At 29.7% G+C, this 72,089-nt stretch overlaps 1 protein-coding gene across 1 annotated transcript; it reads left to right on the top strand.

The window, feature by feature from the left end:
• The first annotated feature begins 39,414 nt into the window (after positions 1–39,414).
• Positions 39,415–47,911, top strand: LOC145844284 (uncharacterized). Its single transcript, XM_082951670.1, has 5 exons — positions 39,415–39,447; positions 44,241–44,440; positions 45,963–46,072; positions 46,837–46,914; positions 47,713–47,911. Exons 1-4 carry the CDS (start codon positions 39,415–39,417, stop codon positions 46,851–46,853), a joined length of 360 nt encoding a protein of 119 aa, XP_082807796.1. The 3' UTR covers positions 46,854–46,914; positions 47,713–47,911.
• The last annotated feature ends 24,178 nt before the right edge of the window (positions 47,912–72,089 follow it).

The following is a 72,089-nucleotide window of genomic DNA, read 5'->3' as shown; positions in this document are numbered from 1 at the left end:
CTTAAAAAAATATAAAAATGTTTCTTAAGATTTCAGCTTTCTAACAGTATATATTTATTAACCGAGAAACTCGCATTCAGGAGATATGAGTAAAAACGTAAATGCATTTCAAGAAAGTTGTAAGTACTTTGAAATGTTAATTACATTTTATAAACTTCATTAAAATATTTTAAAATTATCAATTTGTACAAAATTTTTACTCCCCCCGTTTACCCGTGTTTAATCGCACATAGCTAAGAAATATCTCAAAATGTTTCTAAGGGTTTCAGCTTTCTAACAGTATATTTTCATTAACCGAGAATATCGCATTCAGGAGATATGAGTAAAAACGTAAATGCATCTCAAGAAAATTGTAAGTACTTTGATATGTTAATTAGATTTTTTAAACTTCATTAAAATCGTTTATAAGTTTGAATTGGTACGAAATTTTTTACTCTCGCCGATTACCCGTGTTTGGTCGCTCATAGCTAAGAAATGTCTCAAAATGTTTCTAAAGGTTTCAGCTTTCTAACAGTATATTTTTAATTACCGAGAAATTCGCATTCAGGAGATATAAGTAGAAACGTAAATGCATCTTAAAAAAATTGTAAGTACTTTGGACTGTTAATTTGATTTTATAAACTTCATTAAAATAGTTTATAAGCTTCAAGTGGTACAAAATTTTTACTCCCGCCGTTTAACCATGTTTGGTCGCCCATAGCTGAGAAATATCTCAAAATGTTTTTTAAGATTTCAGCTTTCTAACAGCAAATTTTTATTTACCGAGAAATTCGCATTCAGGAGATATGAGTAAAATGTTAATGGATATAGAGAAAATTGTAAGTACTTTGAAATGTTAAATAGTTTTTATAAACTTCATTAAAATAGTTTATAAGCTTCAATTGGTACGAAATTTTTACTCCCGCCGTTTACCCGTGTTTGGTTGCTCATAAATAAAAAATATCTCAAAATGTTTCTAAAGGTTTCAGCTTTCTAACAAAATATTTTCATTGACCGAGAAACTCGCATTCAGGAGATATGAGTAAAAACGTAAATGCATCACAATAAAATTGTAAGTCTTTGAACTGTTAATTTGATTTTATAAACTTCATTAAAATAGTTTATAATAATCAATGGTACAAAATTTTTACTGCCGCCGTTTACCCATGTTTAGTCGCTCATAGCTATGAAATATTTCAAAATGTTTCTAAAGGTTTCAGCTTTCTAACAGTGTATTTTAATTGACCGAGAAATTCGCATTCAGGAGATATGAGTAAAAACGTAAATGCATATCAAGAAAATTGTAAGTCTCTGAACTGTTAATTTGATTTTATAACCTTCATTAAAATAGTTTATAATAATCAAATGGTACAAAATTTTTACTCCCGCCATTTACCCGTTTATGGTCGCTCATAGCTAAGAAATATCTCAAAATGTTTCTATAGGTTTTAGCTCTCCAGCAGTATATATTCAATGACAGAGAAAATCGCATTCAGGAGATATTAGAAAAACGTAAATGCATCTTAAGAAAATTGTAAGTACTTTGAAATGTTAATTTGATTTTAGAAACTGTATTAAAATAGTTTATAGTTTTAATTTATCAAAATTTTTACTCCCGCCGTTTAACCGTGTTTGGTCGCTGATAGCTAAGAAAAGTGTCAAAATAATTGTAAAAGTTTTAGCTTTCTAACAGTATATTTTCATTAACCGAGATATTCGCATTAAGGATATATAGTAGAAACGTAAATGCATCTCAAGAAAATTGTAAGTACTTTAAACTGTTAATTTGATATCATAAACTTCATTAAAATAGTTTATAAGTTTAAAACGGTTAAAAAATTTTACTCCCGCCGTTTACCTGTGTTTGGTCGCACATAGCTAAGAAATATTACAAAATGTTTCTAAAGGTTTCAGCTTTCTAACAATATACTTTCATTGACAAAGAAATTCGCATTCAGGAGATATGAGTAATCGTTGATCCTTCTCAAGAAAATTGTAAGTACTTTGAACTGTTAATTAGATTTAATAAACTTCATTAAAATAGTTTATAAGTTTATATTAATTCGAAATTTTTACTCCCGCCGTTTACCCGTGTTTGGTCGCTCATAGCTAAGAATTATTTCAAAATGTTTCTAAATGTTTAAGCTTTCTAACAAAATATTTTCATTGACCGAGAAATTAGCATTCAGGAGATATGAGTAAAAACGTTGATCTTTCTCAAAAAAATTGTAAGTTATTTGAACTGTTAATTTGATTTTATAAACTTCGATAAATAGTTTGAAAGTTTTAATTGGTACAAAACTTTTACCTTCGTAGTTTACCCGTGTTTGGTCGCTCATAGCTAAGAAATATTTCAAAATGTTTCCAAAGGTTTCAGCTTTCTAACAGTATATTTTCATTGACTGAGAAAATTGCACTCAGGAGATATGAGTAAAAACGTAAATGCATCTCGAGAAATTATAAGTTTTTTAAACTGTTAATTTGATTTTATAAACCTTATTAAAATAGCTTATAATTATCAATTGATACGATATTTTTACTCCCGCCGTTTACCCGTGTTTGTTCGCACATAGCTAAGAAATATCTCGAAATGTTTCTAATCGTTTTAGCTTTCTAACAGTATATTTTCATTGACCGAGAAACTCGCATTCAGGAGATATGAGTAAAAACGTTGATCTTTCTCAAAAAAATTGTGAGTACTTTGAACTGTTAATTTGATTTTATAAACTTCATTAAAATAATATATAAGCTTCAATTGATACGATATTTTTACTCCCGCCGTTTACCCGTTTATGGTCGCTCATAGCTAAGAAATATCTCAAAATGTTTCTAAAGGTTTTAGCTTTCTAACAGTATAATTTCGTTTACTAAGAAACTTGCATTCAGGAAATATGAGTAAAAATGTAAATCCACCTCAAGAAAATTGTAAGTACTTTGAAATGTTGATTTTATTTCATAAACTCCAGTAAAATAGTTTATAGTTTTAATTCATACAAAATTTTTACTTACGCCGTTTACCCGTGTTTGGTCGCTGATAGCTAAGAAATATCTAAAAATTATCTAAAGGTTTCAGCTTTCTAACAGTATATTTTCATTAACCGAGAAATTGCATTAAGGAGATATAGTAATAACGTAGATGCATTTTTAGAGATTGTAAGTAATTTGAAATTTTAATTTTTTTTTATAAATTTCATGAAAATAGTTTATAAGCTTTAATTTTCAAATTTTTTACTCCTGCCGTTTACCCGTGTTTGGTCGCTCATAGCTAAGAAATATCTTGAAATGTTTCTAAAGGTTTCAGCTTTCTAACAGTATAATTTCATTGACCGAGAAATGCACATTCAGGAGGTATGAGTAAAAACGTAAATGCATCTCAATAAAAATGTAAGTACTTTGAAATGTTAATTAGATTTTATAAACTTTATTAAAATAGTTTATAAGTTTGAACTGGTACGAAATTTTTACTCCCGCTGTTTACCTGTGTTTGGTCACACATAGCTAAGAAATATTTCAAAATGTGTTAAAAGTTTTAGCTCTCTTACAGTATAATTTAATTGACCGATAAATTCGCATTCAGAAGATATAAGTAGAAACGTAAATGCTTCTCAAGAAAATTATAAGTTTTTTAAACTGTTAATTTGATATTATGAACTTTATTCTAATAGTTTAAAATATTTAATAGGTAGGAAATTTTTTCTCCCGCAGGTAACCTGTGTTTAGTCGGTCATAGCTTGAAATATCTCAAATTTTTCTAAATGTATGAGCTTACTAACAGTACTATTTCATTTACTGAGAAATTCGCATTCAGGAGATATGAGTAAAAACGTAAATGCATCTCAAGAAATTTGTAAGTACTTTGAACTATTAATTTGATTTTAGAAACTTCATTAAAATAGTTTATAAGCTTCAATTGGTACGAAATTTTTACTTGCGCCGTTTACCCGTGTTTGGTCGCTCATAGCTAAGAAATATCTCAAAATCTTTCTAAAGGTTTCGGCCTTCTATCAGTATATTTTCATTTACCTATAATTCGCATTCAGGAAATATTAGAAAAACGTAAATGCATCTCAAGTAAATTGTAAGTAATTTAAACTGTTAATTTGTTATCATAAACTTTATTCTAACAATTTAAAATATTTTATAAGTACAAAATTTTGTCTCCCGCAGTTTACCTGTGTTTAGTCGGTCATAGCTTGAAATATCTCAAATTTTTTCTAATTGTTTTAGCTTTCTAACAGTATAATTTCATTTACCAGGAAACTTGCATTCAGGAAATATTAGAAAACGTAAATGCATCTCAACAATATTGTAAAAACTTTAAACTGTTAATATTGAATTATGAACTTAATTCAATAGTTTAAGATATTTGATTGGTACGATTTTTTTACTCCCGCAGTTTACAGTTGTTTAGTCGGTCATAGCTTGAAATATCTCAAAACTTTTTTAAACGTTTTAGCTTTATAACAGTATATTTTTATTTACTGAGAATTTCGCATTCAGGAGATATAAGTAAAATGTAAATGCTTCTCAAGAAAATTGTAAGTAGTTCGAAATGTTAATTTGATTTTATAAATTTCATAATAATAGTTCATATTCTTCAATTGATACGAAATTTTTACTCCTGCCGTTTACCCGTGTTTGGTCGCTCATAGCTAAGAAATATCTCAAAATGTTTATAAAGGTTTCGGCTTTCTAACAGTATAATTTCATTGACCGATAAATTCGCATTCAGGAGATATTAGAAAAACGTAAATGCATCTCAAGAATATTGTAAGTACTTTGAACTATTAATTTGATTTTATAAACTTTATTAAAATAGTTTATAAGCTTCAATAGGTACAAAATTTTTACTCCTGCCGTTTACCCGTGTTTGGTCGCTCCAAGCTAAGAAATGTCTTAAAATGTTTCTAAAGGTTTCAGCTTTCTAACAGTATAATTTCATTTACCGAGAAATTCGCATTCAGAAGATATTAGTAAAAACGTAAATGCATCTCAATAAAATTGTAAGTACTTTGAAATGTTAATTTGTTTTTATAAACTTCATTAAGATAGTTAAGTATTAATTATTACAAAATTTTTACTCCCGCCGTTTACCAGTGTTTGGTCGCTCAAAGCTAAGAAATGTCTTAAAATGTTTCTAAATATTTTAGCTTTCTAACAGTATAATTTCATTTACCGAGAAATTCGCATTCAGGAGATATGAGTAAAAACGTAAATGCATCTCAAGAATATTGTAAGTACTTTGAAATGTTAATTTGTTTTTATAAACTTCATTAAAATAGTTAAGTATTAATTATTACAAAATTTTTACTCCCGCCATTTACCCGTGGCTGGTCGCTCATAGCTAAGAAATATCTCAAAATGTTTCTAAAGGTTAAGCTTTCTAACAGTATATTTTCATTTACCGAGAAATTCGCATTCAGGAGATATGAGTAGAAACGTAAATGCATCTCAAGAAAATTGTAAGTACTTTAAACTGTTAATTTGATATTATAAACTTTATTCTAATAGTTTAAAATATTTAATCGGTACGAATTTTTTTCTCCCGCAGTTCACCTGTGTTTAGTCGGTCATAGCTTGAAATATCTTAAAATTTTTCTAATCGTTTTAGCTTTCTAACAGTATATTTTCATTTACTGAGAAATTCGTATTCAGGACATATGAGTAAAAACGTAAATACTAATCGTAAGTACTTTGAACTGTTAATTTGATTTTATAAACTTCATAATAATAGTTTATAAGCTTCAATTGGTACGAAATTTTTACTTGCGCCGTTTACCCGTGTATGGTCGCTCATAGCTAAGAAATATCTCAAAATCTTTCTAAAGGTTTCGGCCTTCTATCAGTATATTTTCATTTACCGAGAAATTCGCATTCAGGAAATATTAGAAAAACGTAAATGCATCTCAAGTAAATTGTAAGTACTTTAAACTGTTAATTTGATTTTATAAACTTCATAATAATAGTTTATAAGCTTCAATTGGTACGAAATTTTTACTTGCGCCGTTTACCCGTGTTTGGTCGCTCATAGCTAAGAAATATCTCAAAATCTTTCTAAAGGTTTCGGCCTTCTATCAGTATATTTTCATTTACCGAGAAATTCGCATTCAGGAAATATTAGAAAAACGTAAATGCATCTCAAGTAAATTGTAAGTAATTTAAACTGTTAATTTGCTATCATAAACTTTATTCTAATAGTTTAAAATATTTTATAAGTACAAAATTTTGTCTCCCGCAGTTTACCTGTGTTTAGTCGGTCATAGCTTAAAATATCTCAAATTTTTTCTAATCGTTTTAGCTTTCTAACAGTATATTTTCATTTACTGAAAAATTTGCATTCAGGAGATATGAGTAAAAGCGTAAATGCATCTCAAGAAAATTGTAAGTACTTTGAAATGTAAATTTGATTTTATAAACTTCATAAAAATAGTTTATAATTTTTAATTGGTACGAAATTTTTATTCCCGCCGTTTACTCGTGTTTGGTCGCTCATAGCTAAGAAATATCTCAAAATCTTTCTAAAGGTTTCGGCTTTCTAACAGTATATTTTCATTTAAATAAATGTATCTTTCTTTGTTGAGTTTATTAACAAACTAACTAAAAGAATGATAAAATCTGTACAAGAAAACATAATGAAAGCTAGGTAAATACTTTTACATCTCCCGCCAGATTTTATCACCAAGGAGATGAAACGACACGTCTTGCTAGCAAAACAAATTATTTACAAAATGCAAGCTTAAATACATTTTTCTGTGCTAACATTACCGAAACAACACTCAAAACGAACGGAAATCACTAAAATGTTACAATAAACATAGTTACAATTTGTACAAAAACATTAGTTTTAACAACAGTTTAAACAGGTTTGTATGTACTACTTTCGGCATCATAAATCTTTCTCCGGGTTCTTACACGACCGGAACGACGAAGTTCATTTTCTGGAAACACTCCATCGTCATTAAAATTTCTTTTAAACACCCTTAGAAATATCATTAGGGTTTAAACGAGACAATACACCATTTTTCTGATTTGTAGAGGATTGTCTTTCATCAGTGCAATTTGAGTCCTCAGGTGAAAGGAAGGTAGCTGGTTTTGCTTTGCAAATTTTGTCAAAGTTATGTCCAGCTTTGAAACGTATTCTTTTATGGGAGCGCACACAATCAAAACTTTCCTTGGAATCTTTTCTCTCATAGTTACCAGAAAAAACCAACTTCTGCGTTGGTATGTTTACTTTTCTAAGATAAGGGATACTATTTTGAGATTTGCAAACAGGAGGATTAAACTTTCTTAAAAACTTTCGATTTCGTACAGTTAAGCGACCTGATCCATCAATCTTGACAACATACTGATGATAGTCTTTTAGCTCTACTATTACACCACTTTTCCCCCACTTGTTAGGGAAGTTACCTGTTTGATTCTGTATCATGACATGATCACCGAAATTCTATGGTGGCAAAAATCTTGTGTGCTCACTTAAATTCCTGAGAGACTTAACATAACGAGACCTAAGAGCTGCTTCCTTTTTACTCCATACGTTACGCCAAATGTTTAAGATCTGCGGGTTATTGTAAGCCATAATACTCTTCCTGAGGTAAGGCAAGGAGTCCTTTAAGTTTCGTCCTAGAAGGATCTGTGCAGGTGATAGTTTGCATCCTGGATCAGGCGTGTTTCTCTGCGTAAGTAAAGCTTGTACCATTTTGTCATTATTTAGTTCACCATTTGAACCAACATTCTCCATTAACAATCGCTTAGAAGCCTTTACTGCTAATTCCGCCCTACCGTTTGACACTGGATGATATGCAGATGACATTCGATGGTGTATACCCCATCGTTTCAGAAAATCTTTGGTAACTTTTGCAGAAAACTCTGGACCTCCATCAGAAGATATTTCAACTGGAACACTAAAAGTCACAAAAATACGACGCAAAGCTTTACACAGCCCTTTTGAACCAGAATCATTTGTACCCAATTTGATTCTTTGTTGTTCTTTCCATCCTGAAAGTCTGTCGGCAGCTACAAAATAATACCAACCTTTAAACTGAAAATAATCACAAACAATTGAATCAAAAGGAACCTTTGGAATCAATGGTTCAATTGGAGATAGGTGAGGATTGTTTGGTGCAATTAAGTTGCAACTATTGCAATTTTCCCGACAACCTTGAATGTCATTTGTTATTCCCGGCCAATAAACAATCGATTTTGCTCGCTCGTTCATTGCAGTGACTCCTTGATGAGCAGAATGCAACACTCTTAAAACCTCTTTTCTTAATGATGGAGGAATAACAATTCTATACACATCATCCTGAAGTATACTACTAGGTGATAGAAGCTTATTATGATCAAGTTCTCGTTTACGATCACCACATATAATGACCCCATCCATCATAAACAAAGAATAGCGAACTATCCAAAACTCATGCAATTCTAATGGTAGGTGGTCTTTGGTCTCTGGAAAACCAGCTTGAACATAATGAATAAGCTTCATCATTTGTTTATCTTTAAAAGTTTTTTCTTTAACTCGGTCAAAAGTCACAGCTTGAAAATTGTCACCTACTTGATTACTTGCAATGATACACTCACTGTCTAGCAAACGTATTCCAGCTAAAATTTCAGAAGCACTTATCTCAACTTCATCTTTTGTTTTATGTACGGTTTCCACTGGATGATGTGACATTGCATCTGGAGCAAGGTGTAGTTTACCAGGTTTATGTAGAATCTTGAACCGCCATAAAAGACTTCTCTGCTTTAACCGGAAAAGGCGGGGGTTTGCAATTTCATCAAGTGTTCTGTCTCCAAATTATTTAACCAGTGGTTTGTGATCAGTCAGAACCAACAAATTGTCACATCCTTGTGTGAAATACCGTGATTGCTCAAGTGCCCATACAATTGCAAGGCTTTCTCCCTCTACCGCAGCATAACGTGATTCAGAAGGTCTAAGAAAGCGAGAGCCTGCCAAAACAATACGCCATCCGGTTTGACAACATCCTGGCACAGCAGACTTACAAGAGCAATGTTTCTGCGACAAAAAGTAACCAATACCAGTTGTAGACCAGTCTGGCTGTATACAAGTGGGCTTTCCCAAATCAAAAATTTGTATTCCCTTTGTTATGGCTGCAACTATAGCTTCTCTTGATTTGTAGAATGTATCATCTAGCTCATCATTCCAGTAAAATTTAGTTTTTGGACTTAATAATGGCTTAAACACAATCATCAAAGAAGTCAATTGGTTGTAGTGTGAAACTTGGTGCACTAAACCAAACCATGATCGCACATCTGTTATTGACTTTGGTATAGGAAAATCTTTTTCTATTTTTCTAAATTTATGAACTTTTCTTGTGGCTCAATTTCAGATTTCGTAATAGTAAAGCCAGCAAAATCTATTTCTTTTTGTGCAAATTGAAACTTTTCAGGATTGAGTACAACTCCATTTTTTCCCATTAAATCTAAATAGTCAATCATACGCCAACAATGATCAGCCAACTCCTCATCCCATAAAACAGTGTCATCAACGAATTTTGTCTTTCTAGGTATGTCTATTATGATTTCATCATACCTGCGCGTATATGCATCTCCACTTGCCAAATAACCTTGTGGTGCTACTTTGTAGTAGTACCTTCCCCATGGAGTAAGAAATGTTGAGAAATGATGATCTTCTGGACGAAGTGGTACTGAATGAAAACCATTCCATACATCAGTCACACTTTTCTAAGTGTTTGCAGGAATTTCACATACTTGAATGAATGGAGGCTTTACATGATGTGTTTCTCGTACACAATACTTATTTAAAGGTGAAGGTCAACAACTCTTCTACAGCTACCATCAGCTTTAGCAACCACAACCATACGATGTACCCAAGTAGACGGAACACCAACTGGAGTCTTACCAAGCACACCTAATCGAGTATCCCTATCCAAAGTATCTTTTACTTCATTTTCCCAATGTTTTGGAATTGGGGAAGCAGTTGATATTGCTTTTGGAATGGCATCTGGGTCAATATGAATTTTCAAAGGTGGACCTGTCATTTCTGGAAGCTATAGGTGAGTACATTTATTAAATGTAGATGATGCGTACCAATCTAAAAGCCATTCTCTCATCTTTTGATTGTTTGCAGGAATGCAAGCAAATGGCAACTCCTTTGGCAGGAGTTCTAGGTATACAATCACAAGTTTGCAGTTCTTCATGGACAGTGCAGGATTCAATGGTCGCACCAGTACGAGGAAAATCATGATTTATTATGCCAAGTGTTATGCAGGCATTTCTTGAAAGAAAAAACTTGTCAGTACATGGGCTGATATATACCATTTCTTTTGCAACATGAACTTTACCTTGTACATCTTTAGCCATTAATTCCATAATTATAGCACTAGTTAATTTGATCTGTTCTCTGTTGGCCGCTAACATTTTCCTTTAAACTGGTATAAGATTTGACTTCTTAAAACCATGTTTGAGGTAACTATTAAGGTCCCATAAGCATGACTGTGCACCCGTATCTGTAACAACGTTAATTTTGCAATAATTAAAACTGTATAAGTATTTACCTAGCTTTCATTATGTTTTCTTGTACAGATTTTATCATTCTTTTAATTAGTTTGTGAATAAACTCAACAAAGAAAGATATATTTATTTATGATAAAATCTAGCTGAATTGATACTACAATGCCTGTGATTAAATGCCCTCTTGAGTGTTGCACATATGAAACACCAGACGTTGATGCTTCTGTAGCTGCTTCTTTACTTATCATTAACAACAACGTTCACATTAATGCAAATTCTTCAAAACCAAAGCCTCCAAAAATAGACCGTCCTCGAATAGGGAGAGACTGCAATGAAGAGGGTTGGAACATATTTTTGCAAAAGTGGACTATTTTTAAAGACAGTATGGAAATGAAAGAAGTAGAAAAGCATCGTCAACTGTACCAGTGCTGTGAGGAAGATCTAGGCGATGCTATTTTGAAGGGACATAATGATGTAGTAAATTTAAGTGAGCAAGAGCTTTTAAGGATGATCAAGCAGCTTGCAGTTATTCCTGTTTCAGTTGTTGTACGACGATCTTCTTAGTACAAGACAGGATTTGATTGAAAACACAGATCATTTGCTGCCCGTTTAAAGGGAAAAGCTAGTACATTTCACAGACATTATCCTTAAAGATGTCATGGTAACCGGTTTAGCTGATGAGGATATACGCAAAGAGGTGTTAGGATGGGGTAGTTTAGACGAGAAAGATGTCAATGAGACAATTGGTTTTATTGAAGCAAAAGACCAAATTTTAATGAAGCACGTGATGCAATGACACAACCTGCTGTTACGGCCTCAGTTTCCTCGTACAAATCCTTTAGGAAAATTACAAAACGACTAAGTGGTAAAATAACTTGTAATATATGTAGTAAAACATCTAAACATTTATTTGGAGCAGGAAAAATAACAGGTATATTGAGTGTTCTACCTGTAAGCAATGCTGGATTAAATCCAGGTAAAAAGATTATCATGGTGTCAACAAATGTGCAGATGAGACGAATGCACTTCAAGTTGGTAGATTATATACACAAAATTTTGATGAGGCAGTTGATGTTAATGATTGTGTAGTAAAACTTGATCATTACGTCTTTAATTGTTTGAATGGATGGAAAGCATCAGTGTCACTAAAACATCCAACAATTCAATTAAAAGCTTCTATTGATGAACAAGCATACACTCAGGTGAATCTCTATAACATAATATATAGAGATGACCTCGAAATTCGCATTCAGGAGATATTAGAAAAACGTAAATGCATCTCAAGAAAGTTGTAAGCAATTTGAAATGTTAATTAGATTTTATAAACTTCATTAAAATATCTTAAAATAATCAATTGGTACAAAATTTTTACTCCCGCCGTTTACCCGTGTTTAGTCGCTCATAGCTAAGAAATATCTCAAAATTTTTCTAAAGGTTTTAGCTTTCTAACAGTATATTTTCATTGACTGATAAATTCGCATTCACGAAATCTGAGTAAAAACGTAAATGCATCTCAAGAAAATTGTAAGTACTTTGAAATGTTAATTTGTTTTTATAAATTTTTTCTAATAGTTTAAAACAATCAATTGTTACAAAATTTTTACCACCGCCGTTTACCCGTGTTTGATCTCTCATAGCTAAGAAATCTCTTAAAATGTTTTTAAAGGTTTCAGCTTTCTAACAGTATATTTTCATTGACTGAGAAATTCGGATTCAAGACATATGAGTAAAAACGTAAATGCATCTCAAGAAATTTATAAGTACTTTGAAATGTTAATTTGATTTTGTAAACTTCATAATAATAGTTTATAATCTTCAATTGGTACGAAATTTTTACTCCCGCCGTTTATCCGTGTTTGGTCGCTCATAGCTAAGAAGTATCTCAAAATAATACTAAACGTTTCAGCTTTCTAACAGTATATTTTTATTAAGCGAGAAATTCGCATTCAGGAGATATTAGAAAAATGTAAATGCATCTTAAGAAAATTGTAAGTAATTTGAAATTTTAATTTGTTTTTATATACTTCATGGAAATAGTTTATAAGCTTCACTTGATCGAAATATTTACTACCGCCGTTTACCCATTATTGGTCGCTCACAGCTAAGAAATATTTAAAAATGTTTCTAAAGGTTTCAGCTTTCTAACAGTATAATTTCATTGATCGAGAAATACGCATTCAGGAGATATGAGTAAAAATGTAAATGCGTCTCAAGAAAATTGTAAGTACTTTGAATTTTTAATTTGATTTTATAAACCTCATTAAAATAGTTTATAAGCTACAATTGGTACGAAATTTTTACCTTCGCCGTTTACCCGTGTTTGATTTCTCATAGCTAAAAAATATTTCAAAATGTTTCTAAACGTTTCAGCTTTCTAACAGTATATTTCCATTGACCGAGAAATTCACATTTAGGAGATATGAGTAAAAATGTAAATGCATCTCAAGAAAATTCTTAGTGCTTTGAACTGTTAATTTGTTTTAATAAACTTCATTAAAATAATTTATAATTATCAATTGGTACGAAATTTTTACTCCCGCCGTTTACCCATGGTCGGTCGCTCATAGCTAAGAAATATTTCAAAATGTTTCTAAAGGTTTCAGCTTTCTAACAGTATAACTTTATTGACCGAGAAACTCGCCTTCAGGAGATATGAGTAAAAACGTAAATGCATCTCAATAAAATTGTTAGTACTTTGAACTGTTAGTTTCTTTTTATAAACTTAATTAAAATAGTTTATAAGTTTCAATTGGTACGAAATTTTTACTCCCGCTGTTTACCCATGGTTGGTCGCTCATAGCTAAGAAATATCTCCAAATGTTTCTAAAGGTTTCAGCTTTCTAACAGTATAACTTTATTGACCGAGAAACTCGCCTTCAGGAGGTATGAGTAAAAACGTAAATGTATCTCAAGGATATTGTTAGTACTTTGAATTCTTAACTTGATTTTATAAAATTCATAATAATAGTTTATAATTTTCAATTGGTACAAAATTTTAATCCCGCCGATTACCCGTGTTTGGTTGCACATACCTTAGAAATAACCTTAATTGTTTCTTATTCAGCTTTCAATTGATATTTTTGGATCAACTGAGAATAGTTAAGCTCACGTGATATAAGCAAACAAAAGTAATTTCAAGATAATTGAATTTTAGATATTAATAGTGTTGTTCCGGACTCACAATTTCGGGTCCGGCCGGACCCGGATCCGGACTTTTTTTACATATCAAAATCCGGCCGGATCCGGATATTAGACAAAAATGACAATATCCCGCCGGATCCGGACTCTTATAGTGAGTCCGTTACATCACTAGTTTTCACATAAAAAGTAGAGCTTACATTTGTAGTTACAAAATTTCATTTCTATAAAAGTTAAAAAAAAACTAAGAACAACTTTAAATTTACTAAAAGAAAATTGATAGAAAGATAAAGTACGTCACAGAAACAATATCTGGTAGCTAAGATTAAAATTTATTAAATAAGATCAACTTGTAAAAATCAAGGAGGACCCCCCTATAGCCTTACCAATCTAAAACCAATTAATATCAAGTTCTTAAATAAAATTAACTAGAAAATCACAAAAGAAAACTAGCCTGAGTTTTTTAAAAAATCTTTAAACTAGCTTAACAATTTGGGAGTAAAGTTTTAAATTTTATAACATAGGTAAAGAGTTGCATTTCTAAAATGTTTATTTCATAGTTTAAATGTAAATAAATGTAAATTAGTCACGAGTTCAAAATGAGCAAATCACGGTAGATGTTTAATTTTAACTGACGAAAATGACTCTTTTTAATTTACAAAGCGTTTGTTTTTGAAAAAATACTTTTCTGTATGCTCTTTTTTACTAACTAGATCCGAATCAGCCGAATCTCTGTTAGGATCCGACCGGAACCGGATCCGGACTTTTTTTTCAGATTAGAATCAGGCCGGACTCGGATCCGGACTTTTTTTAACAAATTAGAATCCGGCCGGAACCAGATCCGGACTTTTTTTTCATATCAAGATCCGGCCGGATCCGGATATCAGACAAAGATGGCAATATCCGGCCGGATACGGACCCGGATAGTGAGTCCGGTACATTACTAGATATTAATTACATATTGTCAAAACTTTATTAAAACAGTTTCTAAGTTTTAATCGGTATGAAATTTCTGCTCCGCCTTTTGCCCGTGTTTTGTCGCACGAAGATAAAAAAATTTAATGAACTTTCAGCTTATGAGTCGTATCTTTTGATCGACCGACAAACGAGTCTACAGGATATGTGTAAAAATGTAAAGACTTATTTAAAAAACGGTAGGTACTTTGAACTTTCTATATCGGTTTTCAAAACTTCATTTAAACAGTTTAAAAGTTTAATTTTTTTGAGAAATTTCACTTCTGTTTAATTTCACAACTTGCGATTATCCGTGTTTACTTGCAAAGAGCTATGAAATATGATAGAATGTTCATAAGAGTTTTATCTTTTTAGTGGTATTTTTAGTTATACCGATAATAGTCGCTTACAAGTGATATGAGTACAAACGAAAGTAATCTCAAAAAAAAAGAAAGTAGTTTGAACTTTTAAATTGATTTTCAATACTTCATTAAAACAATTTTTAAGTTTCAATTAAAAAAAAAAATTTCACCTGTCGTTCGCCTTGTGTGGTTGCACAGAGCTAAGAAATTCAATAAAATGTTCCTAAAAATTTTATCTTACTAATGGTATCTTTGGATCGACCGAGAATAGTCTTCAGGGGGAGATATCATTACAAACGTAAAGAAATGTCAAAAAAATTGAATGCATTTTGAACTGTTAATTTAGTTGTCAAAACCTCACTAAAACAGTTTGTAAGTTTCGATCGGAATGAAATTTCTACTCCCACCGTCTACCCGTGTTTTGGTCGCACAAAGCTAAGTAATCTCTTTAAATTCTCCTTAGAGTTTCAGCTATTAATGATATCTTTTGATCAACTGAGAAAAGTCGCATTTTCGTGATATCAGTAGAAACATAAATTTATCTCAAGAAAGTTGTACGTACTTTGAACTGTTAAGTTTGTATTTGTAAATATCAATAAATTAGATTGTAAGTTTTAACTGGTAAAAATATTTACTCTTGCCGTTTACCCGTGTTTCGTTGCACAAAGCTAGCAAATATTTAAAATGAGTTTAAGCTTTTTAATGGTATTTTAAGGTCGACCGAGAAAAATTGCATTAAGGAGATCTAAGTATAAACGTAAAGTCATCTTAAGAAAGTTGTGAATACCTTGAACTTTTAAGTTTGGATTTCAAAATTTCAATAAAACAGTTTAATTTAAAATAATTACCAGCCGATTACTCGTGTTCGGTTGCACTGAGCTAAGAAATAGCTTAATTTTTTTTTAGAGATTCAGCTTTCTAATGATATCTTTGAATCGACAAGGAAAAGTCGCATTTACGTGATATCAGTACAATCATAAAGTAATCTCCAGAAAGTTTTAAGTACTTTAAACTGTTAATTTAATTTTAAAAACTTTACTAAGCCAGTTCGTAAGTTTTAACTTAAGAGAAATTTTCACTCCGGTGTTTACTTGTGTTTTGTTGCACAGAGCTATAAAATATGTTAAAAATTTCATAAGATTTTCAGCTTTTTAATGGTATCTTTAAATCAACCAAGAAAAATCGCATTTAGGAGAAATGAGTACAAACGTAAAGTCATCTTAAGAAAGTTGTGAGTACTTTGAACTCTTAAGTTTGTTTTTCCAAACTTCATTAAAACCAATTGTTATTTGATAAGAAAATTTTACTCGAGCCGTTTACACGTGTTTGTTTGCACAGAGCTAAGAAATAATTTAGTTCTTAAGAGTTTTAGCTTTCTAATGATATCTTTTGATCAACTGAAAAAAATCGCGTTTACGTAATATCAGTACAAACATAAAGTCATCTCAAGAAAATCGTAATACTTTGAACTGTAAAGTTTGATTTTCAAAACTTCATTAAACAATTAATAACTTTCAATTGGTAAAAAAAAAATTTCCAGCCGTGTACCCGTGTTTGGTCGCACAGAGCTAAGAAACTTCTTAAAATGTTCCTGAGAGTTTTAGCTATCTCACGGTATCTTTGTATTGACCGAGAAAAGTCGAACTAAGATGAAATGAGTACAAAAAAAGTTAATTCAAGAAAGTTGTAAGTACTTTGAACTGTTAATATGATTTTCAAAACTTAATTTTTACAGTTTGTAAGCTTCAAAATGGTGAAAATTTTTTTTTGCTCCCGCCGTTTATCCGTGTTTAGTCACACAGAGCTATAAAACTTCTTAAAACTTTTGTAAGAGTTTCAGCCTTGTTATGCTATCTTTAGATCGACTGAGAAAAGTTGCGTTCAAGATATATGAGTACAAATGAGAGTTAACTTAAGAAAATTCTTAGTACTATCAACTGGTAATTTTGATTTTCAAAACTTTATTAAAACAGTTTGTAAGGTTTAATTTTTAAGAAGTGTTTCTCCCGCGGTTTACCCGTGTTTGGTTGTACAGAGATGAGAAATATCTTTAAATATTTCTGAGAGATTTATCTTTCTAACTATATTCATGGATCGACCTAGAAAAGTCAAATTTAGGAGATATGAGTACAAACGAGAGTTACCTCAATAAAATCGTAAGTACTTTGAACTTAAAGTACTATTTTTAAAACTTTATTAAAACATTTTGTAAGCTTTAGATTGTAAGAAGTAGTTACTCCCGCGGTTTATTCGTGTTTAGTCTTAAAAATCAATGTAATCTTTTAAAACTATTCTAAGAGTTTCAGCTTTCTCATGGTATCTTTGGATCGACCAAGAAAAATTATATTTAGAAGATATGAGTATAAACGTGAAGTCATCTGAAGAAAATTGTAAATATTTTGAACTAAAGAGTTTGTTTTTCAAAACTTCATTAAAACAATTTGTAACTTTCGATTGGTAAGACATTTTTACTCCCGCCGTTTTTCCGTGGTTGATCGCATAGAGCTGAAAATATCTTAAAATGTTTCTAAGAGTTTTAGCTTTTTAATGGTATCTTTGGATCGGCCGAGAAAAGTTGCATTTAGAAGATCTGAGTACAAGCATAAAGTCATCTCTAGTAAATCGTAAGTACTTTGAACTGTTAAGTTTGCTTTTCAAAACTTCATTAAACCAATTTGTAACTTTCAATAGGTAAGACATTTTTACTCTCGCCGTTTACCCGTGTTTGGTTGCATAGAGCTGAAAATATCTTAAAATGGTCATACGAGTTTCAGCTTTCTCACAGTATCTTTGGATCGACCGAGAAAAATTGCACTCAAGATACTTGAGTAAACAGTTAAAGTCATCTTAAAAAAATTGTAAGTACTTTGTACTTTTAAATATGATCTTAAAACTTCGTTAAAACAGTTTGTAAGTTTTAATTTGTAAGAAATTTATACCCCCGCCGTTTACCCATGTCTGGTCCCACAGACCTAAGAAATCTCTTAAAATTTTTCTGTGAGTTTTAGTTTTCTAAAAGTATCTTTAGATCGACTAAGCAGAGTCGCATTTAGGAGATATGAGTACAAACATAAAGTCATCTCATGAACATTGTTAGTATTTTGAACTGGTAATTTTGATATTTAAAACTTCATTAAAACAGTCTGTAACTTTCAATTGGTAAAAACGTTATACTCCCGCCGTTTAACCGTGTTCGATCGCACAGAGCTGAAAATATCTTAAAATGTTCCTAAGAGTTTTATCTTTCTAATGATATTTTTGGATCGACCCAGAAAAGTCGAATTTAGGAGATATGAGTACAAACGAGAGTTACCTCAATAAAACCGTAAGTACTTTGAACTGTTAAGTTTGATTTTCAAAACCTAATTAAAACAGTCTGTAACTTTCAATTGGTAAGAAATGTTTGCTCCCGCTGTTTACTGGTGTTTTGTCGCACAAAGCTATGAAACTTCTTAAAATTTTTTTAAGATTTTCAACCTTATTGGTATCTTATGATTTATCGAGAAAATTTGCATTTTGGAAATATAAGAACAAACGTAATGTTATCTTAAGGATTTCGTAATTACTTTGAACTTTAAGTATGATTCTAAAAACTTTATTAAAACAGTTTGTAAGGTTTAGTTTGTAAGATTTATTACTACCGCTTTACTACTACGGTTTACCTGTTTTTTATCTAGAAAAACGATATAATCTTTTAAAACTATTCTGAGAGTTTCAGCTTTCTCATGGTATCTTTCGATCGACCAAAAAAAGTCGCATTCAGAATATATGAGTAAAAAGGTAGAGTCATCTCAAGAAAGTTGTAAGTACTTAAAACTATAAAGTTTGATTTTATAAACTTCATTAAAAGATTTTCTAACTTTCAATTGGTAATAAATTTTTACTCTCGCCCTTTACCCGTGTTTGGTCGCACATAGCTAAGAAACTTCTTAAAATGTTCCTTAGAGTTTCACCTTTCTCATGGTACTTTCGGATCGACCGAGAAAAATTGCATTCAAGATACTTGAGTACACAGTTAAAGTCATCTCAAGAAAATTGTAAGTACTTTGTACTTTTAAATATGATCTTAAAACATCGTTAAAACAATTTGTAAGTTTTAATTTGTAAGAAATTTTTACTCCTGCCGTTTAACTCTATTTGGTCGCAGAGAACTTTTTACTTTTTTAAAAACTATTTTAAGAGAATCAGCTTTCAATGGTATCTTTTAATTTATCGAGAAAATTTGCTTTTCGGAAATATGAGTACAAACGTAATGCCATCTTAAGGAGTTTGAAATTTAAGTATGTTTTTTAAAACTTTGTTATAATAGTTTGTAAGAAGTAGCTACTCTTGCGGTTTACCCATGTTTAATTTTAAAAAGCGATGTAATGTCTTAAAATTATTCTGAGAGTTTTAGCTTTCTCATGGTATCTTTCGATCGATAAAGATGAGTTGCATTCAGGAGATATTAAGTACAAATTTAAGGTCATCTCATGAAATTTGTAAGTTTTAATTCTTACTTCATTAAAAGAGTTAGTAAGTTTTAATTGGTGAGAAATTTTTACTCCTCCCGTTTACCCGTGTTTGATCGCATAGAGCTGAAAATATCTTAAAATGTTCTGAAGAGTTTTAGCTTCCTAAAGGTATCTTTGAATCGACCGAGAAAAGTTGCATTTAGGATATATGAGTACACAGTTAAAGTTGTTTTAAGAAAATTGTAAGTACTTTGTACTATTAAGTATGATCTTAAAACTTCGTTAAAACAATTTGTAAGTTTTAATTTGTAAGAAATGTTTACTCTTGCCGTTTAACCCTGTATAGCGAAAAAGAACTAAGAACTATCTTAAAATGTTTCTAAGAGTTTTACCTTTCTAATGATATTTTTGGATCGACCGTGAAAAGTCGCATTCAGGAGATATGAGTACAAATGTAAAGCCAACTCCAAAAAATTGTAAGTATCTTCAACTTTAAATTTTTTCATTAAAACTTCATTAAAACAGATTGTAAGTTTTAATTTCTAAGAATTAGTTACTTTAGCCGCTAACCTGTGTTTGGTCGCAAAGAGTTACGAAGTATTTAAAAATGTTTCTAAGAGTTTCAGTTTAACAATTGTATCTTTTGATCGACCAAAAAATTGCATTAAGGAGATATGAGTTCAAACGTTAATTTATCTCAAGAAATATGTAAGTATTTTGAATAAAACTGATTAAGTAATACTTTGTATCTTTTTTAAACTGATTAAACGTTTATCGCCTATTTATTGCCAAAATTTCTTTAAAATATTTTGAGAAATATGCTTACAATTGTACAAGATACATTTAAACTTATCGATATCGTCTTCTTTTGTTTACCCTGCTTTAGCTCACATTCAATATAAACTTTTAAACATACAACTATTTTACTAATTTACATTTGACCACACACTTATTTACTACAACTACCTAAACTTAGTGTTCATAATTATTTTTTGTTGAGATAAAAGTTTATATTTACAATGTCAGTATTGATTATTACAATTCAAATATGCAATAAAACAAAACATATAATTTCGACATTAAATTTCTTTTGTTTACCCTGCTTTAGCTCACATTCAATATAAACTTTTAAACATACAACCATTTTACTAATTTACATTTGACCACACACTTATTTACTACAAATACCTGAGCTTAGTGTTCATAATTATTTTTTGTTGAGATAAAAGCCTGTATCAAGTGTGCTGCAGTTTATAAACATTTACAGTTTAAGAAATGTTTATATTTACAATGTCAGTATTGATTGTTACAATTCAAATATGCAATAAAACAAAACATATAATTTCGACATTAAATTTTTGAAATTTTACAATACATTTTAACAAGGTTTATTTAAAAGTATCACACTTAATAAATTTTAAGTGAAGCTTTATTTTTATTAGCTGAGCAGTAACACAAAACATAGTTTTTTTGAATTAGTATAGACATAACTTTTACTGTCCTTACTAAAAATTTTTGAAAAAATTCAAACCAAAATTTTAATCAAAAACAAGCAATACCCAACTTATAAGATTATTCATTGAATGCTTTGGATGTTTTTTACAATTTTCTTCGTAATATAATAATTTTTAAGATACAACTTGAAACTTTTACCAATGTCATAAATTATTTTTTTCATATATTAAAGAATTTACATAGTCCAAACTTACATAAATTCTTTGAATTGGTATAGTTATGGCAAAGTTATAATGTAAAAGTTTACGCAATTTCTCGTTCAACTATTTATTAAAAACTAAATAATAAAACTTTTTATAAACTAGCTTTATCTTTTAATCTAGTATTAAGACACAGTATTACATTTAGTATTTTACAAAAAAAATCGTAAAATAGATAAACAAAGCTTTCATGTTTAAAATGTTGTTTGTTAAACTTTAAACTTTACATCATATTGTGAACACCTATTGTGGCTACTTATTAAAGAAAATCATTTATTTATTGATTTCAAATTTTTTCATGCAATATCTTGGTTTGTAACTTTTTAATAATAAAACAGCTCTTACTTGTTTCATGTTGTTCAAACAGTATTAGCGACCTTAAGCAAGATAATTACTTGTTAAAAATGTATTTAAATAAAGTTTACAGTCGATTTTCAACGCAAACTTTAGTAATAAGCTAAATAAAATAATAAGCAACAAACAATATTAAGCTAAATAAAAAATAAATATAAAAATAAATACTAATATAGTATAAAGAAACAAGCGTTTTTTTAATTAGTTCTGAACTAACAGTACATAAAATAAACACTTATTTTTCATATTAAATTTAGTTTTGAGAAGATTATTTTTCTTGTCACTTTTGCTTCGTCAATATTCCGTTTTTGAAACCAAATGACTATAAGTCTGAAGTAAAGTTGTAGTTTCTAGAGCAATTATTTTATTAACTTGTTTTAGCAAAGGAGTTAGCAAAGCTGACGAGTCAAAAATGCCCGTTAGGTATTTTATGACATACTTAGATTTTAACAAATTTAAATCTAATAAAAACTTACAACTAGGCTACAATTAATTAAAAATTACTAGTTGTGAATCATAAAAGGCTGACGAACATTTTCAATTCAAAAATGTAAACAATTTCATAACTTCGTACTTCAGCCCGCTTGGTTAGACCTCAACAGCGGTTTCACGCGACTATGCCTGCCTGATAAGTCCTAATTTGGACAAAACCAGTCGTAGTTTGTCTCGGATGCTATTGTTTTTAATCTTGCTGTGAAGTTCATTGATTATCAATCTGTAAATGCATATAAGTAAAAAAATTCTATTTACATTCCTAGAAAACATAAATTCATTAAAAAATCACTATTAAATGTTAAATAACATTTTTTAGCTGATTTCAAAGAGATTTCCAGCAACAACAAAACTATGTATGGTATTATATAATACTTTTTATGTATATATCTTTTAAGTTCTTTATTTTGTATTTAAACATTTAGCAACGATGCAAAACCAAATCAGTATGTTTAAAAGATTTGGTCAAACAAGGTTTTAAGTAATTTTTTTCTTCTTTTTTAAGGGGTATTGCAGACTCTGATAAAACAGTTAATGGTAGTTTATAGATAATAGTTTTAGGGTTTTCTAAAAATGGTTGTAAATGTATAAACAAGGCATAAAGAGGTAAAATAAATTTCGAAAGTTTAATTTATTCTAGAAATTTCGAAAGTTTAACGGTAGACGAGTCAAATATGCACGAAGACACTTTTGCACGAAGAGTAATTTTTGCACATAAAAAAAGATAAAAATTAAAAATAACACAAAATAATATAAAAGTAACTAACCAAGGGTAAGGGTTAGGGGTGAAAGTAATAGTTAAAAAATAAATAATAAATTTGAAAAACGTTACAGACATGGAAAGGTTTAAGAATAACAGTCAAGGTAAAAAAAAAGAAAATAAAAATAAACAAGATTAATTTTACCCGTGCAAAAGTGTCTACGTTTAATGGTTAATTGAACAAAAACGAAAAACTGCTCAAACTGTTTTAGTTTAAGGACCTAGATACGCAAAAAGACCTCTCGGTCATCGAGTTGCATACCCAATTTAATCGAAATTATAATGAGCTCCAATGAAAAAAAAAGAAAAAAAATCTAACGGTCAAAATTTAAACTTTAAAATGAAAAACTTTATAAAAAATGAAACTATTAAATTTTACAACATTATTTTTTTTAGTATCAAAAAACTAAAATTAGTTTTATACACACATATACCTAACATTATATACACATAAAATATATATTGAACTCTACATCAAAAGGAAAAGTTTCTATCTGAATTGTTTTTAATTTTTTCGTTTATCAATAATTTTAGCAAATAATTTAATATTTTATATGAGTTAAAAAAGTGAAAAAAAAAAATTGAAGTTTACTTTTTAACAGTATGTTTAAGAATTTATACTCTACTATAAACTTATTTCAAATTATTAAAACATAAGCAAAAATAAATTAAAGCTATAATCATTAAAAAAAAGAACATTAAATATATAAAAAAAGGCTGCAAATAAAAAAAAAAAAAAAGTCAAATAAAGCTGTAAAAGTGACCCCTCGTGCAAAAATTTCTCTTCATGCATATTTAACACCTACCCCTTTTATAGTTATTAACTTTAAATCACATATACTTTATAAATATTAAATGCACAATCTAAACTTATATTTCTAATAAAACTATTTTAGAAGATATATTTGTCAAAAAACAAAGATAAGTACATTTTTTAGAAAATTGAAGAGAATTACACTTAAAGTATAGATATAAATATAGAAATTTAAACATATTTAAATATTTATATAGGTGATTTAGAAAATTAAATACTGTGTTTGAGTTTTTATCTCAGTTTAATGTTTCCAGATCTTAATATCCGGCATATGACAGTTTAAATTCCAACTTAATACTTTATTTAGCTTTAACAACTTTTAACTTGATATTTTATACAACAGCTTTCTACAGCTTATGCTTTTACATATAAACTCACTTTACAATAGAAAAATTTAGAGTGCCACTTTGTATAAATGCAGTTGTTACGTTTTGTGCAGCAGGTGTTGCAACTTTGCACCTAAAACAAATTCTGCGAATATCTAAAACAAAGAAGTCTTTCACATAAACTTATGTAACTTATGATAACTCATATTTTTTATCTAAAACTATATAATAAATGTATATTTTATTTTTTAACAAAAGCCTACTTAGTTAACAACAGCTGATACTAATTGAACCACAATATTGTTGCATGTATAATAAGACCTGGTGCACAATAAAACCAAATTACAAGTCTCATTTTTAATAATTGAAATAAGAAAAAAATACTTTGCTTTTTTTATTAACTTACTTTTTAACATTACAACAGCTAGCACTGTTCTTAACGTTCTGAAATAGATATTATTATACATTTATAAAACACCTAACTAAATTTAAAATTGCATTAACTTTCAAGCATTTGAAAAAAAAATTAACAAATTTAATCAAGTAAAACATAATAAGATTTTTTTTTTTACAGGACACCCCGCATAGTCAGAGGAGTTCTCAGAGATCAACGATCCCTTTCAGACAAGATCATCCATCATACGGCATCTCATCAAGATCCCACGTGGATGAGATGAGGAATAAGAAGATAAAAGATGAAGAGAGTGAAGACGAGATATGGTCCATAGAAACAAAATACAACTTCTCAAGCGCTTGATCAAAAAGCAGGGACTTTTTTATTGTTGACAAAATGCTGCTGTAGGTTGTTTTTAGTTGTTAAGTTCCTGATAAAAGTTGTTTCTTTGACTATCTTGAGGTATAATTTGAATGTCTATTTTTAGTTAGTAATAATATTTTGACAATTTTCATGAAAAAAAAGCTAAGTGGTGATTTATAAACACTTAGTCTAAATTTTTAAGCTGTTGGTTTACTCATTTAGATATTTCTTGTAAATGTTTACAAGAAAAAGTATGACTTTGAAAAATAAATTTTACAATTTTTTTAAGTTTTAGAATTATAATTTTAATATTTTTTTTAGTTTAAAAGCATGTTTTTCTTTAAAATATGTTTATAAAATAAACAAGATAAACTTAAATAAAAGCCGTAAAAGTACAAAACATTTATTTATATTTTGTTATAAATTTGACACTAGTATTAATTTAATTAAGCCTTTTTTACAATAGACTACGATATGTTTTTTGAAATGTTGTAACGTTTTAATTAAACTATGAAAACTTTTAAAAACCTACTAAAACTTTTTTGATAGCTTTTTAGATTATTTTGAAACGACAAGCGATACACTTAAAAATATTACAAAACTTTAATATATTTTATTTATTTTTTTAATGTAAATTAAATATTGCAAATAAATAAGAGTTGAAACTTTCTGAAACGCTAAGTTTATAGTTAAAGCTATAATGTCTGTTTGTTTTTTGTAAAAAATAAAACACTAGTTTTAATGCCATTTTAATACTTAACTGATAAAAGCTGAAATACAACGTTTACGTTTGCTCATTTTCGTCTGTTTTCGTGAAACAATAAATAAAATTCAATAGCTTACATTAAAATTTGTACAAGAAAAGTATTAACAAGTACAAGGTTAACAGCAGCTGATATTAATTGAGCCACGATATTATTGCGTGTATAATAGTTTTTTACAAATAGACAGTAAACTTCTCCATTTTCAAAAGAAAACCCTTCTTTTTTTAAGTTTTTTGATACAAATTAAATGTTGATTGCTTTAAATGCATCCTATCAAACAAAAATTGTTGTATAAGTTTACGAATTTGATACAGAATAAAAAACAATTCAAACATAATTGTATACTGTGTGCTTTAAATAATAAAAGCAAAAACTTTGATTAATCTTTCAATAAAATTAATGTTTAAAAGATTGCTTGTGCTTAATTTTTTTAAAAGCTGTAAATTTATTTTTAAACTTTTAAGGTTTTTAGAGCTTAAAGTTACCTAATAGAAAATTTTTAGAAACATCACTCCCTAAGGTTTGTTCTTTAATTTTGATAATAAAAGTTCTAAAATTCTACATAATGATAAAAATAATATTTTCATAATTTTTCGGTATAGACAAGGAAAGGCAGTTTACGGCACTTATTTTGTAATTTAGTTTGAAAACATTTTGTGCAAATAAAACAAAACTGAGCTTTTTTATAAAAATAATTTTTAAATGTTGACTTAGTTTAATGTAAAGCATATGTAAGTCATATGACAATTTCATGACAGTATTATCTTTAAAAAAATGTTTTTTATTTAAAAAATATCTCAATGTTACGCAGATCTCTAACTCTTTTTTTAAAATCTGTCCTGCAGTTTTTCTAAGCTAAAGTTTAAAGTTGCTCACCTCTAGTTTAATTAGATAAACAAATATTGTTAACTGAAAAAAAATCATGAAGTAAGTTGACAAGGACTAAAGTCATGAAAATAAATGAAAACTAACAAACGTTTTCAACCACTTAATAAAAATAAGTTTGTGAGACAAAAACTAAAATAACTAAAAACTTTCTTTTGCTACTATTAATCGACAAAAAATAAATATTGAAAATTACTTTTATCAAACTGATCTTATAAAGCCTTAGAAGTATAGTTCTGTAAAGTTCATAACCAATGTAAGTATAATAATATTTATAATTATAATTTCCTTTGTAGAAAATACATACTTTAAGTACAGCTAGTTTTCTTCAAGCAGCTAAAATGTAGGTTGATACACTTGCATATAAAATAAAAACATAAATAGTTTACTATGTAGCATATTGTTGAAAATACAAATTTGAAAAAAAATGATAGATACAGTTTTTTTATTTTATCATTTTAACCTAACTTAAATACAAAATTTAATTATTCAAAATTTTGCTTTTTTTCTTTACTCTGGTACACATAATTAAATTGTTAGTTAGTAACAATGTTAAGCTAAGTTTGATAATGAATTACTTACACAAATTATCTTAAACTTTTCTTAGTTTTTTTTTACCATAGTTTAAGAAAAAGCTTTGTTCAAAGCATAATAAATAAATAAAACTTTTACTATACCGTAAAAATTATCTCATTGATAATCTTGAAACATAACTTATAGTAAAAGAAGCAACTTTTTACAGTTGTAGTATTTACTATTTTAGTTTAAGTAGTTAAAAAAGAAGTATTAGAACTTAAACAATAAAAATTTTATTACTTTCAGAACGACAAAAAAAAGTATTAAATTATTTTAAATCTACTTTTATTGTTTCTTCATTTTTGCTACAATAAAAAGTTGCATTAATAGAAGCTGCATAGTTGAATAAAAAAGCAAATTTTGTTTTGTTTTGAAATAAGAAGATAAAAACAGCTTTAAAAATGAAAGAAAAAAAAAAGTACAAAAGTTCTGCCTCTACAACTACGACGTAAGTTAACTCTACCAAACCTTATACCACCCCATGCTCCTGACAACACTCGTCAGCATTGCCAGTCACACGACAGAACTTTATGTTTCCCAAAAACCCAACTACCCACAAGTTGAAACCATTCCACAGCCATGTACTTAGATATAAGTTATATAAATTAGATAGTGATAAACTTATATATTAGAGTGAAGTACAACAGAATGAGTGAGTTCGCGACGCTCAAACACCCCATCATACTTGATTATCTTACGTGAGGTTAGTGAGTTAATTTATATATAATTAGCCTTAATTTAATAGCTGCTTCCTGGCTTCGAACCCTACAGCACTTACCAACTGCAGGGGAACCTAATTTTAAACCACAAGGCTACGCCGTAGCGCTTATGAGCAGATTAGAAGGGTATATATATTTAAATTTGATAAATTTTAGCAAAATAATCCATCCGACAAGAGACTTGAACTCTTATCCTATCGATCAAAGTCAGTCAAACGCTTAAACCATTAGGCTACAGCTGCTTACGATATATGAGATTTTTTAGCATTTAAAAACGATTGTTTACATTTAAAAGCTTAAACATTCAGTTAATAAGCAATACAAGTTAGCTAGAAAGCGTTTTGTTTACTATTTGTCACTAAATAAGAATTTTATTTAGAAATGAAAAAAAGTTACCACGATGTAATTTAAACTTGTTATAATCCGTTTCAATTCAACTATTTAATTGATGTGACAAGTAAGTCTTATCAAACCAACTTTAATTTATACTAATAAGTCAGTTTTTACTATAAATATATAAACTTAAAAGCTAAACTTTTGTAATATTTTTCCAAAATAAAACTAAAAAACATATAAAATATAAACCAAAATCTAACTAAAACTTGAAAAAAAACTATTTAACTTATTCTCCTATCTAAAAAGTAAAATGAGCTTTTTAAAAAAACTATCTTTTTTTATCTTTTAATTTTGTTATTTTTTGAAAGTCTAAATTAATAAACAAACCTTAAAAGTTATAAACTAATAATAATAATAATAATAATAACAATAATAATAATTTTAATAATAGTAATAACAATAATATTTATCAAAATAAAGGACAATTTTTAAACTAAAAAGTAGTTTAAAACGAAATAAACAATGTTAAGAGACTTTGCACCTTAAGTTTATTTTCACCACTTTACAAAAAATTATTTTTCTGTTTTATAATATAAGTAATTAAATTAAACTATTAACAATTTTACTTTTTTAATGACTTTTATAAATAAAACAAATGTTTAAACAGTAAATAAAAGTCTTTTAATTTTTATAAATCCAACCAAAAGATTTTATAAATTTTAGAGTTATGTATAAAGGTTTTCATTAATATACATTGCTGTTAGAACATAACTTAAATTGAATACTATTAAAACGTTTTTTCAACCTAACAAAGCTACCAATCTTCAAAAATAAAAGATCTAAGTCAAAATATTCAACAATAAAAACAACAATGTTAGATACAATACAAAAAACAAACATATTGAAATATATCATTCAATAAATTTTATGGACAGAAACTTAAAAAAAATTATGTAAATCAAAAAATGTAAAATATTGAAAAAAAAGTAGTTTAGATTTTAGTAGCACTTTAAACTCAGTTTCAATATAAAGTCCAATTTTAAATATTTCTAAAAAATTTTAAAGCAGAGTAAATTTAAAACTTATTTTAGAAAGCACACGTGAAGATTTTGATACAAAAATTATACGTCTTAATTTTAAAGTTAATTAAAACTTTTTATTTAAGTTTAAAAAAAAATTCTTATGAGTGTCGAAATTTTTGAATTAATAAAGTATTGTTTGTTTAATTAAATGTATAAATTTTATTTTTATTCAAACTAAGCTGACAGTTTTTTTTAAGGGTAACTCCCTACTTATAGTATTCAATAGTTTCATAGCACATGAAGCTACATGAATAAAAATAAACATATGAAAAAAGAATGAGTATAAACTTAAAGTTAATTTTATAGGCAAATTTATTAATTTAAAAAAAAAACAAAACTTTAATTTCAATTATTTTTATTATCTTAAAAGCTGTCTAAATTTTTTATTTTATTTTAGATAACACATCTTTGTCTTTAACTTGAAAAAAAAATGGTTTGGGGTTTGAATTATTTCATGGGGTCCCCCCAAAATAAAGGTTTTTTTATCATTATTATGGTATTATAACCAAAAATAAATATTTTTTCTTTTTATTTTTTATTTTTTCCCTTACTTTGCATGTTATTTAACCTTTTAAGTGTTTATTTTATAAACAATGTTAATATCTTTTACGATTTAGCCTCAAATCAAGGATTAGCGTCTTTTTGGATCACATTTTTCGAGATCACATTTTTGTTGAAAACAATTTTCTAGACAACATTTTTTAAGTGTTCCGTGATTGGCTTACTAAAAGGTTACTAAAGGTTAAAGTTAAATTTATTTTATACTTACAAACAAATATATGATATGTAAGCAAGTTAAAATAAATATTACAATTTTAACGTTAATAGAAAAGTAAACAAAACAAAATTTAGATAATCAGCAAAAGATATTTTATTAAATAAAAATTACAAAAAAAAAATTAAAAATGAGAATAATAAATAAAAAAAACAAATAAATAAATTAAAATACACCTTCAGAAAAGAAAAAAAAATCAATAGAAAATATTGAAACATAAGTTTTATAAAAACCTGAAAAATATTTTAATAAAATAGTAACAAGTTTAAGAATAGTTATTAAAACCAAAATACTAAATAATAAAAAATTATGTTAATGATATAAAAGTTTAAAACCATTCTTTTATAAGTTTAGGTAATAAACCAATTTATATCAATCTAAAAATTTATTAACAAATAAAAAGAAAATATAATCATATTAAAATTTTATGCCATTTAATTAAAAAACTATATATATCTGCATAAAAAAAAATTATTCGTGTAATGTATAGAAGTTATGTTTAAAACGTAACGTGTATCATTTACTAATCGACCGTTTGAAACTTATCATCAAAAACATTCATTTGGTTGTAATAAACAGTCTAGTACCAGTACAAATCTGACTGACTCATTTCTCAATATAAATAACTGAAACTTTGCAAATATGTAATTTAGGGGTATTTCTTGGTACCGCTATATTTTTATGCACCTAGCTTAAATATTTTTGAAGCAGTGACCGCCTGAAATTTACCTTAAATAAACACAGTCGGTTGACTTTAAAAAAGACAACTTAGTACTGCTGGACCTCTAACTCCTTTTTTTGTCAAAAAAAACATATAAAACTTTGCTAATATGTTCTCTTATGTTTTCACTTGGTTAAAATTAATTATCTCATTTCTAACATGTTCGGTTTTGAAAATATGATTTGACCAAATAAATCAGCAAAATTGTTGTAAATTCCGTATAAAAACACGTTCATTTTATTAAAAACAAAACAACGTAGTACCAGTACAAATCTGACTGACTCATTTCTCAATATAAATAACTGAAACTTTGCAAATATGTAATTTAGGGGTATCTCTTGGTACCGCTATATTTTTTTGCATCTAGCTTAAATTTTTTTGAAGCAGTGACCGCCTGAAATTTACCTTAAATAAACACAGTCGGTTGACTTTAAAAAAGACAACTTAGTACTGCTGGACCTCTAACTCCTTTTTTTGTCAAAAAAAACATATTAAACTTTGCTAATATGTTCTCTTATGTTTTCACTTGGTTGAAATTAATTATCTCATTTCTAACATGTTCGGTTTTGAAAATATGATTTGACCAAATAAATCAGCAAAATTGTTGTAAGTTCCGTATAAAAACACGTTCATTTTATTAAAAACAAAACAACGTAGTACCAGTACAAATCTGACTGACTCATTTCTCAATATAAATAACTGAAACTTTGCAAATATGTAATTTAGGGGTATCTCTTGGTACCGCTATATTTTTATGCATCTAGCTTAAATATTTTTGAAGCAGTGACCGCCTGAAATTTACCTTAAATAAACACAGTCGGTTGACTTTTAAAAAGACAACTTAGTACTGCTGATTTTTTGCTGATTTTGCTGATTTATTTGGTCAAATCATATTTTCAAAACCGAACATGTTAGAAATGAGATAATTAATTTTAACCAAGTGAAAACATAAGAGAACATATTAGCAACGTTTTATATGTTTTTTTTGACAAAAAAAGGAGTTAGAGGTCCAGCAGTACTAAGTTGTCTTTTTTAAAGTCAACCGACTGTGTTTATTTAAGGTAAATTTCAGGCGGTCACTGCTTCAAAAATATTTAAGCTAGATGCATAAAAATATAGCGGTACCAAGAGATACCCCTAAATTACATATTTGCAAAGTTTCAGTTATTTATATTGAGAAATGAGTCAGTCAGATTTGTACTGGTACAACGTTGTTTTGTTTTTAATAAAATGAACGTGTTTTTATACGGAACTTACAACAATTTTGCTGATTTATTTGGTCAAATCATATTTTCAAAACCGAACATGTTAGAAATGAGATAATTAATTTCAACCAAGTGAAAACATAAGAGAACATATTAGCAAAGTTTTATATGTTTTTATTGACAAAAAAAGGAGTTAGAGGTCCAGCAGTACTAAGTTGTCTTTTTTAAAGTCAACCGACTGTGTTTATTTAAGGTAAATTTCAGGCGGTCACTGCTTCAAAAATATTTAAGCTAGATGCATAAAAATATAGCGGTACCAAGAGATACCCCTAAATTACATATTTGCAAAGTTTCAGTTATTTATATTGAGAAATGAGTCAGTCAGATTTGTACTGGTACTACGTTGTTTTGTTTTTAATAAAATGAACGTGTTTTTATACGGAATTTACAACAATTTTGCTGATTTATTTGGTCAAATCATATTTTCAAAACCGAACATGTTAGAAATGAGATAATTAATTTTAACCAAGTGAAAACATAAGAGAACATATTAGCAAAGTTTTATATGTTTTTTTTGACAAAAAAAGGAGTTAGAGGTCCAGCAGTACTAAGTTGTCTTTTTTAAGTCAACCGACTGTGTTTATTTAAGGTAAATTTCAGGCGGTCACTGCTTCAAAAATATTTAAGCTAGGTGCATAAAAATATAGCGGTACCAAGAAATACCCCTAAATTACATATTTGCAAAGTTTCAGTTATTTATATTGAGAAATGAGTCAGTCAGATTTGTACTGGTACTAGACTGTTTATTACAACCAAATGAATGTTTTTGATGATAAGTTTCAAACGGTCGATTAGTAAATGATACACGTTACGTTTTAAACATAACTTCTATACATTACACGAATAATTTTTTTTTATGCAGATATATATAGTTTTTTAATTAAATGGCATAAAATTTTAATATGATTATATTTTCTTTTTATTTGTTAATAAATTTTTAGATTGATATAAATTGGTTTATTACCTAAACTTATAAAAGAATGGTTTTAAACTTTTATATCATTAACATAATTTTTTATTATTTAGTATTTTGGTTTTAATAACTATTCTTAAACTTGTTACTATTTTATTAAAATATTTTTCAGGTTTTTATAAAACTTATGTTTCAATATTTTCTATTGATTTTTTTTTCTTTTCTGAAGGTGTATTTTAATTTATTTATTTGTTTTTTTTATTTATTATTCTCATTTTTAATTTTTTTTTTTGTAATTTTTATTTAATAAAATATCTTTTGCTGATTATCTAAATTTTGTTTTGTTTACTTTTCTATTAACGTTAAAATTGTAATATTTATTTTAACTTGCTTACATATCATATATTTGTTTGTAAGTATAAAATAAATTTAACTTTAACCTTTAGTAACCTTTTAGTAAGCCAATCACGGAAAACTTAAAAAATGTTGTCTAGAAAATTGTTTTCAACAAAAATGTGATCTCGAAAAATGTGATCCAAAAAGACGCTAATCAAATCAAGGACCGGATTTGCTAAAACTTAAAAACATAATATAAAAGAAAAAAAATAGTTAATTAAATTATTTTACTTTAATTAAGTTAGTTGTAATCCACACTATTATTAGTTTTTTTTTCCTTTTATCAATTTTTAAACTAGGAAATGGCCAAGGCAAATGATAGTGTAATATACATCATTTTGCTTGTTTCTCCTCTTATTTTGTAAGGATAAAGGGGAAAAAAAGAAAATATAACAGGAAAAAAAAATAATAGTAGTGTGGACTACAACAAGTTTAATTAAAGTAAAATAATTTAATTAACTTTGTTTTTTTTTTTATATTATGTTTTTAAGTTTTAGCAAATCTGGTCCTTGATTGAGGCCAAATCATAAAAGATATTAACATTACTTATAAAATAAACATTTAAGAGGTTAAATAACATGCAAACTAAGTGAAAAAAAATAAATAAAAAAATGATGTTACTTTTGGTTGTAATACCATAAAAAAAAAAAAAAAAACTTTTATTTTTTAAGGGACCCCATGAAATAATTCAAACCCCAAACCAAATTTTTTTTTTAATTAAAGACAGAGGTACGTTCTCTAAAAAAAAAATTTTTTGGATAGCTTTTAAGATAAGGAAAATAATTGACATTAAAGTTTTGTTTTTTTTTTGAAAAATTAATAAATTTGCCTATAAAATTAACTTTATGCTCTTAAATAGCATAAATATTAAAAGAAATAAAGTGTAAATATATACAGCTATGGTCAATGGACTAGCGTGGAGTATGACCTTTTAATCATTAATTGACATATAATTAGGTTTGTAAACACATGAGCTTCTTTAAATATATTTAATTTACTTATACTTTATAACACTTTATTTGCTTTAGAATAGAAAATGATAGGTAATTAATTTGTCTAAAAAAATAAGCATTTTTTTTTTGACCCACTAATTCTAATATTAAACATAGAGACCATGTTTTGCTACAAGCACCAAACTATTTTCTATCTTGAATTTAAATTTACTATCATTGTCATTCATGTTTTTCTGTTGCCCCTTCTACAAGAGCAGAAATCAAAGTTTTTATTTTAAATAGGATGCAGCCCATAAAAGGTTAAACTGTGGTCCATGAAAGTAAAAGGCTTAAGATAAATAGTTACATTACATAGGAACTTATGCTAAATACTTTGGGTCTGTTACAAACAGTAAAAACTAATACTACAAATAATTTTATTTTTGAAATTTGGCCAATGACAGGGTTGCCACACACACAGCAAAACTCATGGCAGTTTTAATTTTTTTCTAATATCAGGTAAGTTTTAAGATTTTTTTTTTAATTTCAGAGAATTTTTTTATAGATTTAGAATGATATTTAGTTAATCTAGTTGTAATTTTGTGTTCAAAAATGTTTAAATTTATTTATTTTTAACTGCTTATTTTGAAACTTTTTAGCCTTGTGGCTAGTTCTTAACATTTTTAGAATTAACATTGTAATTTTTTTTAAGTTGTAAATGTATATTTATCATAACTAAAGTTAAACAAAAACAAACAGTTTAGAGATATGAAAGTTGTGGTAAACTATGCAAGTATAAATATTTAAGAAGAGTTGTTGAGGCTGTGTTTGTGCTTCACAATGGCCAGGCAAGTGTTGACAGGGGCTTTAGCTTAAATAAGTAATTAATATTAACTGATATTGGAGAGATGACAATAAGATCCCAGCAAATGATCAAAGATCATTTATATGGAAATAGTCTAAAACCAAGCACAGTGGAACTAAGTTCTGTCATGTTAAAATTTGTAAAATCTTATAATTTTAATAAAATCTAAAAATTTTAATAACATAATTACAACATTTTTGTAATGTCTTTCTGCTATTAAGCTTAAAAAAGTTAAATTATTTTTATTTTGTTGTGCATATAAAAAAAAAATTAAAACAACCTGTTAAATATCATATACACTAGTTTATATTTCTATTAGAAAACGCTTAAACAAAAGTTTAATATCTAATACATTTTGTATATAACCAAAAACATTTTTTTTAATAATATTTTTAGTAAAAATATGTAAAACATAAATAAAAGTTTAGGCATTTTTGTATAAACAAAGTTTAAATAATTGTTTAAAGATTAAATTTTTTTGTTTTATTAAAAGTTTTTAACACAGAACAATATAAATATTTTAAGAGAACAATAAAGCTTTATCGGCAAAATATTTTTTTTTATAAATCAATTACACAATATAACTTTACCAATAAATAAAAAGCTAAATAAAAAGCTTTAAAAAAATTATCTTTAATTAAAAAAATATATTTTTTAATTAACTTGAGAACTAAAATTTACTGTATCAATTGATGAATTGATGCATATATCGACATCGAAATCTAAAGAAGTTAGATGTGTTTTTAGGTAAATCTGAATTGGAAAATAGCTTATTTCTATAACATATTAAATATTCGGAAATAAATTTTTTAATTGAAGCTATAAGGAACAAAATAAAGTATTTCTGATATTTAGTTCTATATAATTTAAAGATTTCTTAAAAAGTTTTATAATAACTTCTAGTAAAAGCTTCTTTTATTAAAAAGTAGTTAAAAATTTAACACAACATTTGCTTAGAACTTAGTTTACATAACTTTCTACAGATTAAGTTTTTGTATTATAGTTGGTGAGCGACAAAAAGGTAAACAAAAAGTCGCTCGTAATATTTTGGTGCATAAAGAACCTTTCGGTTATCAGGTTAAGTTAATACAACTTTCTCTCTTAAATTAAAATACAGTGTGTAAGTAAACATATACTAATGTATAAACATACTCCTTAAATCAAAAATTATTAATTTACTATATCTTTTTGCTGGTCTTAGTAGTTTTTAATAACTCTTTATACGGTTAAGGCTTTGAACCCCTGAGTCCTGCGTGTATTATCATTTATTTTTACATATTTAAAAAAGCAGTTTTAATGTTTGAAACTTTTTATAAATATTTTAACAAAACTTTCACTATGTTTGAAAAGTATCATTAACTGCTACAAATTATATTCGAAAAGAACTTTTGAACTAAATATGGAAAACCCTTCACTTTTGGTGTAATTGAAAAAATTAGAAATTTTATTTTAGAAAGTTTCATTCTAATAAGAACTTTATAAAAACTCCATTTTGTTGAATTGATTAAAATTCTGTTCATAAATTAATTTTGTTTGGCAGCTCTCAGTTCAGAGTTTAAACTAGATCAAGCAACTAGTAGGTTTTCATTGGACAAACTTTGGAATGTAATGTATAACCACTGCCTCATCAAAAAGCTAATAACAATTTTAGCTGTCATGTAATAAAATTACAACTGAAAGTTAGCAGATCATTTAAAGTTTAAATGTAAGTTTAAATACTAATTTAAGAAAGCAAAAATTTAATTTATATCAGGGTAGCCAAAAAATCTAGAATTTGTGAAAACTTGAAAAAACCTGAAATTTTGGACAAAATTACTGAAAATCCTGGACATTTAAATTATTTCTACTTATGAATTATTGTATTTGAATGATATGTAAAAAAAATTTCATAACAACATAATTTTTTATTCTATAATTTAAAATTTTTCTATCAAAAAACACATTTTAAGTAGATTTTCAGTATTATATCATTGTTGTTAAACTACTTAAGATGATTTTAAACCTTGTTTATTTTATATTTTTTGTATATTTTGAAATTTAAAAATTTAGTTTTGAGTTGTTTTATAAAAAACTCTTAAATAAACTCAGAAAACTTTGAAGAATTTCACAATAAAGTAAACCCTTTAGTTGTAAAAGTTCAAAAAAAAAAGTATTTAAATATTTTAAACGATTTAAAACTAAAAGGAGTAATTACAACATGTTAAACAGTATTCAGGTATATCGTCTTCCTAACAAGTAAAACTTAAATCTATGTAAAAAGAAAAAATCACTGTAAAATGCTGTATTTAACAAAATTAGTTAGTAACTACTATATTTAATTTCTCTTAAATGGTATAGAGGGAATTCAAACATTTTTTTTTCATAAAAATTAAGATTGACTCCTATTTGGAAGCTAAAAATATAAACTACAAGCCAGTTTTTATAGAATAAAAAAGTTTTAATTAGTTTTTGAGATGTTATAGTAAAAAATTTCCAATACAAGTGTATGGACAAAAAGTTTTCATCTTCATATTTCCCAGAAATTTAAAGTTCCGAAAATCTATATTCTTCTTCATTTTTGTGCCAATTTTTGGAAATGTTGGAGGAATTTCAAAATTTTGAAAAAAAATTGAGATAAAAAAAGCCAAAAAAATAAGTTTTTATTACAAATTTTCATTAAAATTAAGAAAAATTCTGCATTGATTGATGACTTATGTATTTATAATAGACTTACTGTAAAAGTTTTAAGAAAATTTGTCAAAAAATAAAGGAGAAGATAGATTTTTAATGAAATTGTTTTTTTTTTCTTTTGAGTTTGCTTCTTCTACAAGAAACCTTTACAAACTTTTATTGCTTATATCTCAGAAGAAACTTTGATTTTTTTAACTGGTTAAATGTATCTGATAGCTCAGATTCAATTTGACAAAATGAGGTGACAAAATGAGATGACAAAATGAGATGACAAAATGAGATGACAAAATGAGAGGCGGACTAGACTTTTTCTTAACATTTCAGTTCTCAGTTTTCAACAGATCAATTTTAACTATCTCAGTCTATACATTAATTACCTATCACATAATATTGATTAAACCAATTTTTTTAGAAGACCTTAAATTCTTAAAATAAGCAACCTATTATATATTAATAGTATAAGCCAGGAAAGAAGATATATTTTTTAGCTTAGTGTTGTCACACACTCAAGCCAATCAAGTTAGATAAAAACTTAAGCTTATTTGATGTTTTTAATTGTGTGATTTATTAAAGCCTCTGGCTAGTTTTAGTTAACTTTAATATTTTTTTTTCTTATAAACATATTTTTGTTAAGTTTGAGTATAATTTAGGTCTTCATAAGTACTAAAGCTTGATAAACAGTATTTTTTCCTAGTTTTAAGCTACTATTGTTAATTTAAAACTTTTTTATAAACTTAAGCTAACTCAGCATAAATTTATTTAACTCAGACTATTTTTTGTCACTCAGGCATATTTTTTAGCCCAAAGAGTAAAACTTAGTCTAACTTCAAAAGATCAACAAAAACATAGGCTTAAATCTGCAGAGCAGAAGCCTGGACTTTTGTATACCATGAGACAAGCTCAAGTTTAACAAAAGGGTTGATTATAAAATCAAATCATCAGACCACAAGCTTCCGGTAGGCTGAGACCGGTTTCGTCCTGATTAAGACTCATCAGTGAAAGCATGATAAATCGTTTGTGTCGTTGAAGACAACAAGTTTTTGGTTGTGACTGACTGATGAGTCCTAATAAGGACAAAACTGATCTCAGTGTACCAAAAAGTTGAGAATGGTTATATTATAAACAATAGATCTCTGTATCTGTTTTTTTTGTTTTTTTAAGAGTTTATACAGTTTCTATATATGTTTTTTAAAATAAATTTATATCATGTAGATAACAATATTCGAAGTTGTCCAATTTCTACTACCTTAAAACAATTCATTTTATTTTAAAGCCTATAGGAGAATTTTAACAACTTCAAACAAGATATTAAGAATAGATTTAGTTTTTAACAAAACAACTTGTATCTATTTCTAATAAATTCCTAGATAAACAAATGTACAGGTTTTAGTACTACCAAAATATATTTTTTAATAGACTTTGTAGAAACTGTGATGTTTGAATATATTTTCTTTGAAATACTGAAGCTAATTATCAATTATGAAGTTAATTAATTTTGTTTTATTGTGGTACTGCTGTAATAAAATCAATGTTACTTTATTATCATGTTGAAAATAAAACAAATTATATATTTTTCATAGATGTGATCCCTGAAAATCCAAAAAGAAGGTGAAAACCACCAGAAAACAGCATTTGTTGTCCAGGCCATACATAGATGTGGCCCCTGAATATTTGAAAAGAAGGTGAAAACCACCAGAAAACAGCATTTGTTGTCCAAGCAAAAGTTTCACCAAAGTTTTCTTCGATTGCAGCTAAGTTGTCCTTATTGATATAAGTATCTTAGTGCGTAAGTTTAAAACCCTTAAAAATTAAGACAGCTTGTTGTAAAATATATCCTACATAACTTATATATATATATATATATATTATTTAAATATCTCTCATGTTAATTAATGATAATAAGAGTCAGTGACAACATGTCAGTTGAGTTAGCAGCACTTGAACTCTGGGTTGTTTATACTTCGAAGGTTTCTTTTGGTTACTTCTGTTGAACAATTCCGAATTAGTATTATATCTGGTATAAATCTATTGTATCCCCCAACCATTTAAATTTATATTATTTATATCCTTAACAGATAAATTCATATTATTAGTTTAAATTATCATCTTTATGGTTAAATAAGTAATTGTAGATGACAACATTTGTTATTTAAAATATTTGTTATTTAGTACTCCAATTGAAAACAGTTAAACAGAGTTTAGTAATTCAATGCGATTTTGTAAATTAGTCAAAATAATATAGTCTGAAAATTGACAATATATAATCCTTGAAAGAATAAGTAAATTTCTTTTGGTTTCTAATCAGTAATCATCTTAGTTTTTCCCTCTAATTATTATTTATAATTATTTAAAATTGATTTTGTGGTTTAAGGATATATTTCATTGCTTAGCCCATTAAGTTGCTATAATCCATTACATTTCAAAATTATTGTGATTACTGTAAAATATAATATTAAAATTCTGAAATTGTTTGAACTAAAATAAAAATGTCACAACAAAATAAAGTATTTACAACAGTTTTAAACAATCCAGTTAATAATTTATTGCATCATAATTAAGTTTTGATAATAAACTTAGATCAATATTTGTTAGTTAATAGAATGCTTTCTGTATCACTATGTAACATTTATAACCTAAATATAAACTACTAGAAATTCATTGAACATTTTTTAAATCTAAAAAGTAACAATTAGTTTAAGCAACTAAGTGATAATGATTGATAGAACAAGAGTTCGATTATCATATATGGCAGATTTTGTTAAAAAAATAAAATTTAACATATTTAGTCAATTAGCAGCTCGCAAACAGTTTGTGGTTTAAAGTTTAAAGTTCTCTTGTAGTTTTTGGTTCGAATCCAGGTTACAGCTATTAAATATAACAAAGTTAATCTAAAGTAATTAAAATCACTTTAGTATAACCAAGTATAATGGGGTGTTTGAGCGTTGCAGCTCATTCATTTTGTTGTACTTCACTCTAATATTTCTATCTAGTTTATCAAACTTAAATAATTATTAAGTACATGTGTGATTCGGTTTCTGACCGTCTGTGGGAAGTCGGGTCCAAAAATAAATTAAAAAAAATGTCAGAATAGGAGGGTTTTAGGGACACCATAAAGTTAAATTAAACCATAAATTAAAAGTCTGTTGCTTTTTATTATGCTTAAAGAAAATTTTAATTAATGTTATGCTTAATATAAACATTAGCTTATAAGTGTTACAAAGTAAGCAAAAAAGTATTATGTTGTCTATTTGTTACTAAATAATGATTTCATTTTGTAACTAAAATTGTTGAAAGTAATACGATGCAATGTATTTCAAACTGGATAACAACATGTTTTTTAGACGTTGATAAAATTAATTACTTTTGGTTGTGACAACTAGTGATGTACCGGACCCACAATTTCGGGTCCGGCCGGACCCGGATCCGGGCTTTTTTTTCAAACTATAATCCGGCCGGAACCGGACCCGGACTTTTTTTTTCAAATTAGAATCCGGCTGGAACCGGACCCGGACTTTTTTTTCAAATTAGAGTCCGGCCGGAACCGGATCCGAACTTTTTTTCAAATTAGAATCCGGCCGGATCCGGATATCAGACAAAAATGGCAATATCCGGCCGGACCCGGATAGTGAGTCCGGTACATTACTAAAATAAACTAGCCTGAGTCAGAATGAGGTTTTTGAAAACTGGAAAAAAGAACTTTAATCTAATAATAAGTAGAACAGCTAGCCACAAGGTTTACAAATTTAGATGTTATTTACAATAAAAAATCTAAAATCAAGTTCATGAACAAAATACACTAGAAAATTACAAAATATTGAAACTGGATCAGCTCAAACTCATTTAAAATCTAAAAGAAAACTAGCCTGAGTTTTTATAAAAAAACTAAACTAGCCTGAGGCAGTCAAAGATTTTAAAAAATTCCCAAAAATTTTCAAACTAGCAGGGTTGCCACTGTTTAAGTCAATAAAACTAGCTAGAGTGAGTATAAACAAGCCTGAGTCAGAATGAGGATTTTAAAAACTGAAAAATTACTTTAATCTAATAATCAGTAGAACAGCTAGCAAAGGTTGACAATTTGGTAGTAAAGTTGTGGACTGATTGTGGTACACTTAACTTATTAGTACTACCCATCATAATTAAATCCTACCTTATTTAATTAAAATCTAACAAATACTAAATTATAACTGAGACTACTTTCTATAATCAGACACGACAGTTTTGAGTGATAAACCTTTTATATAAAACACAACAAGAAATACTAGCATATACAAAATTATTAATTACTTTGGTAACACTTTAAAAACTGGAAGCTATTTTAATCTATATCAAAAGACTTAAAACAAAAAACTAAAAATTAAATAAAACTTTTAGTAAACAAGAAACTGTAAAATTTTTAATTAACTATTTTACTATAAACCTGGCTTAAATATTTAAACAATTAAAAACCTGTTGAAATATTCACTTTTAAGACAAAACACTACTTACAATAAGCATTCACAAAAACGTTCAAGATATTTTGTTGCTTCAAGCTACACACCAAACTAACTAACTGCTTACATATAAACTGCCTGTCATGTTCTGATGTTTTGTTGCATCAATATTTAGTTTGAAACATTTCGTCATATGATTCTCATTGGCTCGTACATTCAACCGTATTAACTCTAAATATTCTCTATGCTCGACTTTGAACAATAAATAATGCAAGTATTCATTCCAAAGGTTTCAATTTTACAACATATGTAAAGAGTTGCATTTCATGAAATGAGTATTTATAGTTTAAATGTAAACAAATGTAAATTAGTCACGTGTACAAAATGAGCCAATCACGGTAGGTGTTTAATTTTAACTGACGAAAATGAATCTTATTAATTTTCACAGGATTTTTTTTTTTAAATACTTTTCAGTATGCTCTTTTTTACTAACTAGATCCGGGTCCGGCCGGATCTCTGTTAGGATCCGGCCGGAACCGGATCCGGACTTTATTTTCAAATTAGAATCCGGCCGGAACCGGACCCGGACTTTTTTTTTAAATTAGAATCCGGCCGGAACCGGATCCGGAATTTTTATTCAAATTAGAGTCCGGCCGGATCCGGATATCAGACAAAAATGGCAATATCCGGCCGGACCCGGACCCGGATAGTGAGTCCGGTACATCACTAGTGACAACATAATATCAATAAACTTATTTAAGTTTCACTGACAACTATAACCAAATTAAGTACTTGAACCTTTTTTTTGAATTGTATAATAAATATATAAACAATACAAATATATAAATTACATGTATATTTTTTGGAACATATTAAATTCTTAAGTAGTAAACTTAACCTTCATTTTTCCTTGAAACTATAATATACAGTTAAATTTATGTAATGTATGCTACTTTTAATGTTGTACTTTTAAAACTCTCTTACAATTCTACGGTTTAAGAGAAATATTTTTATATACTCATTCTGACTTAAGAAATTGATTTAAATCATAATTTGTAAATATTTTTACTAGATAGATTTTTGCTAGATACGTTCAAACAATTTTACTTTATATTTACGTTTCCTAATAATTTTTTTGAAACAATAGTTTGTATTATTGCTGATTAAAAATTTTGCTCAAAGTTTTTATCCTTGATGTATTCCAGTTGTAAACAAATAAAAATTGTTTCTAAACTGACATTTTTGCTATGTATCAGAATATTGCTTAAATTTAAAAATAATACTACCTGTCTGACATAATTGTGTTGAATTAAATTGACTTTAATTTAGCTGACCTGCAGCATGTTATGATTAATAATAATTATGTTTTATTTAACAAATCAATTATAACTTTCTGGTTCAGCGGTCATTAGGTTCAGAGCTAGTTCTTTTGTTTCTTCAAGTAAAAAACAATTTGGGACCCTTAAGACTGATCTGTACTTGCTATTCTTCACTTCCATCTTTAAAGCTCCAATGAATAATTTCTTGAATATGTTTGGAAATTTTTTGTAATTTTGATAGCATTTGTTGCTCGAAGTCAACAATCATTGTTGAAATGTTGAAAGCAGTATTTTACAAATGTCATTCCTCACAACAAAACAAAATCTTTAAATTGGTTTTAGTAGTTCAAGTAACTAAAAATAGAACTAGTTCGAAAGAATTTTTATATTATTACCATTTTGTTGAAAATATGTTCACAGTTAAGTTGTTTACAAATTAAAATATACTGACTTCATTTAAACGTTTTTTTGTCAATTAATGTAGGCCGTGATTTAAATTTCTCTAAATATAATAATATAGTTTATGTTAATTAAAATATATGTAAATCAACTTCAACATATTGTAATTAAAAGAAATGTAAGTAAATTTGTTTAGAATTAATTTGTTGTATTAAATCAATTATTAATTATTATTAGTTAACTTTTTCAACAATTCAAATACAAGATAACTTTATAGCTATATGTAATTATATACAAAATGCATGTTACATTATCAATATCACACTAAACGTTTCTATATTTCAGACAACTGTAACCATTCTTATGCCAAAACGCAATAAAAATCTGATTTTTAAAAACCTCATCAAGGACGAAGCATGCAAGGAGGACCCATACTCACCAAAACGCGCAGAAACTGACCCAACCTGCACGTCATGAACTTCGTTTGCAAGTCCTTCGTCTGCAAAGGAACCTAAATGAAAAATGTATCCTGGCCACCACTACACCCTGACCAATGAGGGTATCTAGTATCTCTGTTACCACCTCCCTATCTAGATCGCCACCTTTAAGTTGCAGCAGAATATCACTGGCCACCCAAACAAGATCAGAAACAGGACCGTGATGCGTACAGGGGAGGAGACAAGAAGGCTGATGCTGGTGCAGGTCAAACCCAGCAATTTGACTTCCGTGGAGGATTTGGACGTGGCTGTGGATCAACAACGTGGACACCTGGACTTATATCTAAAATTTGAAAAGTGATTTAAATTTTCTATAATTTTTTTTTTATGTGATCTTAAGATAAATAAGAAAATTTATACTAGAGTATGGGTATAAAGCTAATATAATATAATATCTAGTACTATTTTATATGTAGGTATTTATTGCTTACAACTTCTGATTAAAATTAAAATTGAATAATTTGTAATCAAAATATAAAAAGAATGTTATTAAAAGAAAATAATAGAATATAGAGCATCGTGAACATTATTGAGTAATGAATGTAGTTAAGCTTAACTAGTTAGTTTTTATGTTCTAAACATTTTATGTATATATAGATATAAATGGTACAAAGCCAAGTAAATATTTTTGTCTTAATCTTTTTGTACAGCTTTTAGTGGTAGAGAGCTTAAAATAGCTATTCTCTTTTTTTACTTGTTTCTTGTAATATTTATGTATATTAGTATTTGAATAGTTAAATCTAGGCTTTTTAGTTGTTGCTGTACGCAGTTAGCCATTAACTTAAGTAGGCAGCTTTTTGCTGTATTTAGTAGTTGAATGGTTCCTAGTTTAAACTTGTAGTTGACCTTATAGATTGTTCCATAAGTTAAGTTTAAACGAACACTTATAGTGTTAAGCTTCTTTAATTCATGTCATAATTGGATCAATTGTTATTTTGTTCTTTTCAATTGTAAATACACATTTCAATTTTCATAATCACATACTAGAATGAAGTTAAACAGCAATATAACTTATATATTAAGCACTCAGTAAATAGTAAGTCAATATACAATATTTGAAAAACATTAGTTAACCACTAGCTTGGGATTGTCTCTAAATTAAAGCTTTAAGCCATTATCAAAATACAAGTTTCAGAATCTGTCAGTTACTGACAACTTCTTGGCAACCTGATAGAATTTCAATGTATTCTTAAATTCAAGGGGACATCTGCAAGTGCTAGTTACCAACTGTTAACATAATCATTACAGCCTAACATTAATCATTTATATGCTTTTAATATAGTACACTTCTGTATTCAGAACAATAAATTTGTGTGTTCGTTGAATGCTAAGCTTTACCATAGGTGTGGAATATATTTTGTTATAGTATTAATTATAAGAAGTTATTTTAATGCAATATCACACTTTGAGTAATTACTATAATATTAGTAGTTAAAAATTTACTTTAATATATTATAAAAAAATTTAATTGTATCTCAAAATTTGTGTGCTGTCATATAAAAATTTGATTTTTTGAAAGTCCTTTATTTCATATATAAGTGAAGTAAATAGTTTGATATGTAAATTATTTAATTTCATCAAACAAATTTATATTTTATTTTAGCTCCAAAAATAGAACTACTCACACAACTACCTACTTAAACAACTAAGTACTGCCCCAAATATTTATTTTTTTCCTCATTTGTAAGCTAAATAATTTTAGTAATTTTTAGTATATAAGTTATATGTTAAATACATCAATTCCTTCCACTTTTTGATAAGCGGATTATTTAATTTACAGTAATGCAGTATAAAGTATTAATTTTTATTAAATTCACAGTAATGCAGCTTGGGAAGCACAAGGTAAATGGGGATTGGAAGCCATGACAAATTTCATTCTCACAAATCAAGATGCCCCTTCTGTTAGCGGTCGTGTCACAACTGCTACAGGTAATGTGACATTTATATATTAACATTTATATCGAATGACTGAAAACCTCAAACCTGTTGAATATTTGATCATTAATCTTCTCAAGTTTTTTTTAGTACATGTTCGAAAATAATCTTGTCATTTTTTATTAAAGTTAAATGGAATAATAAAAATTCTAAATAAAAAAAATTTTTATATGAGTTATGTTTGAATGATGTAAATTTTAGTCTACCTACAGTCTACATGTTCAAAATGTTTTAATTAATAAATAGTTCAAATTTAATCACTGATACTCTAGATAAAAAATAAATAATTATCAAGAACCATAGTTAAATAAATTTTAGCTTTATCAAAACTTATAAATAAATTTCATAGAAAAAATAAAAAAACAGCTCCTTCTGAACAAAGTAAACAATCCAAAAAAGAAAAAAAAAGAGCTTAAAAGTTTCTAAAATATTTGATTATTTTAAAAGTTAAGTTGTATTAAGTGTATATTCTCTATTGTAGAAGATTAAATAGTGTTCTGGTGATTTAACGAGTGAAAACATCTTATAACTATTATTATATCAATAGCTAATAAGTTTTGTGAAATTATCAACCATTTAAGATTTAATTTTGATAAATTCACATCCTAGCTGTTAAACAAAATATTCTATCTACTATCTCTTAGCTAAGCACAAATTATTTTTATGGGAAGTTAAATATTTTTTATAATCTGATTGTACTAATTGGTCGTTGATAAATAGCTGAAAAATTTTAAGCACATTAAAATAAACTTGTACAGATTGCAGGAAAGATTGAATAAAAAGGTGGGAGAAAGAAAGACGGTCAGAGAGTTAGGAAAACAAAGAACGAGAGAAGAGTTTGTTTCTGTTTAAAATTAATGTAATGAATCCACTTAGAACACCATTTAGTTATTTTGTTCATTTAGTATTAAGTTAAAATGTTGTATAAATATTCATACGAAAGAAAAGTAAGATCATGTAGTTAAAAAAGATATATAAATGTTTTAAACTATAAGAAAGCTAATGTAATAATAATATATCATAAAATTCAGTTTACATTAATTATATAACTTATCCAAATACATTTTTCTATTAAATTTTTTGAACCATTTTAAATTCTGCCAACTAAAATGAGAAAAAATTAATTAAATTAAAGCTATTATTAACTAGAAAAATGTGTGTATTGGTAAATTTATAATTATTTCAAATGGACAGTCGTTGGCAAGTACTGAGTAAATAGCTTAATTGTTATGTTTATGCTTATGTGCTTTCCCATACTGTCCAAAATTAATCAACTGTATAACTTTGTTTTTCCGCCTTTCTACAAAGTTAAACTTCGCTAACAGAGCATTAAATCCTAACTTAATATTATTTCAAGTTTTTATTGGATTTGTTAAATGCTGCTGGGCGTAACATTTCTGCATTTATATATAAAAATTAAAATAACTGACTATGATTTACTTTGAGACACATATTTGTTAAGTGTTTTTAGTTTTAAGCAAAATACTAAACGAAATAAATTATCACACAATTTTACAAATATTAGATTTAATATACCAGATACAAAAATAAAGAATTGTCAAACAAGTTTCATAAAAAACAATCAGGTAACTTATCTTTAAACTTTAATTTTTCAACAAAATAACAAAAAATAGCTTGGAGAGATGCAGAAACAAGTTGAACAAAGGAAGCGTGAGAAACAAGCAGACAAACTGGCGAGAGAGAAAGTTAGACAACAGATAAAACAAGATCAGGAGGAGAGGAAAGCAGCTCAGCAGAAGAAATCACTAGAAAAGATGTGAGCGCGAGTAGTTCAGCCACCCAACAAGTTCAAGCTAAACCTTCGGCTGCTGAAGCCAGGATACAGGTTTGTTGGAGAAAACATAACTATGCTACTAATTACAACATTATTATTATGTTGCTATAACTGTATCACTATATCTGTATATAAGATAATCTAGAGTTAATAAAATATCATCTAGCAGTAGTACACAGCAAGTACAACCTTAATCATCGGCTGCTGAAGCATGGTGTGTTGTAATATAGTTTGTTTTACTTAAAGTAGGCTTATTGAATAAATAGGTCTTATATATTGTGGTAGTAGCTAATGATTATTAAATGATTATTTTTATCAAAACTAGTAAATATTTTGGTGGTACTGATACCGGGTTTATGTGTATAATTTTTGTTTTTATTATCTGAGTGTGACTTTACTATTGGAATTTGACAGAAATAACACTTTACTATAGACTTAGTATTACTAGATATCAATACTACTATAAATAACCAGGCACAACAATTGAGTGGGTTTTTCTATTAAACGAACTTCAATGAATACAAAATCAATTGTTAAAATTATAAGAACTATAAAAGTATGTCACTTAAGTGAAAAATGCTTTTAATAAATCACTTGTTGAAAATCATAAAAGCTATAAAAATGTACAGTAAGAAAGTTACAAACTTCTTTAAATAACAATCTTAAAATCTAACAATATATATTATAAATATATATATACTAAAACTTTATAAAACAACTCAATACCAATATTCAAGTGTCTTTCTTGTAAACAGTCTCTGCAGCTCCTGTTTCAATACACAACTCAGTCTGGCCTATCAGCTTTTGACCCAAATATTATATAAAAACATTTCATCAGTCAGTTTTGATAATTCGTCATAAAAGAGAAATACGCTCTCATTCTCTTTATTCTCTATCTCCCTTTTGTTACATAAGACTTGCCCGGGCAAGAATAGTAATTGCAATAAACTTTTAATTTTCTCTTAAAAACAAAACGATATTCTAGTGAAACTTGGAATAGTGTTACAATGCAACTATGAATGATTTAGCTTAAGAAATTTCATACAAAAATTTAATTGATTTAATGTTTATAATTATTTCAGCTGTTATGCATAAACTTTTTTCAAACCGATAGATTAGGTTCTTAAGTTATAACAGGATTACGTATTTTGATACTAAAGGATTATGTAATATATGAAAGACTATATTGATATTAATTTGAAACATATAAGATGTCAATCGGAATAATCTGATATCAATTATTGATAAAGTTATAATAATAACTACGTAGATTTCAAACTAAAGATTTTGATCTTTTAACAAACAGCGTTTATTCAGCCTCAAACTAACAAACTTAATCAGGGTTGCTACAAGGTCAGGAAAAATCAGGAAAAACTAAAAAAATTGCAAAACGTCAGGAAATTTGACAAAAAAAATATTTTATTAGTTTGAACTTATAAAGTTCTTTATTTTCCAAAGCCTTAAAATGGTGAAAAATTAGTTTAATATTTAAAAAGCCAACTAAAATTGTAAAAAATTTCTAGAAATTTACAAAATTATTTGAATTCCAATGCCTTCATCTTGTATAAAGTAATAAAATATCCTTTATAAAACTTAAAATTTTTCTATTAACATATTGAACAACTACCCTACTTGAGCTTTTTGTAAGCTTTTTAGTATTGATGATCTGTAGCAAGGACACTACCATAGTGAAACTGTGATATATACACAAAAGTATATTTAAATAATTGAGGCAGCAAAACTGGAGGTAAAAATAAATGAGTGCAAAAAAAAAGAATGAAGCCCACAAATTGTGGCTAAATTTAGAAAAAAAAATTCTTTTATAAAGATCTGTAGGGGCAGCAGATGAGAATGATTTAAATAAAATGAGGCAAATGGTTTTAACTGCCAAGAAAATGTAGCGGGATGTAGATCAGATGAAGGAAACCATATCTTCATTAGATGAAAAAATTTTGATAAAAAAACGGTGTTTGATTAAGTTCTTAATTCTTTATGATTTTAATTGTAAAAGTTCGTTTTTGTTTTAATGTTTTAATTGTAAAAGTTTCTTATATTTCGTTTCCTTTATTTAGATACATTTATTTTGGGAAATGTTAAAAAATAGTGTCTTTTTTCAGACAAGCTGTGTTTATAAGGTAATAATACAAGTATTCTGGTAGCGCTATTTATTGTAAGTACACAGATGGTTCAAGTGATGTAATGAAAGTTTTATAATTGAATACAGCAAAAAAAAAACTGTTGTTTTAAGGCCATAGGGGGGGTAGAAGCCATTTTTTGACCAAAAATAACATATAGACTTATATTATAGTAAATTTCATAATCTTTCAGATGCTTTTTTTAGATTTTAAAAATATTAAGTAACTTTTTTTTTATGACCGGTTATATAAAAATATTTATATAAAAAAATAAAGTTTACCAAAACTTTAAAGCCATTTTTCTCGAGTTTTTAAAAACGGGCTTTAAAATCTATCTTCTCCTTCATTTTTCAAGCAATCTTCTTCAAATTTTCATGAAATGTTCCTTACATTATGAGAAAAAAACGTTATTTGTGAATTTTAATAATTTTAAAAAATAAAAATTTTATGACAAAAATTAAAAAAAAAAAGTGATTTTTTATCAAAAAAAAATTTTTTTTTTCAAAAAAAAGGTATTTTTACTTGAAATTTTTTAAAGTTACAAATAAAGTTTTTTTGTTATTGTATAAAGAATAGACTGTGAAAGTTTGAAGAAGATTGCTTAAAAAATGAAGGAGGAGATAGATTTTGAATGCATTAGTCTTTTTTTGCCGTTTTAGTTTTTCCTTCCCCATAAGGAACCTGTTATGCGGCCCGACTTTGGCCGGTCATATCTCAAAAACTAATTCGAATTTTTAAAAACGGTAGAAAGCAACTTGAAGCTTAGTAAAAACTCTATAAAATAAGATCAACTTGTAAAAAACATGGCCTACCCCCCCCTATGGCCTTAACCTGTACTTAAACTAGTTTGAAATCTGTTTATAGTTTCAAATGTAGATTATGTATTTTATTAGAAGTTTAAATTAAGTGTTTGATTTAGAAAAGTCAGGAAAATTTTAATAATAAGTGTTGAAAAAGTCAGGAAATTTTTCTCAGCTTGATCAGTGGCAACCCTGCTTAATTTAAAAATCTATTTGAAACTAAGTCTGAACATTTTTAAGTAAATTATATGTAATTTTAAGATGTAAGTTAAGTTTGTCTGATATTTGAAATAGCTAACGTTATATTATTTAATCATGTTAAACGATATTAAAGTTCTACAACTTTATATAAACAATAAAGATATTGTTAATTTAGAAATTCTATACAGTCTTAGTATTTTTTTTTAGTACGGACATGGTACCCTAGTGCAAGCAAGTAGCTACAGCTACGCATATGCTTTTGTGCTAAACGTGATTGTCTAAAATTAATAAACTGGTAACTTTGTTTCGTGCATGGCAAAGTTATACTTCCGTCTACAGAGCATTAAATCCTAACTTGATATTATATGTTCAAGTTTTTATTGGATTTATTAAATGCTGCTGGGCGTAACATTTCTGCATTATAGTAATATCGAATAATTACTTGAAAATTAAATAGTACAAGATAAATAGATTAATTCAGTAAAACTTGAATCAAAACAGATAACGTGTCCAGACGGTTCGAGGCTGGTTCAAACTTTCAAATCAACAGAACAACTTTCAGCTGTGAGATTGTTTGTAATGATGAACAGAAAAGACAATCATGATCCGACTCTCCAGTACGGGTTCCGTTCTGTGTATCCCAGCAAGACATTTGTGGAGGAAGATTATGAAAAACAACTCAAAGATCTCGGTTTGTTTGGTTTATGTTAAGTTTTAAATATTTCTTTAAGTGACTAGTAATGGTGGGAAAGTTGTGATTCAATTCTTAACTCTTTTTTTGAGAAGAAAATTATTAACTTTAATTTTGAGTTTAAGCCATCATTAAATTACTCAGTTTAAATAACGAATAAAGTTATAGCTAAAAAGTGCTGACAAATGTGTTTTGTTGTTAAAAAATAATTGTTAATTATAAAATTCTTCATAAAAGTAATTATTTACTTTAATAAAACCATTTAACTTCAACAGGACTGACTAATAGTGCTCTAAAAGTTTTTTTTTTGTCAAAAAGCTATCAATGTTTTAAACTAGCTTTTGAGATAAACTACATCATATATGAATAATTGTAAATAGTTATTTTTACATAATTTTTTTTTAACATAAAATATTAATGTTACAATATTTTAACAGAACTGACCCTCGCAGCACCGTTACAAACCATGAACTTTTAAAATCACCAAATTCCATATCCTGTAGAATTATAAGTAAGTATAAGATAAATTTTATATTTATTATTGTTTTTTAATTATTTTAAATGGACACAGTCTGCAAGTACTGACTAAATAGCTTAATTGCTATGTTTATGCTTTAGTGCTTTCTTGTACTGTCCGAAATTAATCAACTGTATAACTTTGTTTTTTCTCCTTCTTACAAAGTTATACTCTCGTCTACAGAGCATTAAATCCTAACTTGATATTATATGTTCAAGTTTTTATTGGGTTTGTTAAGTGCTGCTGGGCGTAACATTTCTAATTTTTGTTTGAAATTTTTTAAATATAAAAAATATTCTTATGATATAAATTGTGACTTGTAAAATTTCTAAATGGATTAATATACAAACAAACAGCTTGAAGATGCGAGAGATGCAGAAACAAGTTGAACAAAGGAAGCGTGAGAAGCAAGCAGACAAACTGGCGAAAGAGAAGGTTAGACAACAGATAAAACAAGATCAGATGGAAAGGAGAGCTGCTCAACAGAAGAAATCACTAGAAAAGATGTGAGCGCGAGTAGTTCAGCCACCCAACAAGTTCAAGCTAAACCTTCGGCTGCTGAAGCCAGGATACAGGTTTGTTGCGGTAATGTTGGCTTATTGTACATAGAAAAATTATGCATGATTTATTGAGTAACTAACAAGTTTTAAAATTTTGTAACTGGTTAATAAATATTATATATAAATAGCCAATTTGAACAGATACTGATATAAGATACACTAATGTTACAATGTAAGTTTTTTGTGTATAAAGTTGATAGTCAAAATGTAATTCTTAAGAATCGTGGGTTTTTATTACCTTGAATATATTACGTAATTAAAGATAATTTAGTTATTGATTAACTGATTTTATGTTAAAATTAGTGATGTACCGGACCCGGATCCGGACTTTTTTTTCAAGTTAGAATCCGGCCGGAACCGGGCCCGGACTTTTTTTTCAAATTTGAATCCGGCCGGAACCGGATCCGGACTTTTTTTTTCAAATTAGAATCCGGCCGGATCCGGATATCAGACAAAAATGGCAATATTCGGCCGGACCCGGATAGTGAGTCCGGTACATCACTAGTATAAACTAGCCTGAGTCAGAATGAGGTTTTCAAAAACTGAAAAAAAAAGAAATTTAATCTAATAATAAGTAGAACAGCTAGCCACAAGGTTTACAAATTTAGGTGTTATTTACAATTAAAAATCTGAAATCTAGTTCTTGAACAAAATACACTAGAAAATTACCAAATATTAAAAACTGGATCAGCTTAAACTCATTCAAAATTTGAAAGAAAACTAGCCTAAGTTTTTATAAAAAACTAAACTAGGCTGAGGCAGTCCAAGATTTTCTAAAATTCCCAATAACTTTGAAACTAGCAGGGTTGCCACTGTTTAAGTCAATAAAACTAACTAGAGTGAGTATAAACAAGCCTGAGTCAAAATGAGGTTTTTAAAAAATGAAAAAATTACTTTAATCTAATAATCAGTAGAACAGCTAGCAAAGGTTGACAATTTGGTAGTAAAGTTGTGGACTGATTGTGGTACACTTAACTTATTAGTACTACCCATCATAATTAAATCCTACCTTATTTAATTAATATCTTACAAATACTAAATTCTAACTGAGACTACTTTCTATAATCAGACACGACAGTTTTGAGTGATGAATTGTTTTTATAAAACACAACAAGAAATACTAGCATATACAAAATTATTAATTACTTTGGTAACACTTTAAAAACTGGAAGCTATTTATATCTATATCAAAAGACTTAAAACAATAAACTAAAAATTAAATAAAACTTTTAGTAAAGAAGAAACTGTAAAATTTTTATAAACTATTAAACTATAAACCTGGCTTAGATATTTAAACAATTAAATACCAGTTGAAATATTCACTTTTAAAACAAAACACTACTTACAATAAGCATTATCAAAAAAGTTCAAGATATTTTGTTGCTTCAAGCTGCACACCAAACTAACTAACTGCTTACATATAAACTGCCTGTCATGTTCTGATGTCTTGTTGCATCAGTATTTAGTTTGAAACATTTCGTCATATGATTCTCATTGGCTCGTACATTCAACCGTATTAACTCTAAATATTCTCTGAACTCAACTTTAAACAATAAATAATGCAAGTATTCATTCCAAAGTTTTCAATTTTACAACATATGTAAAGAGTTGCATTTCTGAAATCTTTATTTCATAGTTTAAATGTAAACAAATGTAAATTAGTCACGTGTACAAAATGAGCCAATCACAGTAAGTGTTTAATTTTAACTGACGAAAATGACTCTTATTAATTTACACAGGGTTTGTTTTTGAAAAAATACTTTTCAGTATGCTCTTTTTTACTAACTAGGTCCGGGTCCGGCCGGATTTCTGTTAGGATCCGGCCGGACCCGGATCCGGACTTTTTTTTCTAATTAGAATCCGGCCGGAACCGGATCCGGACTTTTTTTTAAAATTAGAGTCCGGCCGGATCCGGATATCAGACAAAAATGGCAATATCCGGCCGGACCCGGATAGTAAGTCCGGTACATCACTAGTTTAAATACACTGTAATATGTGATGTTGAAAATCTACTTAACTTTTTTAGTAGAAAAGTGAATATAGCTAGTTTGATACGTATTTAGCAAAAATGATTCTTAAGCACATTTAAATTTGTAACTTCGGAAAGGAACAAGTAAGTGGTTGGCTAGTCACCAATCGCGCATATATTCTGTGCATTCGAAAGTATCCAAAGTAGTTATGAACAATCTCACTTCCTCAGTCTTATAAAGACAATAGACATATTTAGAATTTTAAGTTCGTATATAAGCATATTAAAATTTTGTTGTATGGCAAATGGACATGGTGACTAGTACAAGTAAGTGGTTGGCTCCCAACCAGCTACGTATATACTTTTGTGCTAATGAAACTGTCCAAAATTAATCAACTGTATAACTTTGTTTTTTAGCATTTTTTTACAAAGTTATACTCTCGTCTACAGAGCATTAAATCCTAACTTGATTTTATTTCAAGTTTTTATTGGGTTTGTTAAATGCTGCTGGGCGTAACATTTCTAGTTTATAGTAATAAACTATAAATAATTAATTGAATATTAAATACTACAAGATGACTAGATAAATTCAGTAAAATATTCAAACAAAACAGGTAACGTGTCCAGACGGTTCGAGGTTGGTTCATACTTTCAAAATAACTTACTTAAAAATTTAGTTACCAAGTTTCAGCCTAAAGTCAATTTTTATAACAGTGTTGCAGGCTAAGTTTGGCTAAATCAGGCTAAGTCGTTTATTTTTGAAAATGACAAAAAATGATTTTTTTTAAATTTAACTGCTAAATTCAGTATTTGTCAGTTCTAGTTGATTTCTTTTTTCTAAGACTTAAAATGGTGAAAAAAAAAATCTTTAAATTCAGACTAAAATTGCAACACTAGGGATTACATGAACATCGGCGACGACGGTTACCAGGACAACGCGTACGAGATCGCCACATGTGTGCTCGCATTGAGTTGACTGAAAATATTTATTTCTGAGAAAAAATAGAAATAATGTTAATAAATGAGCTTGAATAAACATTTTTTTCTTTTATAACTATTTACTTACTTAAAAAAAGTTTTTATCAATAAAAGAGCTTTAATAACTTACTTGTTCTTCTATTGTTTTATAATTAACTTCTCTTAAAAACAATAGTTTTGACAGACTAACTTAAATGAGAATTTTTTTATCTCAGCCCGACTATCCAGTGAAATACTCGTGGGCCTAATAGAGCTTTTGCTCGAAATGATTGGACATCAGAAAGAAAAAGCGAATCTGCAACGACGAACAGACTAGCGACTTCCAGCTTGGGGAGTAATGTGTTTGTAATTTAAAAATCATTACTAATGAAAAATTATTTCCATTGTGCTAAAAATGTCTAAGCAAGAAAAAACATTTTTTTTCAGGAATTATTTCAACATATATTAATCCTCCAACTTACTCAGGCTTGTCCGAGATGATCAATGAGGACTCGGCATCTTGCGCAACAGTTCCGGAAACCGCAACAGTGTTGAGCGCGAGTGTCAAAACGGCAACACGATCGAGATGAACGCCACGTGTGAATTGTAATAAATTTGTTGGCAAAATTTTCTTTTTTAAACTATAAATTTTTTGCTGCTGATTTTGACAAAAAAAGATTGACCAGTTTCTAGACGTCGAGCACCTACCGTAAAGGCTCAAGCAGTTCAGACCTCACGCTCATACTAAAAGACAATGTTTGGTATCAATGTCAGGAGGTTATTAATATTTTTTTCTTTTTTACATACTTGTATCACTGAAATTTCAGTAATTCAATTTCTTCAAATATTTGAAATATATTAAATACACTTTCAAATCCACATTTTTTCAAAACAAAACAAGCTTTATAACAAACATTACAATCTTATTTCTTCTCAACGAATCTTGTACACTGATTCATATGCTTCTTTAATTTGTTAAATTGTTTACTGATATCATTAAAAAAAATATGCTTGTTTGTAAAAAAATAATTTAAGTTTTGCTCAGTACGTTTCTAAATAATTTTTTTTTTCTTATGTTGTTTTTTCAGCTTAGTTCAAGAGACTATCTGAAAATTGTAAGCAAAACTAATTGGTTTTCATGATGTTATAGCGCAAGGCTATTTACATTCTTGTAAATATAAAAAACCTTTATTTCTTAACTAGAAAGTCCAAGCCTTTTTTTTCCACTATATTGCCAACCTATACTTCATCAATTAATTATTTTATCTGAGTTGACAATAATATAGCTGTAAAACTATTTTACAACGATTGTAAGTAATATAAGTAAGACATACGCTACCTTTAATACTAAAAAACAAAATTATAAAGTAAAAACATTAAAGTGACAGGTTTACCTAGAAAGTACTAAAAAGTTCGTAAATGTTTATTCCATGGAAATTAAATTTTTAAATTATTTTTCAACCATAGTATATTAGTTTTCAATACTGTAAACCTAATTTTAATTTGTTTATTGTAATAAAATTACTAACTTATTCCTTAAGATTAATTTTAAAAAGATTTATTAAATAAATTAAGAAGAAAAACGATTTTATATGTATTTAACTGTGGTTTCTTAAAAATTTTAGAACTGTGAATAAACCTAATGAGTAGTTAGTTGCAAATGATGTTAATATTTTATTTTTTTATTGATCAGATGTTTATTTTTTAACAAAAAAATCTAATAAACAGAATGTCACTACCAAAGCTTTAATCCAGTTTAAAATACATAACACCGTAATTTCATTTTAATACTAAATTAAAATCAATATTTGTTAGTAAACAAAATACTTACTTGATCACTATTTAACGCTTATAAGCTGTGTTTTTATATGATTTAAAATTAAGTAAAAATTTTTTAAAAGCTAAAAAACACAAACAGTTCGAAGCCAAGTTACAGCTATTAAAAGTTAATCTAAAATAATTAAAATCACTTAAGCAGGGTTGCCACATGGTCGAGAAAAATCAGGAAATCAGGAAAAGTCAGGAAAAATTAAAAAAAATTCAGGCAGCTCGCAAATAGTTTCTGGTTTAAAATTAGGTTCTCTTGTAGTTTTAGTTCGAAGCCAGTTTACAGCTAATAAATATAATAAAGTTAATCTAAAGTAATTAAAATCACTTAAGTACAATCAAATATGATGGGGTGTTTGATCGTCGCGACTCATTCATTTTGTTGTACTTCACTCTAATATTTCTATCTAGTTTATCATGTATATATCTATGTGATAGCCGAGATTCGGTTTCGGACTGTCTAATAGGAAGTTGGGTTTTAGGGACACAATAGAGTTAAAATAAACCATAAACTATAAATTTGTTTTTTTGATTCTGCTTAAAGAAAACTTTTAATTAATGTTATGCTTTTATAAAGATTAGCTTATAAGTTGTACAAAGTAAGCTATAAAGTATTATGTTGTCTATTTGTTACTAAATAAGGATTTAATTTTGTAACTAAAATTGTTGAAAGTAATACGATGCAACGTATTTCAAACTGGATAACAACCTGTTTTTCAGGCTTTTATTAATATACTTTTGGTTGTGACGACTTAATCATATAAAGTTATTAAAAACTCAGTAACGGCTATAACATAATAAAATATTTTTTTAATTGTATAGGTGGTAAAACAACAGTATACTTTTTTATATATATTGAAATATATATATTTCCTTTGAAACTACAATTAATTTTATTCTGCTACTTTCGATGTTGTATTTATAAATTTTCTTACAAATCTATGGTTTATAAGAAATATTTTCATATATCCATTGTAAATTTAAAAATTTGAATTTAATCCTAATTTGTAAGGATATCTCATTTTCTTCCAATTTTGTTTTTGAAGTAACCTTCGCTTTCTTCAACAGCCTTTTACAGCATTCGACACCAAGAGCTGATTAAAATCTTAGCTAAAATAGGTTTCCCAAGAAAAACACTAAATTCTTATTACAGACCTACACACTGGAAATAAGGCAGAGCTCCAAAACGGAGAACTTATCAAACTGCAAAAAGGAGTTCTTCAAGGAAATCGCCTCTCCCCACTCCTGTTCAACTGGTGCTAGACGAGGCCCTGCACTCCATCAGAAATCAAGGAGAAGTTCCCTTTGGAAAGACCATAATCGGCCATATTGCGTTCGCAGACGACCTAGTAATTTTTGCCAATAACGACTCACAAGTCAACCAAAAAACTCAAAATCCTCGCAAAAAAATTACGTAGTCTAGGTCTAGAAATAAACACAGAAAAGAGCGTCTTTCCAAGAAGCATCGACACCACGGCAGGACCAGCAACGGCATCGAAATCCCTCAGATAGAATGCATGTCTGAATACAAATATCTCGGTGCCATAACCAACACGGCAGGAGATAAAATTTCCTCAATCAGCCTAGAAGACATGGAGAGTAAACTCTAAAAAATCAAGCGGTGCCTGTTGAGGTCACAACAAAAAGTCATAAGGGAAGATGCCCGCTGAAATGACAACAAAAAGGTATCAGGGAGATCCTCACCGCAAAAATGCGTCACCACCTCGACTTCACGCCAGAAAAAACGTGATGGGAAGTTTTGACCGCCTCTTTAACAAATACGTGCGGAAATGGCTTCGCCTGCCGCACGACTGTCCCAACATCCTAATCAATGGTTATGTCGCAAAAGGAGATTTAAGCATTTCAAACACGCATGACACCATCTGCGGTCGCAGACTCGACTTTAGGATCAAAGATGTCAACAAAGATGTCGTACGGATGTCAACCCGTACGACGGAGACACACAAGTCGAGGAACTAAAAAAAACAACCAAATTATCTCAAGCTCGACGAAAAAAAAAGAATTTCTCAAAATGATTGAAGGGAAAAATTTTCAAAATCACTGGAAGTGTCCAGAATACAAATGCAAATAGATTCTTAACCCACCAAATTGGATGAAGCCTTTTCATTACCAAACTTTAATTAGGACCCGTGCTAATCTTCTAGAAACCCCCGCTAGAACAAACAGAAAAAGCGACAACCCACAAACAAAAGTATGCGCATTCTGCAAAAACAAAATTGCAAACTTCACCACATTCGCAGAATGCCCAAAATCAAAGTCACTCAGAACAGTTAGACACAACGACAACTGCACGAAAATTGCAATTAAACTCCACCGGATGAAAAACGTCACTAACATCAAGTTGGAGCCGACAATCTATTCAACAGATAACCAATCCAAGAAACCGGACATTGTTTTTCAGTTCCCTAACACACGAATAATCAACTCACTACCGAAAACCATCGTCATGGACCCCACTATTATCTCCATTAACAAAGACCTTGACAAAGCTCACGACAAAAAAGTTGACAAATATATAAACTGAACTTGTAAACAAGGGGATAGGAAAAAACTACATTATTCCGACTGATGTATATTTTATGGGAGCTGCGTTAGACTGGACAGGCGCTTGGTCCCCAAAGAGCCTTAGAATGATGCTAAAGATGGGGTTTGATAAATCCTTTTTGGAAGCCATTTCCATGGAGACTATCTATAAGTCACACTCCATATTTCGAAGCTGGAAAAAACTACATGACGCAGAGTTATTGAAAAACAAGAAACTCACACCCCAATAACTCACCAATAAACATACATCCCAAACGTAACATTACAAAACTCAAAAAAAAAAAAGGCAAAGGTACAGGCTCAATCTATCTCAGTCTACCGGCTGCTTCAACGAACACTCTAATTCAAACATTCTACTTTACTTTTAGTAATTTAACAAACTCAAACTAAGTCAGTCAATTTAATCTCAACTTGATACTACTAATCATCTCAGAGAAACCGTTTCAATTAATACTCGAATTTATTTTGTTCAAATAAAGTGCATTTTTTTTACTTGTTAATATTGGTTTAGTTTTATTTTTTTTAGCTTTACACATATATATTACTTAATTTTATTTAATTCGTTTTTGTTTAGAGGAAAAAAGTAGATAGAATGAAAGAAAAAGTAAAAAGACACTTAGTAATATATTTATTATTGTAGTTTACTTGCTCACATTGAATATTTTCATTGTATTTTTCTTGTTTGTTCTCGTAGAGAGGGCAACAAGAAAAATGTGAACAATGATCGGAATCTTAGGAGGGAAACGGTGTGGTGCCCATGGTAGACTCTTCATAGCTAATATGAGCAGTAATGAGTTAAATAAAAATATTTTCTACCGTTTTTTTCCTTTTAAACCTGATTTCTTTACTTGCTTTAGTGAAAAAAAAATAAAATATTTTTAGTGATATTAAAATTAAATTTTAGTAAAATTCTAAATAAAATACGTCAAAGTTCTGTTAGTAGGTAGAAGATCGAACTTTCCTCGAGCATTTTCTTAACTGCGTTTATCTTTCTTATACAATGCTCTTCATTTACTCAACAATCCATGTTTCTTTTGGAACTCTTTCCGCGTTCTATTGCTATTCGTTCATTACGTGACAGAATTGCACCGTTACCTCATATGCGCTATTATACGAGTCATTTTACATACTCCACGCGAATTTAACACCTCGACAACCTTCAGATGATTTACACTATCGAACACTTTACGAAGGTACTTCATTTACTTATAAGTAGTTGTTTTCTCAAATTTACTTTTGATAGTTTCAACCGGTTTAAAGTTGATCACTTTTGGATCCTGTTCCAATCCATGTTTCTTATGGAAGTCATTCCGCGTTCTATTGCTATTCGTTTATTACGTGACATAATTGCACCGTTACCTCATATGCGCTATTATACGAGTCATTTTGCTTACTCCACGCGAATTTAACATCTAGACAACCTTCAGATGGTTGACAGTATCGAACGCTTTACGAAGGTACTACATTTACTCATAAGTAATTAATTTTCTCAAATTTACCTTTGAGTGTTTCAACCGGTTTGAAGTTGATCACTTTTGGTTCCTGTTACAATTCATGTTTCTTTTGGAATTCTTTCCGCGTTCTATTGCTATCCGTTCTTAACGAGACATAAATGTACCGTTACCTCATATGCGCTATTATACGAGTCATTTTTCGTACCCCACGCGAATACAACACCTCGACTATCTTGAGATGGTTGACACTATCGAACACTTTACGAAGGTACTTCATTTACTCATAAGTAATTCATTTTCTCAAATTTACTCTTACCCTTGAGTGGGTCAACTGGTTTAAAGTTGGTCAACTTTGCCTCCTGTTACAATCCATGGTTATATTGGAGTTCTTTCCGCCTTTTATTGTTATCTGTTCTTTGCAGAAATGCACCGTTACCTCGGTACATTTGCGCTATTATACGAGTCATTTTTCGTACCCCACGCGAATTTAACACCTCGACTATCTTGAGATGGTTGACACTATCGAACGTTTTACGAAGGTACTTCATTTACTCATAAGTAATTCATTTTCTCAAATTTACTCTTACCCTTGAGTGGGTCAACTGGTTTAAAGTTGGTCAACTTTGCTTATTGTTACAATCCATATTTATATTGGAGCTCTTTCCGCCTTTTATTGCTATCTGTTCTTTGCAGAAATGCACCGTTACCTCGGTACATTTGCGCTATTATACGAGTCATTTTTCGTACCCCACGCGAATTCAACGCCTCGACTATCTTGAGATAGTTGACACTATCGAACACTTTACGAAGGTACTCCATTTACTCATAAGTAATTCATTTTCTCAAATTTACTCTTACCCTTGAGTGGGTCAATTGGTTTAAAGTTGGTCAACTTTGCTTATTGTTACAATCCATGTTTATATTGGAGCTCTTTCCGCCTTTTATTGCTACCTGTTCTTTGCAGAAATGCATCGTTACCTCGGTACATTTGCGCTATTATACGAGTCATTTTTCGTACCCCACGCGAATACAACACCTCGACTATCTTGAGATGGTTGACACTATCGAACACTTTACGAAGGTACTGCATTTACTCATAAGTAATTCATTTTATCAAATTTACTCTTACCCTTGAGTTGGTCAACTGGTTTAAAGTTGGTCAACTTTGCTTATTGTTACAATCCATGTTTATATTGGAGCTCTTTCCGCCTTTTATTGCTATCTGTTCTTTGCAGAAATGCACCGTTACCTCGGTACATTTGCGCTATTATACGAGTCATTTTTCGTACCCCACGCGAATACAACACCTCGACTATCTTGAGATGGTTGACACTATCGAACACTTTACGAAGGTACTCCATTTACTCATAAGTAATTCATTTTATCAAATTTACTCTTACCCTTGAGTGGGTCAACTGGTTTAAAGTTGGTCAACTTTGCCTCCTGTTACAATCCATGTTTATATTGGAGCTCCGCCTTTTATTGCTATCTGTTCTTTAAAGAAATAGACTGTTACCTCGGTACATTTGCGCTATTATACGAGTCATTTTTCGTACCCCACGCGAATTCAACACCTCGACTATCTTGAGATGGTTGACACTATCGAACACTTTACGAAGGTATTCCATTTACTCATAAGTAGTTAATTTTCTCAAATATACTCTTACCCTTGAGTGGGTCAACTGGTTTAAAGTTGGTCAACTTTGCTTATTGTTACAATCCATGTTAATATTGGAGCTCTTTCCGCCTTTTATTGCTATCTGTTTTTTGCAGAAATGCACCATTACCTCGGTACATTTGCGCTATTATTCGAGTTATTTTGCTTGGGACCCCATGCAAGTTCAACACCTCGACTATCTTGAGATGGTTGACACTATCGAACACTTTAAGAAGGTACTCCATTTACTCATAAGTAATTCATTTTCTCAAATTTACTCTTACCCTTGAGTGGGTCAACTGGTTTAAAGTTGGTCAATTTTGCTTCCTGTTACAATCCATGTTTATATTGGAGCTCTTTCCGCCTTTTAATGCTATCTGTTCTTTGCAGAAATGCACCGTTACCTCGGTACATTTGCGCTATTGTACGAGTCATTTTTCGTACCCCACGCGAATTCAACACCTCGACTATCTTGAGATGGTTGACACTATCGAACACTTTACGAAGGTACTCCATTTACTCATAAGTAATTAATTTTCTCAAATTTACTCTTACCCTTGAGTTGGTCAACTGGTTTAAAGTTGGTCAACTTTGCTTATTGTTACAATCCATGTTTATATTGGAGCTCTTTCCGCCTTTTATTGCTATCTGTTCTTTGCAGAAATGCACCGTTACCTCGGTACATTTGCGCTATTATACGAGTCATTTTTCGTACCCCACGCAAATTAACACCTCGACTATCTTGAGATGGTTGACACTATCGAACACTTTACGAAGGTACTCCATTTACTCATAAGTAATTCATTTTCTCAAATTTACTCTTACCCTTGAGTGGGTCAACTGGTTTAAAGTTGGTCAACTTTGCCTCCTGTTACAATCCATGTTTATATTGGAGCTCTTTCCGCCTTTTATTGCTATCTGTTCTTTGCAGAAATGCACCGTTACCTCGGTACATTTGCGCTATTATACGAGTCATTTTTCGTACCCCACGCGAATTCAACACCTCGACTCTCTTGAGATGGTTGACACTATCGAACGTTTTACGAAGGTACTCCATTTACTCATAAGTAATTCATTTTCTCAAATTTACTCTTACCCTTAAATTTGTCAACTGGTTTAAAGTTGGTCAACTTTGCTTATTGTTACAATCTATGTTTATATTGGAGCTCTTTCCGCCTTTTATTGCTATCTGTTCTTTGCAGAAATGCACCGTTACCTCGGTACATTTGCGCTATTGTACGAGTCATTTTTCGTACCCCACGCGAATTCAACACCTCGACTATCTTGAGATGGTTGACACTATCGAACACTTTACGAAGGTACTCCATTTACTCATAAGTGTTTCATTTTCTCAAATTTACTCTTACCCTTGAGTGGGTCAACTAGTTTAAAGTTGGTCAACTTTGCCTCCGGTTACAATCCATGTTTATATTGGAGCTCTTTCCGCCTTTTATTGCTATCTGTTCTTTGCAGAAATGCACCGTTACCTCGGTACATTTGCGGTATTATACGAGTCATTTTTCGTACCCCACGCGAATACAACACCTCGACTATCTTGAGATGGTTGACACTATCGAACACTTTACGAAGGTACTGCATTTACTCATAAGTAATTCATTTTATCAAATTTACTCTTACCCTTGAGTGGGTCAACTGGTTTAAAGTTGGTCAATTTTGCCTCCTGTTACAATCCATGGTTATATTGGAGTTCTTTCCACTTTTTATTGCTATCTGTTCTTTGCAGAAATGCATCGTTACCTCGGTACATTTGCGCTATTATACGAGTCATTTTTCGTACCCCACGCGAATACAACACCTCGACTATCTTGAGATGGTTGACACTATCGAACACTTTACGAAGGTACTCCATTTATTCATAAGTAATTCATTTTCTCAAATTTACTCTTACCCTTGAGTGGGTCAATTGGTTTAAAGTTGGTCAACTTTGCTTATTGTTACAATCCATGTTTATATTGGAGCTCTTTCCGCCTTTTATTGCTATCTGTTCTTTGCAGAAATGCACCGTTACCTCGGTACATTTGCGCTATTATACGAGTCATTTTTCGTACCCCACGCGAATTCAACACCTCGACTATCTTGAGATGGTTGACACTATCGAACACTTTACGAAGGTATTCCATTTACTCATAAGTAGTTAATTTTCTCAAATATACTCTTACCCTTGAGTGGGTCAACTGGTTTAAAGTTGGTCAACTTTGCTTATTGTTACAATCTATGTTAATATTGGAGCTCTTTCCGCCTTTTATTGCTATCTGTTCTTTGCAGAAATGCACCATTACCTCGGTACATTTGCGCTATTGTACGAGTCATTTTTCGTACCCCACGCGAATTCAACACCTCGACTATCTTGAGATGGTTGACACTATCGAACGTTTTACGAAGGTACTCCATTTACTCATAAGTAATTCATTTTATCAAATTTACTCTTACCCTTGAGTTGGTCAACTGGTTTAAAGTTGGTCAACTTTGCTTATTGTTACAATCCATGTTTATATTGGAGCTCTTTCCGCCTTTTATTGCTATCTGTTCTTTGCAGAAATGCACCGTTACCTCGGTACATTTGCGCTATTATACGAGTCATTTTTCGTACCCCACGCGAATTCAACACCTCGACTAACTTGAGATGGTTGACACTATCGAACACTTTACGAAGGTACTGCATTTACTCATAAGTAATTCATTTTCTCAAATTTACTCTTACCCTTGAGTGGGTCAATTGGTTTAAAGTTGGTCAACTTTGCTTATTGTTACAATCCATGTTTATATTGGAGCTCTTTCCGCCTTTTATTGCTATCTGTTCTTTGCAGAAATGCACCGTTACCTCGGTACATTTGCGCTATTATACGAGTCATTTTTCGTACCCCACGCGAATTTAACACCTCGACTATCTTGAGATGGTTGACATTATCGAACACTTTACGAAGGTACTCCATTTACTCATAAATATTTCATTTTCTCAAATTTACTCTTACCCTTGAGTGGGTCAATTGGTTTAAAGTTGGTCAACTTTGCTTATTGTTACAATCCATGTTTATATTGGAGCTCTTTCCGCCTTTTATTGCTATCTGTTCTTTGCAGAAATGCACCGTTACCTCGGTACATTTGCGCTATTATACGAGTCATTTTTCGTACCCCACGCGAATTTAACACCTCGACTATCTTGAGATGGTTGACACTATCGAACACTTTACGAAGGTACTGCATTTACTCATAAGTAATTCATTTTATCAAATTTACTCTTACCCTTGAGTTGGTCAACTGGTTTAAAGTTGGTCAACTTTGCTTATTGTTACAATCCATGTTTATATTGGAGCTCTTTCCGCCTTTTATTGCTATCTGTTATTTGCAGAAATGCACCGTTACCTCGGTACATTTGCGCTATTATTCGAGTCATTTTTTGTACCCCACGCGAATTCAACACCTCGACTATCTTGAGATGGTTGACACTATCGAACACTTTACGAAGGTACTCCATTTACTCATAAGTAATTCATTTTCTCAAATTTACTCTTACCCTTGAGTGGGTCAACTGGTTTAAAGTTGGTCAACTTTGCTTCCTGTTACAATCCATGTTTATATTTGAGCTCTTTCCGCCTTTTATTGCTATCTGTTCTTTGCAGAAATGCACCGTTACCTCGGTACATTTGCGCTATTATACGAGTCATTTTTCGTACCCCACGCGAATTCAACACCTCGACTATCTTGAGATGGTTGACACTATCGAACACTTTACGAAGGTACTGCATTTACTCATAAGTAATTCATTTTATCAAATTTACTCTTACCCTTGAGTTGGTCAACTGGTTTAAAGTTGGTCAACTTTGCTTATTGTTACAATCCATGTTTATATTGGAGCTCTTTCCGCCTTTTATTGCTATCTGTTCTTTGCAGAAATGCACCGTTACCTCGGTACATTTGCGCTATTATACGAGTCATTTTTCGTACCCCACGCAAATTCAACACCTCGACTATCTTGAGATGGTTGACACTATCGAACACTTTACGAAGGTACTCCATTTACTCATAAGTAATTCATTTTCTCAAATTTACTCTTACCCTTGAGTGGGTCAACTGGTTTAAAGTTGGTCAACTTTGCCTTCTGTTACAATCCATGTTTATATTGGAGCTCTTTCCGCCTTTTATTGCTATCCGTTCTTTGCAGAAATGCACCGTTACCTCGGTACATATGCGCTATTATACGAGTCATTTTTCGTACCCCACGCAAATTAACAACTCGACTATCTTGAGATGGTTGACACTATCGAACACTTTACGAAGGTACTCCATTTACTCATAAGTAATTCATTTTCTCAAATTTACTCTTACCCTTGAGTGGGTCAACTGGTTTAAATTTTTTCAACTTTGCTTCCTGTTACAATCCATGTTTATATTGGAGCTCTTTCCGCCTTTTATTGCTATCTGTTCTTTGCAGAAATGCACCGTTACCTCGGTACATTTGTGCTATTATACGAGTCATTTTTCATACCCCACGCGAATACAACACCTCGACTATCTTGAGATGGTTGACACTATCGAACACTTTACGAAGGTACTCCATTTACTCATAAGTAATTCATTTTATCAAATTTACTCTTACCCTTGAGTGGGTCAACTGGTTTAAATTTTGTCAACTTTGCTTCCTGTTACAATCCATGTTTATATTTGAGCTCTTTCCGTCTTTTATTGCCATCTGTTCTTTGCAGAAATGCACCGTTACCTCGGTACATTTGCGCTATTATACGAGTCATTTTTCGTACCCCACGCGAATTCAACACCTCGACTATCTTGAGATGGTTGACACTATCGAACACTTTACGAAGGTACCCCATTTACTCATAAGTAATTCATTTTCTCAAATTTACTCTTACCCTTGAGTGGGTCAACTGGTTTAAAGTTGGTCAACTTTGCCTCCTGTTACAATCCATGTTTCTTTTGGAACTCTTTCCCCGTTCTATTGCTATTCGTTCTTTTCGTGACAGAATTGCACCTATACCTCATATACGCTATTATACGAGTCATTTTTCGTACCCCACGCGAATTCAACACCTCGACTATCTTGAGATGGTTGACACTATCGAACACTTTACGAAGGTACTCCATTTACTCATAGTAATTCATTTTCTCAAATTTACTCTTACCCTTGAGTTGGTCAACTGGTTTAAAGTTGGTCAACTTTGCTTATTGTTACAATCCATGTTTATATTGGAGCTCTTTCCGCCTTTTATTGTTATCTGTTCTTTGCAGAAATGCACCGTTACCTTTGTACATATGCGCTATTATACTCATTTTGCATACTCCACGCGAATTCAACACCTCGACTATCTTGAGATGGTTGACACTATCGAACGTTTTACGAAGGTACTCCATTTACTCATAAGTAATTCATTTTCTCAAATTTACTCTTACCCTTGAGTTGGTCAACTGGTTTAAAGTTGGTCAACTTTGCTTATTGTTACAATCCATGTTTATATTGGAGCTCTTTCCGCCTTTTATTGCTATCTGTTCTTTGCAGAAATGCACCGTTACCTCGGTACATTTGCGCTATTATTCGAGTCATTTTTTGTACCCCACGCGAATTCAACACCTCGACTATCTTGAGATGGTTGACACTATCGAACACTTTACGAAGGTACTCCATTTACTCATAAGTAATTCATTTTCTCAAATTTACTCTTACCCTTGAGTGGGTCAACTGGTTTAAAGTTGGTCAACTTTGCCTCCTGTTACAATCCATGTTTCTTTTGGAACTCTTTCCCCGTTCTATTGCTATTCGTTCTTTTCGTGACAGAATTGCACCTATACCTCATATACGCTATTATACGAGTCATTTTTCGTACCCCACGCGAATTCAACACCTCGACTATCTTGAGATGGTTGACACTATCGAACACTTTACGAAGGTACTCCATTTACTCATAGTAATTCATTTTCTCAAATTTACTCTTACCCTTGAGTTGGTCAACTGGTTTAAAGTTGGTCAACTTTGCTTATTGTTACAATCCATGTTTATATTGGAGCTCTTTCCGCCTTTTATTGTTATCTGTTCTTTGCAGAAATGCACCGTTACCTTTGTACATATGCGCTATTATACTCATTTTGCATACTCCACGCGAATTCAACACCTCGACTATCTTGAGATGGTTGACACTATCGAACGTTTTACGAAGGTACTCCATTTACTCATAAGTAATTCATTTTCTCAAATTTACTCTTACCCTTAAATTGGTCAACTGGTTTAAAGTTGGTCAACTTTGCTTATTGTTACAATCTATGTTTATATTGGAGCTCTTTCCGCCTTTTATTGCTATCTGTTCTTTGCAGAAATGCACCGTTACCTCGGTACATTTGTGCTATTGTACGAGTCATTTTTCGTACCCCACGCGAATTCAACACCTCGACTATCTTGAGATGGTTGACACTATCGAACACTTTACGAAGGTACTCCATTTACTCATAAGTGTTTCATTTTCTCAAATTTACTCTTACCCTTGAGTGGGTCAACTAGTTTAAAGTTGGTCAACTTTGCCTCCTGTTACAATCCATGTTTATATTGGAGCTCTTTCCGCCTTTTATTGTAATCTGTTCTTTGCAGAAATGCACCGTTACCTCGGTACATTTGCGCTATTATACGAGTCATTTTTCGTACCCCACGCGAATTTAACACCTCGACTATCTTGAGATGGTTGACACTATCGAACACTTTACGAAGGTACTCCATTTACTCATAAGTAATTCATTTTCTCAAATTTACTCTTACCCTTGAGTGGGTCAACTGGTTTAAAGTTGGTCAACTTTGCTTCCTGTTACAATCCATGTTTATATTGGAGCTCTTTCCGCCTTTTATTGCTATCTGTTATTTGCAGAAATGCACCGTTACCTCGGTACATTTGCGCTATTATACGAGTCATTTTTCGTACCCCACGCGAATTCAACACCTCGACTATCTTGAGATGGTTGACACTATCGAACACTTTACGAAGGTACTCCATTTACTCATAAGTATTTCATTTTCTCAAATTTACTCTTACCCTTGAGTGGGTCAATTGGTTTAAAGTTGGTCAACTTTGCTTATTGTTACAATCCATGTTTATATTGGAGCTCTTTCCGCCTTTTATTGCTATCTGTTCTTTGCAGAAATGCACCGTTACCTCGGTACATTTGCGCTATTATACGAGTCATTTTTCGTACCCCACGCGAATTCAACACCTCGACTATCTTGAGATGGTTTACACTATCGAACACTTTACGAAGGAATTCAATTTACTCATAAGTAATTCATTTTCTCAAATTTACTCTTACCCTTGAGTGGGTCAATTGGTTTATTGTTGGTCAATTTTGCTTATTGTTACAATCTATGGAGCTCTTTCGCCTTTTATTGCTATCTGTTCTTTAAAGAAATGCACCGTTACCTCGGTACATTTGCGCTATTATACGAGTCATTTTTCGTACCCCACGCGAATTCAACACCTCGACTATCTTGAGATGGTTGACACTATCGAACACTTTACGAAGGTACTCCATTTACTCATAAGTAATTCATTTTCTCAAATTTACTCTTACCCTTGAGTGGGTCAACTGGTTTAAAGTTGGTCAACTTTGCTTATTGTTACAATCCATGTTTATATTGGAGCTCTTTCCGCCTTTTATTGCTATCTGTTATTTGCAGAAATGCACCGTTACCTCGGTACATTTGCGCTATTATACGAGTCATTTTTCGTACCCCACGCGAATTCAACACCTCGACTATCTTGAGATGGTTGACACTATCGAACACTTTACGAAGGTACTCCATTTGCTCATAAGTAATTCATTTTCTCAAATTTACTCTTACCCTTGAGTGGGTCAACTGGTTTAAAGTTGGTCAACTTTGCTTATTGTTACAATCTATGTTTATATTGGAGCTCTTTCCGCCTTTTATTGCTATCTGTTATTTGCAGAAATGCACCGTTACCTCGGTACATTTGCGCTATTATACGAGTCATTTTTCGTACCCCACGCAAATTAACACCTCGACTATCTTGAGATGGTTGACACTATCGAACACTTTACGAAGGTACTCCATTTACTCATAAGTAATTCATTTTCTCAAATTTACTCTTACCCTTGAGTGGGTCAACTGGTTTAAAGTTGGTCAACTTTGCTTATTGTTACAATCCATGTTTATATTGGAGCTCTTTCCGCCTTTTATTGCTATCTGTTATTTGCAGAAATGCACCGTTACCTCGGTACATTTGCGCTATTATACGAGTCATTTTTCGTACCCCACGCGAATTCAACACCTCGACTATCTTGAGATGGTTGACACTATCGAACACTTTACGAAGGTACTCCATTTACTCATAAGTATTTCATTTTCTCAAATTTACTCTTACCCTTGAGTGGGTCAATTGGTTTAAAGTTGGTCAACTTTGCTTATTGTTACAATCCATGTTTATATTGGAGCTCTTTCCGCCTTTTATTGCTATCTGTTATTTGCAGAAATGCACCGTTACCTCGGTACATTTGCGCTATTATACAAGTTATTTTTCGTACCCCACGCGAATTCAACACCTCGACTATCTTGAGATGGTTGACACTATCGAACACTTTACGAAGGTACTCCATTTACTCATAAGTATTTCATTTTCTCAAATTTACTCTTACCCTTGAGTGGGTCAACTGGTTTAAAGTTGGTCAACTTTGCTTATTGTTACAATCTATGTTTATATTGGAGCTCTTTCCGATTTTTATTGCTATCTGTTCTTTGCAGAAATGCACCGTTACCTCGGTACATTTGCGCTATTGTACGAGTCATTTTTCGTACCCCACGCGAATTCAACACCTCGACTATCTTGAGATGGTTGACACTATCGAACACTTTAC

The sequence above is a fragment of the Thalia democratica genome, chromosome 9, assembly GCF_965202585.1.
Source record: "Thalia democratica chromosome 9, ktThaDemo2.hap1.1, whole genome shotgun sequence".
Classification (NCBI taxonomy): Eukaryota; Metazoa; Chordata; class Thaliacea; order Salpida; family Salpidae; genus Thalia; species Thalia democratica.
The sequence above is the reverse complement of the archived record's forward strand: the minus strand, read 5'-3'. Positions and strand labels throughout refer to the sequence as shown.

What these genes read in the sequence shown, in the direction of transcription:
- LOC145844284 (XM_082951670.1), top strand. Translation starts at nt 39,415, where the DNA reads ATGTCAGTTGAGTTAGCAGCACTTGAACTCTGG. An exon ending in TAGCAGCACTTGAACTCTGG is followed by an intron (nt 39,448 to 44,240) that starts GTTGTTTATACT and finishes CTCCCTATCTAG; the next exon opens with ATCGCCACCTTTAAGTTGCA. An exon ending in TTATATCTAAAATTTGAAAA is followed by an intron (nt 44,441 to 45,962) that starts GTGATTTAAATT and finishes TTAAATTCACAG; the next exon opens with TAATGCAGCTTGGGAAGCAC.